Below are 72089 nucleotides of genomic sequence, written 5' to 3'. Positions count from 1 at the left end.
AATCAATTATGACTTGCCATAATTGATTATCACGAGCAATTATGAGAACTTTTAAGCAAGTTTTTGACCGTTGTGCATTCATTAAATGCATAATCAATTATCATAAGTGGATAATTGATTATCACACGTTAATTAGCTGACAACGAATTTTTGGAAGTATCATTAAGTGAGATCTCTATAAATAAATTGGGACTCTCATCCTAAAATACGAAAAATACAAGGAATGTATTTTCTAAATTCTTATATGCAGAGTGCGGTGATAAGTGTTCTAGGGTTTGTTGATCTCTTGTGTTGTGGCTTTGAGAACTTGGCGTGTTGACATAGAGCGAGAACTTTCAAAAAGAGTGTCATTGAGTGTTGTTGTTGTTGGCATAAAGTGAAAACTTTCACAGGGAGTGTGATTGAGTGTTGTTGTTATTGCCGAGTTGAAAGCCTATCATCCTTCGTGAAGCATTCGAAGGAGGTGTTCATCCTTTGTGAAGATTCAGAAGAGGTGTTCATCCCTTGTGGATTACAGGAGAAATGTTTTTTCATCTATTGGGGTAACAAGAGAAGTGTTTTAACCTTAAATTTTTTTATTTTCTTTGTGATTGTAACAATTTGATGGTTTGTGCTAGTGGAACGTTAATTCTCGGTTGACCCTTTATGAACTTTGTTGTATCTCTACAAAAACGATCAAATATTGTTTGAATAATAGAAATTTTGGAAAGCACATAAATGTTTTGAACACACATTAAATATCATTAAATGTATAACATTTCAAAGCAACAAAAGTGATAAGAAAAATGACGTATCTACGTGCATGCATATCTACTCTACTTTTTGCAGTTGCGTATGTCAAGTATCCTTCTGCTATAATATATACAAGCCATAAATAGACATTGGAAACAAAGAAGACATTCACGAAATGTTCTCACCATCAAAAGTTCCAATGAAAAGTTTTTACTGCCTACTTTTGAAAAAGTACTGAAAAAGCATGTCTGCTTTGACAAGTTGACTTCAACCTACGGTTGCTACCTACGAAAAGACCATGAAGATCTGAAGATAAAACACAAGCACTATCTAACGAATATTTTTGCGTTGGATGAAAACTTCGTTTAGCACAGGGTATCGTTTAGCCTGTGAAAGGTTTTTTCTATCGGCGCCTTGTTTAGTAAATACTCGTTTGATTCAAGGGCACATTTAATGAGATACCTTTTAACACGTGTTTTTGGGAAAATTTTTGTACCTTTAGTGCATTTACCAAAAGCATCATTTTATAAGTAATAGTGAGAGCTCGTCTAGCCTTGTTTAGCAATATTCTTATTTAGTATGTTGACGCGTTCAGTTGTGAAAACGTTTTAATAGAGCATTTACTTTTGTATTACCGCATTTACTTAAGCTTTTTCCTTATGGCTTATTTACAACTCGTTTTTCATTTAGTCATTATGGGTTTCAAAAGAATAATACTTTGTCAATTATCTTTTTGTTGAACGTTGTTCCTTAGTCCTTAAGACATGTGAAGTTACTAGACGATCTTAAGCTTTGTCTTAACAAACTTCCTTTCTTCTTGCGGTATTGTTTAGTTGCGTGATACTTTTTATATTCTTCTCAAGAGTGAAATGTCTTCCTCTAGGCTAAAAGTATATTCTTAAATTTTGCACATTAAGTTCTTTAGGTAATGTGTGTTGTGAGGTAATTAGTCTTACTTGATCGACTCTTGCACTCAGTGTTTAATTAGTTTTACTTGGATATTTCTTGAACTTTTGATTTGTGAATGTATGTTTTTAGGCCTACTGTGTATGGACTTATTTTGTGCTCCTATGTTATTTCATCTTATCTCTTTTGTTGTTTAACACCTTATGTAGCTTTAGACGTATCCTTCATTATACTTGTTGTAGACTTCTAATCTAGACTTTTTTCTTCGTGACAATGGGCATCTAGATGATTTTCTGATCTCCGATTTTTAGTGTTTAGGGATTTTATCCTTTACACTCATTAGAGATGTAATTATTCTTTGTGTCTATGCTTTTTTATATTTTTACATATTTGATTACCCAAAACTATTTCGTTTAATATTGTTTGTTAAACTTCAAAATCAGAGATGCTTTAGATGATCTTAGTCTCTCTTTAGACTTGTCTTAAACATATGTTTATAAAAGCTCCCGTCACTAAACATTACCTTTATTAAGGCTATCTTTCCCAATTAACTACAGTAGCTTTGCTAAAATGCTTGAAAAACATTTTATACTTGAACTTGTGGTTTAAACAATACTTTACATATCAAGCGTCTGACAACTTACATAAACCATTTAATCCTTAACAAAGTTGTTAAATGACCTCTTGGCAAAAGGTTTTCCACAACACTATTCAATCCCCTTCTAGTGCTTTCAAATTATTTCAAGTCAATTATATATGGTTTGAATGGAACCTAGTATTAAATCTAAACTAAGTTGAATCAATTTTTAGTTTAAATTTTGTCAATCCTTATTGAAAAGTAGGTGTGGTTCTTCGATGTATAAAGGATGATATTTCTAAGAAGTCAAGCTTGTACCTTGTGAGGATTGGTCATCGGATGTTGATGTAGATAGAAGGGAGATCTACCTTTTCCAAATTTTCTAACACTAAAGTTAATATAAGAGAATTGGGGAAATACTTTTTATAGATTTAATATGTCTTTATATATTTTTGGGTGCTCAAATAAAGGTTGAGCACATTGGTTTAGTTACTAATTAGTGCTCAAATAAAGATATTATTATCTTATCACTAAATATGTATAATATTTTCTTGTTCTTGTTGACATTTCAGCAAGTTTTGAGGACTTTTTCTTTCATCAACCAATTAATTAATAACAACATTAATGGTTTTCACATAGTAATGTTCTCCACCCAAATTGAATATCTTTTCAATCTTCACAAAATTAAATTTCTCCATTGACACCTCCAACCTAGCATCCCTGTTACTACATGCCTACACTAGACTGTTTGTCCTTAAAATTTTTTTTTTAAGCATACACAAAACAACTCCTCCATATTCATCTCATCCAAAGAAAGGTTTTTTAATTGAAAAGAAAAATCCTACCATGGCATACATGAAACCATCCCAAAAGCAAAACACCAAACCCTCGAAAACAAAAAGAGGAGAAGAGTACTTGTTCACTAGAATGCACTCGTCACTAAAAGTGGACGTCATTGTTGTTGGAGGAGATGAAGCTTAGTTATGTTGTCCATTGAACTCGACACCGGAAGTGAACGTTAATGTTGCAATCAATTTTGTGTTCCGAAAGTGTTGTGCGTGAGAGACAGAAGATGATGTTGCATGAGAAGGACCTAATATAGTAGAGATGACGTTGCGTGAGAGGAGATGGGAGAATGTGTTGTACATGGGAGAAGATGGGAGAAAGTGTTTAGTAAACATAATATGGAAACACAAATGTAATGCCTCTATCTAATCTTCAATCAAAATCCACACTCTCTAATTTTAAATCTAAATCTAATCCTAATTTTCTACATTTAATTTCAATTCTAATTATTTGAATCGATTTTTTTACTTAACATAAATAATTAATTAATAGATAACGCTTTTTTAATTAAACATTATATTTTGATATCATTATAGACCACATTCAAATCTAAAAACGCTCTTTATTAGTCTATCCAACATTATTATATTTTGGAAAAATATAAATTAAATATATAATGTTGTATCTAGAATTATTTATATAACATTTATTTCATGTTTTAATTCGTGTTTTAATTCAAAGTGACTAATTAAATAACCACTCTCTAAATAACATTGTCTATTAATAATTTTTATAGTAGTGATATCAAGTAGAAAAATTTTTATAGTAGTTATATCAAGTAGAAAAGCGTGTAAGCTGGCATAGTAAGAAAAAAACATTTCCTTCTATCTCTTTCCCGTTTACCCAACTATTTTCCATCTCTATATTGTTTCACTAGTTTGTGAAATCTTACTTTTTACAATCTCATGATAAACTACCTCTCCCTACTATAATTTCGTTGTCTTCAATGTTAAAATTTTCCAATGTAATATACACACATTAACATTGACATCACCATAACAATGTCCAACTTCCTCTCTAGTTACTTTACCTTGTTGATCCTTAAAAATCTCACAAAGTCAAACGTGTTCTTCTATTTAGATGTAAATTCTTCTCATTTTTTTCCCTACTTCTAAATCACTCAACAAATTATTTTCCACATAATCCAAAAAACTAGAAAAGAAAAAAATAGTCAACTCTCCTATACAAGCAAAGGTGGTAAACAAGTAAATTATTTTATTTTCTTACAGAACTAATAAATTATTGGTTATCAATTAACGAAATTTTATTAGTTTGACCAGTGATTCAATCATTCAACGGCCTCATCGATCGTGTGAGGTGACATTTTTATACTATAACATAGCATTTATTCGACTCCATAACCACAGGAATCTATTCCTTCCAAATAGTCTTCAAAGACTCACATAATTATTCTTATTATTATCATTCTTACGTACGTTGGTCCTTATCATTGTTAATTTGATGATTATTACTTTTTCGATTATTTATTTCTACCAACTTTATTTCATACTTCTCATTCTCACTTTATTATTATCACTATTATTATTATTATTATTATTATAATACAAGTTGGTCTTATATTCTATCCGTTCATGTATATGTGACACGGTTGCAGAACTTACCAGCTATTTTGTTATATTCTCACTTTTTCCAATTTCCAACGCGTTTACGATTAAACTAAAATTAATTTCGTCCTAGTTGTTTTGTACTAGAGTGTAAGGATGTTTAACATAAGATGCTTAACTTTTTATGGCATGTTATGTAACTGCCTTAATTTATTTATTTTTTAGGTTTAATATATTTTTTACTTTTTTGTTTAATTTGGTTATCAACCACAACGTTATTCAATAACATTTTTAATAAAAAAAGTTCTGTTTTCTTTTTAGTTCCTGATTAAAATTTCAACTTAGTTTTTAATTGTTTGAGCTTTTTAAGAAAAAAATTATAGAAAATAAAATCGATCAAAATTTGGATTAAAAACCTAAAGGCGTTTAATTTAGAAATACACAGAGCGAATTCTTCATACCCCACTTTAAAATTTGGATGAATTTTTTTAATCATATATTAAATAATCGGAAAGAATAAAAAAAAAATCATCAATGAACATCATCACCCGTTTAAAACCTTAAAACTTACATATTTTTAGTTAGTCAATAATACGAATTCAAATTCTCTTGGGTTTTTTTTGGGTTGTCTTTTTATCATACCCATTTTAAAATACTAAAACAATTAATATATTTTAAAATATAAAAACTAGTGTATTTTAAAAGTATAATAAATTAACAACACCCAAAATTCAATAACATATATACAAATTAAATTTAAGTGTTGTTGGAATTTAGATTCTTTACTAAATAGCATCAAAAACTAAAAAAAAAAAAACAAAATCTGAACTACTCCAAATTTATACCATCCAATCTCACAAACCAATTCTTAACATAAAGATTAAAAATTAAAGATCTAAACCTAAACATTAAAAAAAAAAAAAAAAAAACTAAAGAATGAGGAAGAAAAAGGAGGCACCGTCATTACATAAATGCAAAAAATGGAGTGGACCCTTATGTGAGCTAAGTTCATACCCTTTATAACTAAACACGTAAAATAAAGTTAGCGAGATTTTTCTTCTTTGAAAGATATTTCTTAATCCATAGATAGAGATTTTGCATCTTTTTTAGCACCCTTTTTGGGCATAGCAACCTGGCTTGGCCTTTTCTACCTCCTCCTTCACATGATCCCAAACCAAGTGGCCCCTTAAATAAATGTTCCAAACTCCAAACTCTGCATCACCATTAAAATACTCACAACTAACGACACCCTTTTTCATTTCATTCCCGAACAAAACGGGTTCCTCATGAAAAGATATTTATTTTTTTTAAATGCTTATTTAATACAAATTTTTATCACTATATTTAAACTATTAAAACACCTATTTATTATAAATTGTAATTATATATGAATGCTATCTTATCTTGTAAGAAAATGTTAACTACTATTGAATACATGGAGGAATTAAATATAAATGGATTTTGAACATTTGCATCTTTGCATATTGCAGCTCGGTTGGTAAGTTCAGTTTCACTCTGCAGCCAACCAAACAACAATAAACACAACCCAACAAAACGAGTTAACTCTCGAACTCTTACTGCTTTCTCTCACTTTCTCTTTCTTCTTCTTCTTGAAGATACGAAACTTCCTCTGTTTCTATCTTCTTCTTCTTCTCCTTTGAGTTTGATTCTTTGAACGTTTCTTTCAACAATTTTCCAGAGCCAGAGAGTAATTTGATTGGGTACGGTCATTTTACCGAGGTTCCTTTTTCACTCTTCTCTCTTTCTTTGTGTCGGTGTTTCTTGGGTTTGGTAGCTGATGATGAATGGTACAGTGGGGTTTGTCTGTTTGGTCGGAAAACGTGTAAAAAACGTTTCTTTCCAGACTTTCATAAAATTCAAAACTAAACTTGATGGCCTTTTTCTCTTGTTTAATTAACAAAGTGGCTTTATGAGAAAAACTGACCGTCTTAACTAATCAAAATCTGCCTTTCTCTGATTATTCTGTGTGTGTGTTCTTGAAAGTGCTCTCAGGTTTGGTTTGATTGTGATTTCAGTATTGGGTAGGAAGCTGTGCTTTCAAATCTAAGAGTCATATCTTTGTGTTCTTCCTTTTCTTGAAGACTTTCTTAGTTATGCAATTGAATTGTTATCAACATGTTTCTTTATTGCATTAGATGAGGGTGAAGTTTTGTCTTATTTGTCAATTATTATTGCTTTGAAGTGTTTGTTTGACCTCTATTGAATAGTCAGCCTTCTTTCAATTTTCAGCTTCATGTAACGCGGTTTGCTTGATTTTGTTTCTTCCTTCTTCCGGAATGAGACGAATAGGAGGAATTCAGTTTATGTATGAATTCATACATATATATATATATATATATATATATATATATATATATATATATATATATATATATATANATATATATATATATATATATATATATATATATATATATATATATATATATATATATATATATATATATATAGATAGATAGATAGATAGATAGATATAATTGATGGAGCTGCTTCAATAGAAACTTGGTTGGAATGGTTATTTGAGAATCTTATGACAAAAAGTTGATTCCATATTGTAGAAAGCTAATAGAATAGTATCCAATGCTATCATATGCCAATTATGATTTGCTGGGTAGTAGATTGAACCTGAAGATAAGAAAAACCTCCAAAGCCATGCCATTATTTATACAATGGCTCAAATTTCTGGTCGGTTCTTCTTTCAGTCAATGTTGTGTGTCTTCCATAGTCAAATAGAAATCGTGAAACATGCAGAGTTGATTTTGGATACTGTTGTTCTATGTAGTATTTGATTTCATATACAAAGTGTCTTGAGATCATTTTCTTTATGCTAAATCAACTTCGTGGTAAATTAGTAAAGAATTGACAAATGCAAAAATGTTAGCTTGTGTTCTGGGTATGTGGTCCATCATGCATATGAAAATGTCTCGTTTAAGTTTCAATTTGATTTGAGTCTGGGGTTTTGCAGAAACAAATCAGATGATTCTAAAGAATCTGATGGAAGAAAAGCAGTTAGATTTTGATCAGCCTCTTCTATCAGTGAGGAGAATCTCATCAACAGTGGTCTCTGAAAAGGAAAATAAAAGGAAACCTGATAAGGCAGTACCCAAAAGACCTCCTCTTCCGTTTTACAAATCAGATTTAAAATCAGGTCCAGTGAGCAACCCTGGAACTGTTCCTTTTGTGTGGGAGAAAACTCCCGGAAAGCCTAAGAATGAAAGCAGACTACAAACACAGGCTGTTGAACGAGCTTCTGTTGCTCCAAAGCTTCCACCTGGGAGGGTTTTGAAAGCTGATCAGCAAGATTCTGATAAAGTTCCTAAAGTTACATCAGTTACACAATCTAGCACAGAAAGCAGTGTTTCAGATCCTGAGCATGCTGCATCTTTGGATAGTCAAGTGACAAAACATGAAAGCCCCAAAGAAGTAATTGAGAAGGCAAGTTCTGGTTCAGACAATGAGGATGAGACCTATCTAGATGCTCTTGATACACTTTCTAGAACTGAATCATTCTTCATGAGTTGTAGTGTGAGTGGTTTGAGTGAATGGGATGATCAGGAGGTCCAACCATCTGGAAGTTTTCCAACAGAGCAACAGGCGCGTGATTTCATTATTGATAGGTTCTTGCCTGCTGCAAAGGCAATGGCTTCTGAAACACCTTCACTTCAACACCACTCTAGGAAGCCACTTGTTGCACTAGAACAACCAAAACTAATAAGAAAAGTAGTAACTGGAACAACTTCCCGCCCCCTAAATGAGAAATGGCAAAAGGTTTTGCCACATTATGTTCAAGATACTGGTAGGGAAGGAAGTGAAGATGAAAGTGATGATAATGATGGATATGAAAACTATGCACCCAAAGTTTGTGGACTATTTCCTCGGTTCTGCCTTTTGAATCCAGTTCCAGGATTAAGAGTGGAAGGTAGGATTCCAAGTTCTAGAGGACATGGAGTGCAGAATAAACCAATTGCTTCTCACAGAAAAACTGCAAAAGAGGTATATAAATTAGACTCACCTAATACCTACACATTTCTTTCACTTCGGTTGATATTTCACTTCAGACTTCGTTATCATTTTGTTTGTTCTTTATTCCGCAGCATGGTAGAACTGCTAATAATGTGAAAATGTCACTAAACTCTCAATCCGGCTTTACAAAAGAGAAGAAAGATTTCGGTATAGCAGAAAAATCTGAGCATTGTATTGATCCACCTCGCCGAGGTTGCAGCAAATCATTAACCTCTGAGAGCTCTCAATTTGAGTCAAGCAGTGAAAGCCCTGTTGTTGAGAAAACTCTATATGTAGATTCTGTACATGAGGTCAAATCTTCAAATCCTTGTTCTTCGGCTACCAATCACAGAGGGGATGATTTTGATACTTCAAGGAAAGACACTGATCTTGATAAAAATCTTTGTATGGATTATTCAATTGAGGAAAGCAAACACTTGGGTATTGTGGATGAAAAGGCTGTCTTACAAGCTAAAAGTTCAGCTTCTCTTGATTCATCTCTCCTGGTTGATGCTGATAATTCAAATGATGATCTGCAAATGGAACTGAAAAATCATCCCAACAAAATATGCCCAGAAGAGCAAGAATTGACAAAGCCTAATTACCAAGGGAATAATTTAGATCACGCTTTGGTTGCATTTTCAAGTCCAGCAATGGTTGAATCCAGGAAAAGAGAGTCTGAAAGCAAAGTTTTTAGCATTAAGGAAGGTTCTAATGCTCCTGTTTCATGGAGAAACAAGAAGTTTACTAGTGATTTGAAATTTGATTCAAAGAGCCTGTCAGCTACCAAAGTGTTTGATGAAGAATGCACTCTTAGATCTAGTGAGGATCCTAGTATTTTGACTAGCTCAAAGGTGGTAGGTGACACAAAATTGTATATAAAGTTGGGCCATGGAGAGACTTTAAATGCAAGCTCTACGAAGCATCCTCTTGCACTTCCTTCACCAAAAGCTCCTTCAGAGTCTTGGCTTAAGCGCACTTTGCCAACAGTTTCCTCTAAGAACATATTTTTACGGTCTAAACTTGCTACCCACTTGCCTGCACCAGCTCAAACTCCCAGCACAGCATTACCGGATCCTAAGTGGGAAAGAATTGTTAAATCTTCTAAAGCTAATCATGGGCATCTTCAGTTTACTGAGGTAATTCACTGAACTGTGTCAATCATTTTGCAACAGTATAATGTGGTATCTTCATGGCTTTTATACTCCGTCAATCTTTTACAGGAACTACTTCCAACCATTCCTGAAGCATGAATTTGCAGAAGATCAGGTGTTTGGTAATTTGATTTGCTTGCTGAAATGCGCAGGGTTTTCTAAATGTAATTAATTGTTGCTAGGATCATTCTACAGAATGATCTCCCTTTTGCTTATATATATATATACACATGACATGAGATGGTATACTACTCAAAAGTGTAAATCAGAGTTTCCCTTTTTGTCTTGTAAATCTATAAACTTGTTTCAACTATAGTTTATCACTAAAAATCTTTAAGGTGATCTGTTCTTGTAATATCAGGGCAAAAGACTTGTTGCCTAAGATTGTTGTCACTTCAGAAGATACTACAAAGAATAAATTTGTAATGATGATTATGGTGGTCATGCTCTTCAATTATCTTCAACTGTGGTGGTAAACTACCAGAACTATTGATGCAACATGAGAATCAATATATGTGATATGCTGTCAAAGTTATCATTGTGCCAATGATTCTGAATATTGGAATTGCTTCAACAATGGATTCAACTCCCCTTTTGAATTATAAAAAAAATGCAAGACAAATACCTTAAACACAAGCAAACAACATATTTTGGATAATTATGGCAAACTACAACGTGTTAGTTTCTATGGTTCCAATTTATGACATTTATAAAAGGAAGTTTCTCTATGTAGATATTGTTAATTAACTAATGCACATTTATGTCTCAAACTTTGAATGCAAAATAGTCCTTCAAGTTTATAAGTGATTTAGATAATATTGTGTATGATAAATGTGTATAGTAAGTTTTATTTGTAAATCTATAACTTTTAGGAAGTTGAGACTTTGAACTTTTATAATATTCTCTCAAGTGAAAGATTTTCTTATAAAAACAACTTTATTGTTGTATAATCTAAACATGTTTCATGTTCTTAGTCAAGAGAGAATTTATGTTCTTGGTGCTTAATCTCAAGAGGAGATTAGTTGATAGCCAATACTGACTTTGTATACTCGTGTATGTTAAAAGTGGCGGAAAACAGTACTTGTAATTTATTGTAATTGATGAAACACTTTGTAGTAAAAATGTTTAGAATCAAACTGATCCAACAAAATGAAAATCGATCCAAATAACCAATAACAAAAAGAAAAAAAAAAACTAAAAGATTTTAGATTCTTTTTTAAGAACTGAACACTTTGATTTGATTTACAGTTTGAATTTTAAAACTAGCCAAAACCAAACAAAATTTCAATATGCCTTAAATATATTTATTATTATCACAACAACAAATCCATTAAATAACAATCAATTTTATAGACCAAAATAATTAGTCACTATATTAACCAAGTTAGATACTATTTTATAAACTATAAATTATAAATTATTAGTATTTATAAATAGTCTCTATACGAATAAAATTTAAAACTGGTTTATGAATTATAGTTTAGACTAGTTTCTAACATTTGTTAACCAATGTTTTAACTACCATGAAATTAGTTTTTAAATTGGTCTCTAATATTAAATTAGAAATTAATTTAAAGGTTAATTTCATAGTAGTTAATTTGAGGAGTCCATGAGATGAGAGCACATAAGACCTTTTTCGAAGAATTACTAGAAGCATGAGAAGAAGAGATACCTCTAATCCATCATTTCTTAGTTTCTTTAGCATTAGTTTATGTTGATTTTACTTTTTTGACTTTTGTTTGAGTTGACCTTGTTGACCATGTTTAAGTTGACTTGTCCATTCTTTTGTTTGCGTGTTTGTTTTGTAAGATGGGCTATGACTAAATAGGAGGAGAATAACACCTTATTTGGAGGGAAGGATAGACTTGGGCTTGGACCACACACATGAGACGCCTTTTTGGAAAGCTTGAGAGCTAGGAGTTGATGTTCCTTTCTAGAAGGTCAATGTCACATGTAGAGGCTTGGAAAACAAGCTAGGTCACGTCTCTCTCATAAGAGTCTAATTTTAGATTATCTAGTCTGTAGAGACATTTCTCTTGTATTTTCTTTTGTGTCCTTTTGTTTGTGTTTTTGCAAAGAGGCCTTTTCCATTACCTATACAAGACGGTCTCTTAGACTTGTGAAAAGGTGAAATATTTTGAGTTTATACACATATATTTTACCACCATTTGTGAGGGCTTTCTTGAGAGTGTCTTCTCCCCTTAGTCTTATCTTGAGTCTAGACTCAAGTGATGGCATCCCCATTTTTCTTAAGTTTGGTGAGCCTTTGTGCCTCTTCATGTGGTGTGCTAGCACCCTAATCCCTATCCCCTTTCTAGTCTTTCCTTTTTTACTCCATTTTCTACTTCACTTTTGGTTCATAGTGTAACACTCCTGGCAACTTACAGGGAATATTGACTATCCCCACAGATCAGCACGAGGCTTTCCAATGTTCTTTGTCCTCACTCGCACATTTTACAGGAAAACATCCCAAAAGGTACATGTGACGTTGATTATGTATATGATACAGGAACAATTTTGTGAGTAAGAGTGGTATTCTAGATGAACGATTATTATTAAGTGGTGTTTACTTATCTTGTACATATTTTATTGCTATTGGTTGTGTTATGGTAGCTTACCCATATTTGTTTGTGCTTGTGGTTGTGTGTGTGTCTTGCGATGATCATATGACCTTGGTTATACGGGAGCAGGGGGTGTAGTAGATGCTCCGGATGCATGATATCGACATGAGAGTGGGGGACAAGCTTGATTTATTTAAAGCTTTTGAGTTATAAATTTCAGAAATAATGTAATTGGATTAATTTTATTTCTTGGTTTATTTTATTACTTTTGGAATTTTGTAATGGGATTATATTTTCTAGTGAAGTTAGAACTTTAATTGAATTCCGCAAGATTTGAATGTCAAAATTTTTAATTGGCACTCTTTTTCGCGTTAAGAGTATTTTGAAATATCTTACTTTAATTACGATTCGTGACACCCTAAATTGGGGCGTTACATTTGTGGTATCAGAGCCTAGCCTCTCTCAGTACGGTGTGGTTCGAGGACGAACCAAGCGGAAGCTGGTAGGCATGTGACACCCAGGCACTGACGAGGGCGGAGAGTGATCGTTGGTGCAAGAGGCATGGAGTGCAAGAGGCACAGACAAGGAACGGCTCCTGGCAGGCTTCTAGTGGAAGGGACACATGGACGAATCAAACATACACCGGAATGAGAGGGATCTAGAGACTGTATAGGTATTGGACTGTATAGTTGAAGGATAGCTTAAAGGAATTGATTTGGCTACTCATATCAACAAATGCATTTGCTTTTCGGTAGCCTAACCCATAAGAACTTCATGGTTAAGCGTGCTTAGCTTGGAGTAATTTGGGATGGGTGACCTTCTAGGAAGTTACACATAGGATGCTTATCCTGATCAACTATGTTTGTGTTCTTACTTTTCTCTTTAATTTTTTTTTGTAATTGAACCTCTTACTCTCTCTTGAATCATTTAAAGTGAACTTTCTCTTCTAGATAACCATTTGGTTATCTTAATGTTCAGTTGGGTTTTCCTTGGGTTTTCTGCACTTTAACACCATATCTCTTAAGAACAAAAGTTGGTCTTCATCATTTGCTAATCAAATGTTAGGTTATATATCTTATATGGTATTTTTCCTTGTGCTAACTTTGAATTGTAGATCTTGTTGGTTCGGTGGTGGCTAAGTGCATGTGGTGTGAGCCCATTTTCTTCTTGTGTGGGAGGTTAAAGTATATCTTTCTCACCTTTTATGTGTTTATTTACATGTCAAGTTTTTATGTTGATGGTTTTGCTCTAGCCTTTGTCATGATCAAATGCTTCTAGTCCTTTTGAAAGGATAGCTACAATTTTTTTGTCTTGTGAGTCTATTAAATGTGCCTAGATTTTTTTTTAAGTCATATGTCACATGTTATTACTTGATGTTTTATTGCCTTGTATCCAAGTACTTAAACATGTGTAATGAAATGTCTAGCTAAATATGTATATGCCTTTGAATTGATTGGATGACCTAAGCAATATGAGTTAACTGATAAAATACATCTAGCCTTTATTCTTGAACTTTTCCTAAGCTAGATTCCAAAAACAAAAATCAATTTCCACCTCATTTGCATGATGGTCGAAAGCTTCTAAGAGTTTTTAGAACTCAAAATTGTTAAAACTCTTGTGGCATGATTCTACCTTGCATTAATTTGAGTGCACAAATGTTTATGGAAAATTAGAACCATCAATAGTAGGACCTAATCTTCTTGGGTATATGCATGTTGTTTGGCCTTTTTGTTAATGCGTGATTAAGTGTTTTCTATAGAGTCTTTTTCAAGATTTTCTTGTATATTAGTCTTGTTGCTAGTTTTGTCACATGTGTTCCATCTTAGAGTTTAACTTTCCTTATTTTAATGCTTTTTCTTGGTTCTCATTAAGTTCTTAAGTTTTTTCGTTGAAAGTTTTCTTTCCTTGCCCTTTGTATTGTATTTGCCTAATATAAATCCACTTGTTTGCTAGACTACTAGAAATTGGACCTAGAGGAGCTTACACTTTTGTAGTAGAGCTTAAGTGATATCCTTGCCTTCTGCTTTGTGTAAGGAGGATAAATACCTTGAGATTGATACCCCATTTTTACTTGTTTTGTAGGAACATATGAATCCAAGGAATTACATCTGTATTTTGAAGAAAAGAAGAAGATTTCCAACCATTTTGGAAGAATCTTCCTTGTCACGGCTATAGAATCACCTGAGGGCTTGAGTCATAGAGCAAAATCACTGAAAAAGATTTCCTTAAGTCATAAGTTAGAGCTTGAGCCATGGAAGAGTGCTTCATTATTAAGCAACCTCAAAACAACTCTAGCCTAGGAATTCATTGCTTGAGCCATCAAGAAACCCACCAAGGGAGGAAACCTCAACACTGAAGGTGTGAGCCATTGCTTGAGTCGTGATGCGAAAGTCTATAAATAAGAGCATTCTGGATAGATTCAAGGGATGTGGAAAACTAAAGATAGAAAGAGACTTCAGTCTAGGCTTTCTTAGGGTGATTCTAGAGAGAGACTTTAGTGAGTCTTCTCATATATAATCCTTGTAATATAAAGACATATCCTTAAAGGATTAAGAGATGTTTTCCTCCTCCTTGCATGTACTTCTTTCATTATTCATAAGGAGCTAAACCTCCATTGTGTTGGAGCATGTTGTATCAAATTCAAACTCTCTTGTATTTAGTGACACTTTCATTTATGCAGTTTTCATTTGATTTAAAATGGTTAATTGATTTATGCTTGATTGTTAGATGAATTGATCACTTATTCTGTCTAATTGGCTTAAGATTGAGTGAAAGCTAATCTTCATTTGTGGTCCAATAAGTTTTCCTATCTACTTTTAGATTCTTGAAATAGACTAGAGGTATGCAACCATAATAGAGTCTTAATCGTAATGCAGGTGAGTTGTATGCGGTCATTGACATGTTTCACATTGGATAGTAGGCAATATACTAGTCTTTGGGTACCAGGATGGGCCTGGAGCACCATAAAGAGTACTCCCAAGACTTGATCATCTAAAGCTTAATATTTAGAGAAAGATCTTAAACAAGAGAGGAAATATCTATGAAGTCAGGCTTCAACATAGTTCAAATACTAAAATCACTCTTTTGATAGCTTAAATCGAATTCCAAGTTGGCTTTACAAAACTCTCAACCTCCACATTCACACTTTCTACATAAAAACAGTTTTACATTATATCAAACTAGTTAAAACATTGCTCTTTCTGCCAAATCCCTATGGATACGACACTTTTTTTACTACAATATCCCAATATACTTGCTGGTATATTTCAGGTGTTGCAACCACACTCAAAATAGACACATAGCTTTCAATTGTCCTACCAAGAGAGCCATGACTTCAAAACCATAATGAAAGGTTGAAAGTGAACATTATTCCCCGCTTCCCCTTCTAGAGAATCCTCCTCCCACTTATCTTCCTCTTCAAGTGAAGATGAATTCAAAGCAAAGACACATTTTGGTTGTTAGGCGCATATTAGGCCAAGTTCCTAAAAAACTTGAGTCTTCTCAAATAGAAAATATTTTCCATACAAGGTGTCTAATAAACAACAAGGTTTTCTCCCTCATAATTGATTAAGGAAGTTGTATGAATATGGATAACACAAGGATAATGGAAAATCGTAGCTTGAAAATTATCCTGCAAGTCAAGCTATATATACTATCATGGCTTAGTGAGTAGGGTGAACTAAAATTTAATAAACAAGTCCTATCAATTTCTTAATAGGGAATTATCAAGATGAAGTCCTTTGTGGTGTTGTGCCTATAAAAGCTACTCACATTTTACTAGGAAGGTGATGCAAATTTAACAAACAAACCTTTCAACTTCCAAGGCGAAAAGATCACATTAATTCCTTTCACACCTTTAGAGGTTAGTAAGGACCAACTAAAAATGAAAAAAAAAAAGAGAGGAGGAGATGCAATAGCAAGAAAAGGAGGCTAAGAAGAAAGGCATTGTGGTCTTTGACAAAGGAGTGAAAAATAGTAATGTTTTCCCATAAGAGTATGTGTGTATCGTATCCTAGTAGGTCATCTCAATCCTTTCAAAGTCTAACCCTAAGTTGTCTTAAAGACTTGTCTTTAGTCTTAGATAAGTACAAAGATGTGTTTCAAGATCCTCCCAAAGGGCTTCCACCTATAAGAAGAATTGAGTACCAAATTGATTTCATATGAGGCTTATATTTTCCTGATAGACCTGCCTATAGGACCAACCATGAGGAAGATAGAGAGATCCAAAAGCAAGTGGAAGAGTCAATGGATAAAGGACAGTCAAAGGTAACGACCATATCTGAATCCAAAGATTTAACTACTATGAATATGGCTACACTGTTTGGTAAGCTTAGGGTGTTAGCAAAATGATGAAGATGAAGTTTTGATGATGCCCAAATCAAGTCAAGATATATCAAGATTCATGAAGATCCTTTGAAGACTTATTTTTGTTATTAAGAGCTTTTGTAATAATTGTAGTTTAAATGTTTAGGACTTAGATTTTTAGTAGGTTTTGATTCTTGTACCTTCATATTTTATATTTGTTGTTCAGAATAAAAAACACATGGTTTTAATCGATTAAATCAAGTATTAATCGATTAAAATGTTACAGGTGCTGAAAACTCAATTAATATGGAAATAATCGATTAATACCTATTTTAATCGATTAACTAATCGATTAATCCTAAGAATAATCAATTAAAACTAGCCATTGGAGTTTTCTAGTTTTTGAAAACTAGTCGTTGTACTCATTTAATCGATTAACAGTAATATTAATCGATTAAAAGCGTTAAATGGCCAATTACGAAGAACGGAAGAGTATTTGCTTGAGTTTATATATAGGCTCCCTTTATCCTTCAACAGTAACTCTTCCCTTGTGCTAAAACACTCAGAAATCTTTGAGAAGTTTGTGCTCTTTCTCAGCTAAGGAAACTCTTGTCTGTGGTGCTGGTACATTGCTACTACAGTGATGGAGGAATAGTTGGTTCATCCTTGGTGCGTCTAAGGAGGTGTTTGGAAGAGGATCATCCTTCGTGAAGTATTCGGAGGAGGTGTTTCATCCTTCATGAAGTATTCGGAAGAGGTGGTTCATCCTTTGTGAAGATTCAGAGGAGGTGCAGTTTCATCTCTTGTGGTATCAAGAGAGGTGGTTTCTAAACTTTTACAAATTGTTTCTTTGTGAATGTAGTTTGTAATTGTTATGTGCTTAGTAAACTATTTATCTTGATTTGAGATAAGTGACTGAACGTAGGATTGGTAAGATCTGAACCAGTATAAAAATCATTTGTGCAAATTTCTCTCAACCTTACTCTTTTATTTATATTTATTATTTGCGTAGTAAGATAAATTGAGTAGAAATTAAAAGGCACACGTTTGAATTAAAAACCCTCTTGGTTTGTTATTCCACCCTAACAATTCCGCTGCAGCCGCTCTGACATGGGGAACACGAGCTGAAGTTGGGAAGATTGAAGGAAGAAGAGGAGACTGAGTAGAAACAGTGTATTGCCCTAAAAGCTACCAGTAAGAAAACTTCCAAAAGAATTGAATCAGATGCAAATTCTAATGCAAACATTTCAGAGAAGGAAGTAATGAATATGATGGTAAAGAAATTTACTAAGTTTATGAAAAATAGAAATGCTGCAACTAACTTTGCAGGAAACTCAAAAGGAGGTAAAAGGAATGCAAAGATCACTAATGTCACTTGCTACGAGTGTGGAAAGGAAGGACACATTGAGCCTGATTTTCCAGACTTGAAGATCAAGCAGAAGGCTGATGTAAAGTACACTCTGGACAGGAGAAGGAACAAGCAGAGAAAAGCCTACATTACTTTGGAGAACATTGATGAGGACTCATTCAGTGATGATGATCAGAGTCTAGAGGAAGAAACAAATTTGTATCTCATGGCTGGATCTGTATGCTCTGAAAGCACCAACAAAAACTTCGAGAATGAGCCAATCGAGGTCAAATATGATCCATTGCTGGACGCATTCCAGGAGCTGCATGCGAGGCAGTGAAGTTGCAGTGCAAGGTTAATCAATTAAACTCTGAGAGAAATGATTTTGAATATAGAATCAATAACCTTGTGGATGAAAATGATAAGCTAAAGAATGAACTTGATCTTGCTTTACAATTTGTTGTAATTGTTAAAACTGAAATTAAGATTGTTGAAAAAGATTGTGAAAATTGTCATGCTCATGTTGAAAAAATAGAATATCTAACCACCACACTAGCTAAATTTATACTTGGTATAGAAAATCTAGAGGTTGTGTTGAGATCACAGGGCAGAGCTATAAATAGGCAAAGGATTGATTATAAGGCTAATAGAGAAAGAATCAATTCTAAGAAGTTTATTGATTTAAGTAAACCTACAACCAATGCCTGTGTTTACTGTAACACAATTAGGCGTACTATAAGAAATTGTTATTATATGAAGGTTGGTGCTCCTAAGGGAAAATTTAAATGGATTCCTAAAGAACCAATGCATGTAACTAACAAAAAAGGCCCCAAGTTCATCTGCGTACCTGCAACAAAACCTTTGATAGTTTTGCAGGGAAGTAAGCTGATGAAGTAGGAGACAAGTGCTCAAGGGTGAATTTCAAAGGAACATATCCAAAATTTATTGAGTAACATTCTGTGGTAACATCTACTGTCAATTCATGCATTCATGCATCACTATTTCTGTTTGTGAATGTGTAATGATGTGTATGAATGTTGTTTACTTGTCTATTAGGCAAAATTGATTAAAAAACAGTTTTTACAAGTTTTAACCGATTACGTTATTAATGAAATCGATTAGATTATTTTGTTTGTGTATCTCTGTTTTGTGTGAAACTGTGATACAAAACTTAACTGATTTCAAGATTAATAGAATTGATTAAAATGTTTGTATTTGCTTCTAAGTTTTCAAAAATTCAAATTTTTTAAACCTAATCAATTAGGTCTAGTATAAGAGTATGTTCCTTGTCATGTTCGCCTCAATTGTTTCATTACTCTGACTCCTAACCTTATTTGAGTTAAAGCATTTATGAAATTTCAAAGTCTGTAATGGCCTCTTCATCTTCTCGACGAGGAAAACGTCCAACACCCACAGAAAGGGAAGCAAACCCAAATGGTTGGTTCAGTGATGAGGAAAAGAATACTGATTTTGTATGCTTTTGGGATTTTAAGGAGGTGATAAGGCACAAATACTTAAATATTTTGTTCTTTCGCATGGAAGGGTTCACATTTCAAGATTGGTTGGTCTACTCTAGTCTAACTACGTTTGTGGAAATGGAAGGAGATTACTATCCTGATCTTGTCAAGGTATTTATGCAAACTTGAAGGTTGAAGGTATTCATATTCTTTCTCGTGTAAAGGGCGTTGATATTTGCAGTGATGAAGCAGCTGAAGAAACTATCGCAGGATTTCATCCTTGGGTTAAGAAATGTCATGAAGGTATTTCTGGAATTAATAAAATGGCAATATACAAGGATTGTCTAAGAAATCCCGAGGAGCCAAGAGATCACACTCTCTTTAGAGTTGGTGGCTTGAAAAAGAATGAAAGACTGTGTGCTTTTGTGATTGCTTGGATTTTGCTCCCAAGAAATGGAAATCATGCATAACTAACTACTGAGGATGTTTATTTTCTACACGCCTTACGAGCCAAGAGTATTATTATCATCTTAAAATAAGTTTCTTTTAATGAAAATTAGGCCTGTTTGATCAATGTTTTGAAAAAACTTAGTCTACTAACACTACAGGAAAAGCGCGATTTACCTAGGACATATTACCGAAGGCCTTGAGGCCGTCGGTAATGATATGCTTACCGAAGGCTTTGAGCCGTCGGTAAGTTCCTCCCTGATTTAAAATCTCAGTTGGGGTTTTCGTTCCCCAATTTCACTTTCTTCACCCTTCGTCGAGTTCGTCGTTTTCTTCAGACGTTTCCCTCCCTTTTCACAACCCGCCTTTTCTTAACCCTCCCTCACTTTCTCGGATAAACCCGGTGGTCGTGATTCACGGTGGTCTTGGAATAGGGTTCCTTCACGGTGCGTTCTGGTTTGGGCGTCTTGGGCTAGGGTTCGAGTGGTTGCTGCGTTGAGGGCTGGTGGTGTCGAGGGTGAGTATCAGCGTCGCGTGGTTGCAGGTTGGAGACGTTGTGCAGGTGAGTGTGTTATGCATTCTGTTCAAATGCCATTAGACAAATGAACTAGCATCTTGTTCAAATACCAAATCGTCTTTTTTTCTTTCTTATTCATTGTGAAAAATATTTCTGAAGGTGTCGCTTGTGCTGTGCTTGTGCTCTGGGCTTTGCCTTCTACGTGTTCTTCGCTCCTTTTGTTGGAAATAAGACGTGTCAGTATTGGCCTTTACTCACCGCTGGTAACTCATCTTCCTATATCTCTGCCTTTTTTTGATATATAATATTCTCATTTCTGCTTTCTTAGGTTGTTTGTGAATCAATAACCAGTAAACAAGTCTGTCTGGACTGTAATTCAGGCAAGAAACTACATAACTTTCCAAGGTCCCATACGCAAATTATGTGTGAAGAAAAGCTACACTCCAGAAATCCTAAACTTTAAGGAATAAATTCTAGAAAGTGAAAAACAGAGAAAGTAGGTTAAGAAAAAGGAAACAGAATAAGATAACCTCAGCCAAAAAAAGAAATAGTAGCAAATAGAGGTCGTGTAGCTACAAAAAGTTTGTCATTGCTAAAGGTCAATTTCAAACTTCCCACTTGTCTGGAAACAGCTAGCGGATTAACCGTGAGTCTGGTGCGAATAGCCTCTGAACATGATTTTGAGTATAAAGAAGCATAAGCACTTAGCTGCTTTTCAGATGCAACAGCATCAGAGTTTGTTGTGATAATATATCTGTCTATGATAATTGATTTGTGGATATATTGGACTTTTTTATGTGGTATAGATGGTTCAAATCATGCTAAAAGAGCTGTGTGACACTGTCCATGTTTTTTAATAGAACTTTTTAAAGCTTCTTCCTTATCATCTATCTTATGTTGACTATTTAGAAGTGTGTTTATCTGCAAGTTAGAGTTAGCCATCAGATGTGGATGCCTTATTTCGTTTATGTTAATTTCGTTGATTATTCATTTGCAGGTTTTGGGTTTAATAGAGAAGCAAATTGGCTTAAAAAATGACTGCCAAAATTACAGACGGCCTCCAGGCCGTCGCTAACACACTTTCGAACAGCGTTACCGAGGGCCTCATGGCCTTCGGTATTACCCACGGCCTAGTGGCCTTCGGTATTACCCACGGCCTCTGGCCTTCGGTATTACCGAGGGCTTTTAGACCGTCGGTAATACCGAGGGCCAAAAGGCCGTCGATAAAGTTTCCGACAAGCAAAATACCGACGGGTTTGGAGCCGTCGACAGGCCGTCGGTAAGGTGGGTTTACCGACGGCTTTTTGTCCGTACCGAGGGCTTTTGGCCCTCGGTAAATCCCTTCTTTTTTGTAGTGTAAAAATACAATAATAAGAGGTAACTCCTTGGAGATGAAATATTATTCATTTGTCAATCTCATGCACAAAATCTTGAAAAGGAAAACACTTTGAAATAGCACCATAACATACTGATTTGTCAAAATTTAATAAATGTAGAATGATAATTTTTTTTTATCAAATCATGGTTATTCAAATCTTAAATATTTTATAAAATATAAATTACTATCACTTTTAATAATACAAACTTGACTACTTTTTAGGAAAAATTGCTTTCATTTACAAGAAAATCAATATATATATATATATATATATATATATATATATATATATATATTGTAAATTTATATATTTTATAAATTTTTTAACTAAAAAAATGAGTAAATTTACAGTTGGTAGAGAAAGTTTAGAGGTTGTGTTGAGATCACAGGACAGAGCCATAAACAAACAAAGGATTGGTTATAAGGCTATGAGTGAAAGTATCAATTCTAAGAAGATTATTGATTTAAGTAAACCTACAACCAATGCTTGTTTCTACTCTAACACAATTGGGCATATTGTAATAAATTGCTATTATAGGAAGGTTGGTGTTCCTAAGGGAAAAATTAAATGGATTCCTAAAGAGCAGTGTCTGTAATTAACAAAAAAGGCCTCAAGTTCATCTAGGTACATGCAACAAAACCGTTTGAAAGTTTTGCAGGGAAGTAAGCTGATGAAGCAGCATACAAGTGCTAAAGGGCGAATTTCAATGGAACATATTCAAAATTTCTTGAGTAGTATTTTGTGGTAACATTTATTGTCAATTCATGCATTCATGCATCATTGTTTCTGTTTGTGAATGTGTATTGATGTGTATGAATGTTGTTTGCTTGTCTGTTAGACAAAATTGATTGAAAAATAGTTTTCACAAATTTTAAGCGATTACATTATTAGTAAAATCGATTAGATTATTTTGTCTGTGTATCTCTATTTTGTGTGAAACTGTGATACAAAACTTAACCGATTTCAAGATTAATAGAATCGATTAAAATGTTTGTATTGGCCTCTAAGTTTTCAAAAATTCAAATTTTTTAAACCTAACCAATTAGGTCTAGTGTAAGAGTGTGTTCTTGCTTATGTTAGCCTCAATTGTTTCATTACTCTGACTCCTAACCCTATTTGAGTTAAAGCATTTCTGAAATTCCAAAGTTTGTAATGGCCTCTTCATGTTCTCGACGAGGAAAACATCCAGCACCCATAGAAAGGGAAGCAAAGACAAATGGCTGGTTTAGTGATGAGGAAATGAGAACTGATTTTGTATGCTTTGGGATTTCAAGGAGGTGATAAGGCACAATGCTTAAGTATTTTATTTTTTCGTATTGAAGGGTTCACATTTCAAGAATGGTTGGTCTACTCGAGTTTGACTAAGTTTGTGGACTGGAAGGAGATTGCCATCTTGATCTTGTCAAGGTATTATATGAAAACTTAAAGGTTGAAGGTAGTCATATTCTTTCTCGTGTAAAGGGCGTTGATATTTGCATTGAGGAAGCAGTTTAGGAAACTGCCGCAGGATTTCATCCTGGTGGTAAGAAATGTCATGAAGGTATTTATGAAATAAATAAAATGGAAATATACAAGGATTGTCTAAGATGTTAGAAGTCCCACATCGACTAGAGATAAGGTCAATTCAGTGTATATAAGTGGGTGTAAACCTCCCCCTACAAGCCGATTTTGTGGGGTTGAATTAGACTTAAAGTCCACTTCTAACATGGTATCAAAGTCATCATTAAAGCCTATCATAGAGATATCTGTTGTTGTTGGGCATGTTCTTCCACCCGCTATCGGGCCCCTATCGGACCACCTATTAAATGTCTAATCCCACGCTTGAGATGTATATACCTCGGCGTGAGGGGGGTGTGTTGGAAGTCCTACATCGACTAGAGATAATGCCAATTCAGTATATATAAGTGGGTCCAAACCTCACCCTACAAGCCGATTTTGTGGGTTTGGAATTTACTCCTGAGAAATAAAAATCACCCATAGTTGACTAAGATATTTATTTACTACATGCCTTACGAGCCAAGAGTATTATTATCATCTTAAAATAAGTTTCTTTTAATGCAAATTAGGCCTGTTTGATCAATGTTTTGAAAAAACTTAGTCTTCTAAAAATACACTAATAAAAAATAACTCCTTAAAGATAAAATATTATTCATTTGTCAATCTCATACACAAAATCTTGAAAAGGAAAAACTTTGAAATAACACCATAACATACTGATTATTTGTCAAATTTAATAAATGTAGAATGATAATTTTTTTTTATCAAATTATTGTAATTCAAATCTTAAATATTTTATAAAATTATAAGTTACTATCACTTTTACTAATACAAACTTGACTACTTTCAGGAAAAATTGCTTTCATTTGAAAGAAAATCAAAATATATATATATATATATATATATATATATATATATATATAAATTTATATATTTTATAATTTTTTTACTAAAAAAAATGAGTAATACATGTAAAAAATAACTTGGTTATGATGTACTCTGTCCTAATTCTCCACATGTAACTTGGTGAAGTGTTTTTTTTTAATCTAATGAATTCTAATGTTGAATATTGACTTAGTGTGGCTATTCACTTATAGTGTTTTTTTTTTCTTATCTTGTCATTTAGTGATTGTTTATTGACTCTTTTTCAACACATTATTTTGTCTTTGTGAATAATTTATGACTTTTAATATTTTTTGTTTAACTTTATCTTGAAATGAATGAATTACTAAAGAGGACAAAAAACAACTTTAAACAACATTTTTTAATTTTAAGTGTAAATTTTTTTCTTACCATATCCCATGCATGATATGAGTACCACTAAACCTTTATTAATGGGCACATATTGCATTTTAAAAAATTAATTCACAGGAATTTGTTCCTGAAAATTGACAAGCTGTTATTATATTCTTTGGACAGAAGTTTAGTTTCCATGGTGTATTTTCTATTATTTGTTAGAGAAAAAGTTCAATTTTGATCATGTGAATATAAAAATATAATTATACTTGATTATTATGACTTAGCTCAATAACATACCTTAAAATATACAAGTCTTTGCAACAATTTTATATCTTACGTTACACTTATACAAATACTTTCTGCCCATAAATAAATGTAAATAAGTTCACCTGGTATTATATGAAAAATACATAATTATTTATACAAATACTTTCTGCCCTAAATAAATGTAAATAAGTTCACCTGGTATTATATGAAAAATACATAATTATTTATTTTTACGCTTGTGAAAAAATTCTACCACTTCCCTTAAAAAAATTACACAAATATTCAAAACAACTACAAACAATATTCTATTTTTTAATAAGTGATAATTCAAATTTATAAAATAATTAAAAATTATATTAAATTTTTTGAGTTCAAATGTTATATTATTACAAAGCATAAATTAATAATATAATAATATTACATATGTAGGTAAGACATGTTTTCCGTCAAAAATAATTGACTAACTGTCCCCATAAAGTATTTGTCCTTTTTAATTTTTCCAACACATCATTAAATTTTACTATTATTATCACTGGTTAATCTAAGTTAAAAAAAACATAAAAATATAAAAATAGAAATTTGAACTCGTATTCAGACTAAATTTTGCATTTATTCATAGTCTAAAACCCTTTTTCACATCTTACAAAAATACTGACTTTATATTTCTTTAATAATAAGTTCTTTTGATTCTTTTATGTAAACAAATAATTACCATTTTTCTATATGATTCATAATCAGCCTAATAAAATATTTTGTCCCCTAATAAAAACACATCATTGCACTAATTTATGGTGTCACTCTTTTGAGATATTTATCACTTTAGGAAAATTAAAAAAAAAATATTGTTCAATCACATATGATAAATTAGTGAACTTTCATTTTAATAATTTTTAATTAGTTAACATTATAAAATGACTTTATATATTTTAATTCCTTTAAAAGTAGAAAAGACAGCAAATTGGTGAAAAAATAGAGGTGAAAAAAGAGGAGAAGAATTTAGACTAAAATTAAAGACGCCAGAGGAAAGTCTGTGAAGCAAGTTAGCTGGCAGAGAGAGTGAAGATGCGAGGTTCCCATATTCTTCTAACTTAGTATTGTAAAATGCAACCTCTCACGTGAGTTCTCACTCACTCTTAAATCTCTCCCGAACCCAAATCTCCAACTAATTAACCAAGCCCATCACTTTCTCTTTCCGTCAATCCTAAATCCAAAACCATCAAATTCCTCTCTTTCAACTTCCTCGTTTCCATCATCACCATCGCACTTCCTTTTTGTCTTTTTCTCAGTCTTTATTGTTGACACTTCTGCGGTTGATGGCTCTATAAAATCTCCTAAAAGTCGTTGAGATTCAAATGCTACTCCACCTCAAGTCCTTTCTCTGCTCAAATGCTTGGATCTCTCACCGGTAGGTTCTAACAGTTTCTCTCTCCTGTTCCTCCTCATTCTTCCGTTCTAGTATTCACATTCGCGCCAATTTCAATTCTGTTACTGTTCCTCTTTCTGACTTTCCATTGGATGTTTCTTAGCTGCTCGTGCTTTGCTTCATGCAATTTAATAAGTTTTTCACCTTTCTCAGTCAGCTTGCTGCTGATTTAGAATTTGGATCCAATGGAACTGAGTCTGGCACAATGTAGATTTGTTTTGGTTGTTTTTGTTATTGTTCTCTTTTGATGTTTTTTTGTTGTTGTTGTTGTAGTGACGCTGTGTTAGATCCTTTTATGATTGTGCAAATGTGATATGTGACGGTTTAGTTGTTAGTCTTAGTTGTATTTGTTTAAATTATTAAACTGCATTAATTTTAATGAATGAATTGTATAAAGATGATTTAAATTGAAATTTGAAACTCTTTCCGTATGCGCTTGCTTGAAGTTTGAAGTTGAGTGGGGAAAGAGAAGAGAGTAGGCGTGAAGAAAAACTGGGGATGGTTTGGATGGAGATTAGATAGTAAAAATCAAAATGAAGAAGTTTGGGAGTAGAGAGTGTAAGAGTTTAAGAGTGAATCTTTGGTTTACCGAATAAAGGGAATTAGTATGAATAGATGACTTTTAGAGACATTAGGTTTGTGCCAAGATTTAATGGACAATTAACAAGGAATTGTAACTACTGACCATTGGTACCCATGACTGTATTCATTGCTTTGATGTTTATGCTTGAGTGTTTGATACTGTGGTAAAATTGTTCCTTCTTGCTTTAGGGAGTTGTACTCTACCAATTTCTCGGTACAATATGCCTATACCTTGCTCTTTTGTTTATGCAGGCTATGTGGTCTCCAGGTTGGAGCAGTTGGAGCTGCAAAAGTATGGTTTTCGATGATTTGTTATTTTAGAGCAACCTTCAGCTGTGATATGTCTCTTATGGGTTAAGCAGTGTGGCGAAATGGTTTTAAATTCCATTTTTATGAAAACATGGAAGAGGGACGAGAAGATGCCATGCCAGCAGAGCGAAGGCCATCCAACATGTCATGGTGGCCTTCAGATTTTGTTGAAAATTTTGAATCAGTTTCCTTAAGCTCTCAAGATGAAACCTTAAATAATAAAGAATTAGCAGGACATGCTAACCAAGATGTTATGTCCCCTCAAAAGGCGTCACAAATTCTCTGGCGCACTGGAATGCTTTCTGAACCAATACCCAATGGTTTTTATTCAGTTATTCCGGTGAGTTTATTTAACATTTTGGATTTTTAAATTCTTACTATTTCTGTCACTCCTCACTAATATTTTAATAAAAAATGGTAAAGAAGACCCATTCTAGCTGAACTTTTAGGGGAAATTATGGTTATATGATCTACAAAACATTGGATATAAGTGTTATATAAATAGCTGGAAGATCATTTGCCGCTACTTGGTATGAGTGGCGTAGCATGAACTGTGCTTGAAGTAGCATGTACTGTGCTTGAAGTAATTAATGGAACTGGAATAGCTTAACCTCACATACATTGCCTGGGGTGGACTAGAGTAAGGCATGTCTTTAGCATGTGCAACTACTAAGTAGTTAGTGTTTATAGTATCATACTTTCATCAGATTATAACTGCTTGTTAAAGAAAGGATCATTTAGTCTTGCATACTCTATTGAAGTTTCCCTATTGAAAATAATCATATTTCAACCCATTTTGTTTCATACGTGCTATATGTATTTTGTTAAATCCTTATGGTTAATGATATGTTCTAACAATTTACTGAGTGACAGTTTTGGAATATTTTGTAATGATTTTCTGGTCATTTATGGCTTGTATTTTGTAATTTGTATGTGGTATCCCTGTTCTTCATGTGTAATTAAAATATAACTTGAATGTGCAGGAGAAAAGACTCAAGAAACTTTTTGATAGTATTCCTACTTTAGATGAGCTTCAAGCTTTGGGTGGAGAGGCTTTTAGGGCTGATGTCATTGTTGTGGATTCAGAAAAAGATAGAAGGTTATCTATGTTGAAGCAACTAATTGTGGCATTGGTTAAAGGATTGAATTCAAATCCACCAGCAATGATTAAGAAGATAGCTGGATTAGTATGTACTATTTTTGCATCTTATTTTGTCGCTTTTACTGTGCATGGATATTGTATTATATTATTGCTTGTCCATTAGTCTGACGAAATTTTCTTCCTTGTTCAAAATGTATTTTCCATGGTAAAATACTTTCCAAACTGGTCCCGCAATTAGTTTTTCATGATAATTTTTTCTTTTGTTGGCTGAGCTATTCATACTTCTTTTTACTCTGATTTTAGTCATTGCATCTTTTAATGAATGATTCCTTCTTAATCATCAACAACAAGTTTATTGGTTGGTATTATTTTCAATTTTTTATTAGAAGTTTCTATCTATTGCTTGTATTTATTTTTATGGAAAATACCAAGGTGCTCAACATTATTTTGACCTTAAATTCTGTACAGGTTTCTGACTTTTATAAGCGATCAAATGTAGAAAGTCCAGCAAAAGCTGCACTTGAGGAATCCTCCCACATGTTTGAGAATCATGGTGTCCAGATGCTTGGGCAAATAAGACATGGTTCATGCCGTCCTCGAGCTATCTTATTTAAAGTGTTAGCAGATACTGTAGGTCTGGAAAGTAGGCTTATGATGGTGAGCTCTGATTTCCTTGGTTGTTTCAGATTCTCTGGCATGCACTGAACTACTTTACTAGTTTCAATCAAATATTGTAATGAAATCATTTTAGCAAAAGAATCAATGATAAATATAGAATGTTGTTTATTATCATATCTAATCTTGAAGGTTGTCTTGTTTTGCCATTCTCTTTATCAGGGTTTTCCCAATGATGGGGCTGCTGATTGCTTAGACTCATACAAGCATATGTCAGTTATTGTTGTGTTAAATTCTGTGGAATTGCTGGTTGATCTTATGCGTTTTCCTGGCCAACTATTACCACGATCAACAAAATCAATTCTTATGACACACATTTCTGCAGCTGGAGAGAGTGATTCTGCAGAAAATGATTCATGTGATTCACCATTAGAACCAAATAGTCCTTTATATGGAGTTTCAGATAGGTTAGATCCTAAGCGTATTGGAAAATGGTTATTTATTGTTCTACCTTAATTACGTTTATGCCATCTTTTGTTTCTCTTTTAAATTTGATTTCATCTAATTATAATTGCAAGAGATATCTATCATGTCCTCACTGTTTTCTAAATCATGCAATTCAATCCTATTCAGATTGATGATGTTTTGGCACGTTGTTTTTTATGTGGTATGTTGCTGTGTATCCAGGTAGCAAAGTCAATAGAACAGTGCCTCATCATCAAATTTGCAAAATGGCGTTGCCTACATCAGTAAAAATGGTGCCATATTAGCATCAAACTGATAGGGTGGTTTGTTGGGGGAGGGGTGGACGGGTGTTGTGGACCAAAATTGGACTTCAATTCTCATTTACATTTGTGATCAATAATTCTGATTATGCATTGCCCTATTACCTTTAGGCCCTATGTTTTGGTAGTTACGAGATTTACCAGTTGATCACTATTTCTCTTGGTGCCCTCTAGCAGTGTTGAAAAGGAGGAAAATCTCCAATTCCACAGAAGATTTGAAGTATCTTCAAATGCATCTGGCCTTCCCCTGCGAAACAGGATGTTACGATCATATACCAGTCTAGAAAGAAATTTGAGGTAATACTTCCTTTGCTTATCTTGAAATGACATAAATGATCCTTTTCACATTGTTTTCTTTCAATCAAAAAGCTTTTCTCCTCTCTTTTTTCCCATCTAACTTTAAAATACCTTTTTGATTTTGATCCTTCTCTCCAATTTCTTGAGATGTAAAATACCAACTGTTTCCTGTTGATGTTCTTGTCAATTCGCCCAGTTTTTCACACAGTGAACCCAACATTGCAACTGCGTTTGGTCGGCGGAGTCGGAGAAAGGTCATTGCTGATCAAAGGACTGCTAGTTCAAGGTTGTTCATAATTTTCTTGTGGTTTTGGACTGATGACCAGCATGCATTTTGTGTTCAGAACAAACTATTCATCCTGTTTATGGTCTTGCTTTGGTTTTTTTGTTAATGGTACTTACAATGTTCTCTTACAATTTATTTGTATAAAGTTTTAAATAGCAGAGATGATAGGCTTTCTGGGTATAGCTTTTTGAATCTGAATTGAGTCTCTTTCAGTGATTATAGAGGTATTAGAGTTAAGAGAGAGAGAGAGAAGAGAAACAGAAAAGGCAATTTTTTTATTGATGAAAAGCACCAAGGAAACCAGGATTCTCTTTTTATAGAGAATGAAAAGAAACAAAGCTGTAAAAGAACGGTTGATGAAAACACCAATAACAAAAGCTATATCAAACTTAATACAACATTAATAAGAGGGTGGAAAGCCTAGACTGTTTATGAAAGAATTACAGTTGTTGTCAAGAAAAAAATTACTGTTGCAGCATGAGAAAAAATTTAAAACGAAATTATCCTGTACCCAGTCTGATAAGTTATATTAGATGTTGTCGTTGATGATTACTCTTTCCCAATGTGGGATTTATCTCTGATTAGAACCCCTACAATTCCTAGTCTATGAAAAAAGAAAGAAAAGGTGGGCTGTAGGAAATGAAAGTCAAGAGAGAAAATGAAAATGACGGAAGAGAGGGTATCTGCTAAGCTGGAGTGTCGGAAGGCACAAGAGCATGTTGTGTATGTAAGGAGGTATTAAGGGGTAGGATTGAGAAAACGGGGTAGTCCGGAATTAGTTGGGACTTGTGGGAGAAACTGGGCACTCTATAGTTGCCTAGGCTTGTAACTTTTCTTGCTTTTTACACTACCTTTGTATTTCAGAAAACTGGGACCTGCTATCACCTTGGTAGTTGATACAGGCCTGCACTTTTGATAGGAATGAGAAGATATGGAGAGTATACGAAAGAAGAAAGAAGACTAATTAGCTTTAATGACCTAACTGTTTATAACAGTTAGGGAAGGGTGGGAAAAGTAGTTGTATAAATAGTTGTTTGTATGGTTGGAGGGAGACTTTTGGAACATTGTTAGTTCATAGGCCTTAGACTTGTGAAGGGGATTATGCCCCCGTATCTTGATTGGACAGACTATTCTTCTGTTAATAATACGAGATTCTTTTCATTCTTCTCGGTGTCTTTGTTGTGAGAGGTTGAGAGGGAGTTCTTGATCAGGTTTCTTGTTCAGAAACCTATCAATTTTGTCCGACTTGCTGGATCTCATTTGGAGAGGGGAAAATCGCACGTGATGGAGGGAAGAGTGGTGGTGGTAGAAGGTCAGTTGGAGGCTTTAGAAATTGCGATAGCGGAGACGAAGGCGGACATAGTGGCTTTGCGACATCAAACGGGGGCTGAGACAGGAGTCGGCGACAATGCGCCAGGATATTCAGGCGGTTTTGAGAATGCTGGGAGATCGTAATCATTACCAGAACGGCCAGCACCAGGATGGAAGTCAATTGTGGGTGAATGAGAACGAGGGTAGACGCGACGAAGAGAGGGGAAGAAGAGGAGAAGGGAATCAAAAAGGACAGTCTAACTGGAGGAAATGGGTGGAGTTACTTGTGTTTGAAGGAGGTGATCCATTGAATCGGATCAGTAGGGTGGAAAAGTTTTTTGAATTGCAATTGGCCTTCATCAACATGGAGGGATATGCAGGGTATTGGTTTCGGTTTTGGAGAGAGAAAACCAAGAACAGTTCTTGGGAAGGCTTGAAGAGAGCGATGGTGATTAGGTTTGGAGGGGGAACTCGAGGATCGGTTTGAGAGGATGGTGGCCATTAAACAGGTGGGGCCGGTGGATAATTACATTCAAGATTTAGAAGTTTTAGTGGGACAGACGACCAAGATTCCCGAAGAACAACTTTTGGGTTACTTCATGGCGGGTCTCCAGGAAGAGGTGTGCAACCACGTGAGGCCGCATGATCCGCAAGACCTGATGACAGCCATGCGAGTTGCGCGTGACATGGAGAAGCTGTGTGCCCACTCAAAGATCGGAGGCGGATTGACGACCAAGAATCAGAGTTCTTTGGGGAGGACGTCAGGGGTAGTAGCACGAGTCGAACCCAATCGTGATACGTAGGGCTGAGGAGGGGTAGCGGAGAGCGTCGGGTCGGTAAAGTAGGAGGCGACCCAAGGAAGCAGAACAGCGAGGCCCAATGGCGATAGGAGGGGGAGAAATATTCGAAACTTACCTTACTTGGAGTTCGTGAAGAGAAGAGAGGAGGGAAGGCGGTTACCATCAAATCCGCATGGGGGAGAGAGACATAGAAAAGACTGCTTTTAGAACTCATCAGGGTCACTACGAGTTCATGGTGATGCCATTTGGCCTCACCAACGCCCCTGCCACGTTCCAAAGTGCCATGAACAACCTCTTCCAACCCTACTTAAGGAAGTTCATTTTGGTATTTTTTGATGATATATTGGTTTATAGCCAATCATGGATAGAACATCTCAAACATGTTAGGAGTGTACTTTCAACGTTGGAGCAAAATCAATGGGTGGGAAATAGGTGGAAATGCGAGTTTGGACAAACTCAAATTAAGTATTTGGGGCATGCTATATCCAACCAAGAGGTAGAGATGGATCCCGAGAAGGTGAAAGCTGCGCTAGACTGGGAAAGGCCGAAAACAGTCAAAGGATTAAGGGGTTTCTTAGGGTTGACTAGTTACTATAGGAGATTTGTCAAGGACTATGGGAAGATTGCCAAGCCCTTGATAGAGCTATTGAAGAATGGAGGGTTCTCTTGGAATGAGAAAGCAGAGGAGGCCTTACAGAAATTGAAGAGAGTCATTACAACAGCTCAAGTGCTGTCTTTACCAAATTTCTAGCAACCCTTTCACATAGAGTGTGATGCTTTTGGTAGTGGAGTGGGAGCAGTACTGACTCAGGGGAAGAAACCGATTACCTTCTTTAGTAAGGCCCTGTCTGAAGGGATGCTGAACAAGTCCATCTATGACAAAGAATTGATGGCCTTGGTTTTGGCCATACAACATTGGAGGCCTTATTGGGGCAGAGATTCGTAGTTCATACCGATCAAAGGAGCCTCCAGTACTTGTTAGAACAACGTATAACTACTCAAAATCAACAGAATTGGATTGCAAAGTTGTTGGGGGTATGATTTTGAGATAGTTTACAAAGCGGGGGTTACAAATAAAGCAGCAAAAGCACTGTCTAGGAGGAATGAGGGGGATAATGAGGAAGAGAAAGAATTGTGTGTGGTGGCCAGGCCCTACTGGTAAGATTTTGGGAAATTATGAAGGAAGTGGAGGAGGATGAGGCTTTAAAAAGGGTGATGGAGGATATTAGACGTGACCCGAATACCCATCCAGCCTATACCCTTGAGCAGGAGAGGTTACACTACAAGGGCAGGCTAGTGTTGTCAGCTCAATCTCCCTGGATTCTCAAGCTGATAGCAGAGTTTCATGTGACGGAAACTGGTTGACATTCAGGAGTGTACAGGACGTATAGGAGGGTAGCCCAATCATTGTATTGGATCGGCATGAAGAAAGATGTGACCGAATTTGTGGCCAGCTGTCTTGTATGCTAGCAGCACAAATATTTGTCCTCATCTCCTCAAGGACTGCTGCAATCATTGCCAATTCCAAACGCTGTATGGGAAGAGTTGAGCATGGACTTTATAGTTAGGCTACCCAAATCGCAGGGGTACGATGCTATTCTGGTTGTAGTAGATCGCCTTAGTAAATATGGGCTTTTCCTGCCACTTAAGCACCCCTATTCGCCCAGAACTATTGCAAAAATATTTGTCAAAGAAATTGTCAGGCTGCATGGAATTCCTCGGTCCATTGTGAGTGACAGGGACCCTTTATTTCTAAGTATTTTCTAGAAGGAGTTGTTCAAGGGGCACGATACTCAATTGAAGATGAGCACCGCATACCATCCGAAATCCGATGGGCAAACAAAGGTATTAAATTGAGTGCTGGAAGGATATCTCAGGTGTTTCTGTTCTAAACAACCGAGAGGATGGATGATAGTTTTACCTTGGGCTGAGTATTGGTACAATACCAACTATCAAGGAGCCATAAGGTGTACTCCTTTTGAGACTGTTTATGGGAGACCACCTGGCACCTCCTTCATTGCATAGATTTATACCTGGAGAATCATTAGTAGAAGCGGTGAGCCAAGAGCTCCAAATCAGGGATGAGGCGTTGAGACAGTTAAAGTTTCATTTAGAGTGGGCTCAGGAGTTGATGGTGAAACAGGCAAACAAGAGGAGACCCGCGAATGTGAAGGTTGGGGATTGGGTCTACTTGAAGATAAGGCCACACATGCAATCTTCAATGGCCACCAGGCTTTACCCAAAGTTGGCAGTTGGATACTTTGGACCATTCTAGATTATTCAGAAAGTGGGAGAGGTAGCCTTCAAGCTTCAGTTGCTGGAAACAGCACGCATACATCCGGTCTTTCATGTATCGCAGCTGAAGAATGCGATAGAAGAGTAGAGGGTGGAGAAGGAGTTGCCACAAGACCTGCAAGCCGACGGGCCTTCATTCTGGCCAATTCGAATTCTTGGAAGAAGGCAGACCCAAAACGGAGAAGAAATGGTGCCATAGTAGTTAATAGAATGGCAGGAAGGAGGTCATGATGGGGCAACATGGGAGGATGAAGTTACTATCAGGGAACAATACCCCGATTTCAACCTTGGGGACAAGGTTGAGCTTCAGGCGGAGGGTAATGATAGGAATGAGAAGAGATGGAGAGTATACGAAAGAAGAAAGAAGAGTAATTAGCTTTAATGACCTAACTGTTTATAACAGTTAGGGAGGGGCGGGAAAAGTAGTTGTATAAATAGTTGTTTGTATAGTTGGAGGGGGACTTTTGAAACATTGTTAGTTAACAAGCCTTGGATCTGTGAAGGGGATTATGCTCGTGTTTCTTGATTGTACAAACTACTCTTCTATTAATAATACGAGATTCTTTTCATTCTTCTCGGTGTGTTTGTTGTGAGAGGTTGAGAGGGAGTTCTTGATCAGGTTTCTTGTTCAGAAACCTATCAACTTTCCATTAATTTAATCGTCTCTGTATTTGCTTCATATTTGAAAATAATGATTTATGTTCTGTTTTAGTTAATTTTATTATTGCTCAGTGAAATTTTTATCTTTGACTTACTTCGAACTACTTATGTTTGCACAATGATTCCTTACTTGAAGAATACCTGGCCTGGTCCTTGACAGAGAATGATAAAAGGAGAGAAAGATGATAGATAGCTAATGGTTATTTCTGATAAAGGGTCAAATAATCACTATTGCCAATTTAGCGGGAAAGACTTCTATTTCTCTTTAGAAATGTTCTTGGCTTCATAAGGTGCTTGGTCATCATAGTCTGGATAGATTGTAGACTACTATTCGGGCTTCAGAAAGTAGTGCATGTATTTTAGGATTATGATGCTTATCATCCTGACTTTAGATGACAAAGCAAAACGCTGATTCAAATTTTTTTTTTTAGTTTTCGAGGTGGAGAATATGCCAATTTTAGGATGGATTATTTTACTTGCTTCGCGCCTCTTATTATCTGAAGCTTTTGAGACTTTAGAGGACCTTTTGTAATCTGCTGACTAGTGGATCTTAAATTAATTATTTGGATTACACTGATTCCAAATACAAATTTTAGGTAAATTACACTGACACTTCCTAAGATTTTCTTGGATTGTACATAATATTCCTATTGTTTTATGTTTGGAACATCTACCCTTCTACACATAATATTTTCCATACAATTGAGAAGTATTGGTGTAATTTATAAGGGGTTTTAGTGTAATGTTGTCAAAACAACTAAGGAGTTTTCTAGAGGTTTTTAATAGAGGGATATCTGAGTGAAATCCAAGAAAAGGACAGAAGAAGTGATTGTAACTTACTCATATATTTAAGATCACATTGTCTTCAAATTTATACTACTTAAGTTTATTTATCAATGACGAATTTATCTAACCTTCAACATAATCTCTGATAATCTGATGGTTGGAACTTGGATTGGAGAAAACTTCATTCGATTCTAAGTTATTCACAGTGTAAAATATCAGATATCAAATCTTCCAATTAGACGAACCTACATATCTATTATATATATTTGCTATTGTATTATTTTCAGCATGCTTTCTATTTTTGAAAGTTGACTTATCTGTTTATGATAAGGAGAGCCAGTTTTTATCTTTCTATTTGGTTTGTGTTATCAAATTTTCAATTAGCAGCATCAGTATCTAAATGATCTCTGAATTCAAAATGGTAAAATACCTTAGAATATAAAAAACTTATGCTGTTTATTTTCTTTCAAATATTTGAGTTTGCAGTCCAGAACATCCATCACTGCGAGCACATGGACTGTCTAAGCTTAGTGGTGACAGAACTGCTTTTAGAGATTTTGCTGATGACCAGTCTACACCAAGGTTTATGCCTCTATAGTACCTTAATATTTGTTCTTACTATGATTGGGTACTGGCTACTTTATTTTTCACTCATATTTTACACATGGCCATTACTTTTTAACATTGATTGCAAGGGCATATTCTCATTATAGTTATTGTATGTCATTATGTAACTATTAGATGTATTTTACTATATGGGCCTAGGCCCATCTCTATGTAATGTATGTATATTCAATAAATAATATGTTCTTGTGTTGTGGTTGTTACAAACAAGGATTCCATGGTATCAATAGCTTAGTTGAATCCTTGTGCTCCTAGTAGATCCATTGTCCATCAGTGCCAATTTCTTTTTCCGGAAATTGTGTTTCTTTTTTATTTCCACCGTTCTCTCAATTATCTTGGCTCTTTTTCCAGTTGTTTTATGCCATATATGCCACTGTCGTCCACTGCCACCTATCAAATTGGCAATCCCCGCCATTAGAGTCACATTGCCCTAGTGGGACTCGTGGCTATCAGAGCAGCCGTATGCCCTCACGTGAGCTTAAATACAGGCATACCATTCTCTCTGTCCACTTCTGGCAGTTGCATGTGGCAGCTTTTCTGCCACCCTTCCGGTCAATCTTAGCATGTTTGGTTCACCATGGTGTCCTTTCCTCCCATTCCGGCTTCGAGATTGGGAATCCTTTTACATGTCCCATCTCTTTTGGGAACATTTCTTTTCTCCTTGCCATTATTTTCTCTCTCTTCCATGTGCCCATGGCTTAGTTGTATTTTACTATATGTGCCGAGGCCCATCTCTATGTAATATGAACATTTTATGTGTATATTATATGTTCATGTAATGTGCTTGTGACACACACAAGGATTCCATCATATGACTATCTATCATTTGTTTCTACAGTAGCTTTAAGGTAGTGTTTTCTTCATCAATATTTTTTAAACAGATGATAAATTTGTTCATTTTTCAGATCCAGCTATAAATCAGATGGTGCTTCCTCATCAGAAGCTCGTCGAATAAGAAGAAGAAGTATCAGCATGACGCCAGAGATTGGCGATGATATTGCAAGGTTGATTGTTGCTCTCGTTATGGCTCTGTGTATCGTTAACATTATGTCCTTGGTGTAGATAAATGTCGTTGTTTATTGATTTTTTTTTCTGTGTAGAATGTTAAGCTAATCTGTACTTGCCCTGGTACCGTGTACTTGTACTGAAATTTTGCTAATTACTCAACTTACTGATCTGATAGATTGTTAATTTGTAGATTGCTATAGGCTTGACAGTTATAAATGTTTCCAGCTTTGTGATAAATAAATACTGCAAAGAATGCATATTATTGTACTTTTACTTTGATCTAGTGAACTAATGATAATTGATTTACAATTTTCGTAGTGCATAATCATGTTATTTCATTGAAATTTGAATGTAGTATATGTGCTATTGTTGATCTGTAAGTTGTTTCGTTAATGCAATAACTCGTGATCTAATGTCTGCAGGGCTGTACGGGCAATGAATGAATCATTAAAGCAAGAACGTCTTCTGAGAGAGAAAGAGGCCGGTGATAGTTCATTGTCCCATTCACTAAATGATAGAGCCGGCAGTATGGATCTTCTGAAACAAGTGTGTCTGCATTATTTTTGTAACTACAGTATGCTATTATTATGCCTCGACACTCTGCCTGTGGCTTCTTTCAGTATATCATATGCACCATACTTGTGGTTTGATTGCATAACTCAGTCTAGGAGAAATCAATATACTCTCATAAGTATGATATTTTCTAATGAAAAGAAGACATGTCAACTACTAAATTTGGTGATGGCTATAGTAAAATTTAATTTATAATACTTTGGAATAGATTAACAGTTCTATAACGTGTTTATCATTGCTGATTACAGAACAAGTAAATATATTTACAAGGTTTTCTGGATTAACTTCTGTTATAAGACATGTGGCTTGCCTCATCCGATTCCTGTTATGTGATGTAACAGAAGTCAAATTTCAATCTTGATGGTCATCAAGAGAGATCCCCCTTGTATTCACTACACCATGACCCTGTAACGTCTCAAAAGGCAATGTCATTACCCTCATCCCCGCACGATTATAGAGGACAATCTTCTGAGAGAAGTGGAGTGTCAGAATATCCAATGAATGATGAACTGGAGTCTACTTGGAATAAAGTTCTTCAATCTCCAATGTTCAATGATGGACCTCTGTTGCCATATGAAGAATGGAACATCGATTTCACAGAATTGACTGTTGGAACTCGTGTTGGGATTGGTACGTTTCAGCTTTCCCCTTGTACCTATCAAAATCACGAGTTTTAATTTTTGCTGTGCGATTCAGTATCACTTGTGACTTAAGCATGGCTGAATTTTTGAAATGACTGCAAATTAGTTTCTGGATGAATCACTTGACGGGATTTCTCCATATTTGTTCTTGATTGTGACAGACCTAGACAGATCTGGTCGGATCTGTTGAGCCAACCAGAGTTTTCCTAGCTTTTTCATTGTCTGGTTTTAAATTTAAGATGATGCCTTTAATAACCTCTAATTGGGTTTCAACAATTTCGAGGTTTTGGGTTGGTGAGTGTGTTCTCTTTTGAAGGAAGAACGGGGATAAATAATTTTTTTTTGAAGAACTATATGAATGTTCAGTTAAAGAAATATTGCCCAGTGAAGGTAGAAAGAAATTGAGTAATCATTAGTAAAGAAATCTAGCCCAGAATTAGTAATCAGGAAGCCAAAATCAATCAAACTTGACAGGGGAAAAACAAACTTCTGAAATTTATGAAGATATCAGAATTGAAGTCTCAGTATTTTAGGGAAAAAATAAAATTAGATACCATGCTATTATTATTGAAATTGTGTTTGCTTAGTTTATTAGTTAGTTTTTTTTTTTTTGTTTTTTTTTTTNNNNTTTTTTTTTTTTTTAATTTGTTGCTACAAGTATGATACCATTGATGATTCAGAAACTATCCATTTAAATTCACGATTTTGAACTGTCGGGAGAAAAACTAGCTTCATATAAACTTATGGCACGTGATTGTCCATTTTATTTTCAGGTTTCTTCGGAGAAGTTTTCCGTGGCATATGGAATGGCACAGATGTCGCAATCAAAGTTTTCCTAGAGCAAGACTTAACTGCTGAAAACATGGAAGATTTCTGCAATGAGATATCCATTCTCAGGTATTATACGTTAATTTACTATTTGCCAGCAATTTTGTTTCATCAAACATTTACTGACTCTCAGTCTGTTTTTTCTGTCCTTTTACTCCTCCAGCCGGCTCCGACATCCTAACGGTACTCCCCAGCATCCTAACTAGTTATTTATATGTGTCTCTTCAATAATTGATCTTTGCATATTTTGTTTTGTAGATATTTTTGACAACTGAAAGTCTGGAATTATTATTAAGTTCCTCCTTGCTCAAAAAACTAAGAATGATATTGTGCATATATCATTGTAAATAAAAATATCTCTTGGTGCCTGATTTTTTTGGAAGCATCTGTTAGTTATCGAGGGTCTGATTTTTATGCAGTTATCTTATTTCTTGGTGCATGCACAAAGCCGCCACGCTTGTCAATGGTGACTGAATACATGGAGATGGGCTCTTTGTTTTACTTGATTCATGTGAGTGGTCAAAAGAAGAAGCTTAGTTGGCGGAGAAGACTAAAGATGTTGCGGGACATATGCCGGTAAGTTGTGTGGTACATTTTTAGAATATCCTGTTTATGCACAACTTTCAGAAGTTGAACACTGCTTAATGGCATTTGCATTTCAGTAAGAAAAATCGTATTTGCTTTTAAATTGTCGTTTTATCTGTTAAAACATTGACATGAGTACCTTGGTGGTGACTAGGGGCCTAATGCACATACATCGTATGAAGATTATTCACCGTGATGTGAAAAGTGCTAATTGTCTTGTGGACAAGCATTGGACAGTGAAAATATGTGATTTTGGACTTTCAAGAATAATAACAGAGTCTCCCATGAGAGATTCCTTGTCAGCTGGAACCCCAGAATGGATGGCTCCTGAACTTATTAGAAATGAACCATTCACCGAAAAATGTGATATATTTAGCTTGGGGGTCATAATGTGGGAGCTCTGCACCTTGAATAGGCCATGGGAAGGCGTGCCTCCGGAGAGGGTATGTTTGATTGATGATTTGTTAATTTTCCATTAAGAGTTTGCATTTCCTTTATGTTTCTATTCAAAACTTTGGTTCTTCAAAATGTAATGTTTGTGTTAACACTTTAGTCTGCTGATTAGGTGGTTTATACCGTTGCTAACGAGGGTTCTCGATTGGATATTCCTGAAGGCCCGCTAGGCAGGCTGATTTCAGGTCTGCAACTGTCGAATTATTCGAGACCTTTTTTAGTCGATGCTATTATTTTATTCAGATTCCATTTAGTTTATTTGGTTACACGATTTTTGTATGCAGAATGTTGGGCGGAACCACATGAACGGCCAAGTTGTGAGGAGATCCTCTCTCGCTTGGTGGACATCCAGTATTCTCTGTTTTGATGCAGTGTTTATCTTTTGTACATAGTGAACGTCGGGTAGAGTTGTTACTTTTCTGTTTTCGGCTGATGTAAACTTGTATGAATTTTTGTTGTTTATCTAAAAGCGTAATGAAACATGTATCTGTGCGTTCCTAACTAACGTGTCCTGTGTGGCAATAAAAGTTAATCCATTATCATCACTTATCCTCTCTATGCGATAAAAGAAATAACAATATATTTATAATCTGTTGTAGAATAATTTATTCTTTGTTTGATTAAAACATTGGACATGAGTCTGGTTGTTTGTTACAGTATAAAAAATGGAAAGGAAATAGAAAAATAGTAACTAAACAAAAAGATGAGCAAGATGTTAATAATGGAGAAAAACTCCGAAACGTAAACTTTCTACATCATGCAAGCAGTTTGCATTGTCAGGTACTGCGTAGCATTACAAGTCAATCACAGATTCGACGCCTATTCAGTGCATCTTCAAAGCGGCTGCAGGAGGCCACTCTCATTTCTGTGCTCATGTCATTCTCAGGGGCTGGGTAATAATCCTCCCTCAGCTGTACATCCCTTAGGTTTGGTGTCTTGAGGAAAAAATCCATGAAATGCTCATGAGCTGTCCCGTGAATGAAGAGCTTCCTCAAAGTATAACATTCTCGTAGCAAACCAGCAGCTGGAAGTGACACACTCCTCTGGTTCACATCCTCATCTTGTGGTGGCCAGTAATGAAGCTCATTCAGACTCAAACTGCCAATCCCATTTAAAAAGAACCTCTCCCACAGGCTCAAATCCATTTGCCCTGATGGTGCTGTAAGGGCATAACCTTTGGTATCACCACAGTCCAGCTGCATCTTCAACAGCTGAGGATAACAAGCCAGAATGCTCAGACCAAACTCCCGCTCTGCTGGTTTCGGTTGCCCCCTGCTATCTCCTTCAACCTTTATAAGAATCTCTTCCAAATTGGGACAATCCTCCAACCCTGCCACTGGCAATGGAGTCAACAGATCACCAACTTTTATCCAAAGAGAAAGATACCGCAGCCTGTCCCAGCACTTGCCGTAGAGACCATTGTCATTGCTTTCCAAAAAGGAATCATGAACCCCCATTTCGTACTTGCATCTTTGCCTCTTCCTTTTGCTTGTATTCTCACATTCTCCACCCCCAAAGTAATCCATTAACTCACCACCATCATCCAGCTCATCCAAACCATTCAGACCAAAATTAAGAAACCCATGGCCCAGGCCATCACTTTCCTTCAACCCATTCCACACACAATCCACATGTAGCCGCTCAATCCGGTCCCGAATCGGCTCCAAAGCTCTGAGAGTCGCGGCGGTGTCAAGGTTGGCGCAGCCAGAAACCTTCACGTCAATCATAGTCCTGCGAAGCAAACAAGCCATGGTCCTGAGCCCCTGCTCAGTCACAAGCTTGCAACCCTGAAGCTCAAAGCTAACCAGCCTGGAACACCCTCTGGCAATTTCAATCAACCCCATATCATCAAGGTCCGCGCAGTTACCAACTGACAAAGAGTGAAGCCCATGGCAGAGGGCAACTCCGTCAAGCTTAGATCCAAGGGCCAAGCAAATCCCTTGAAACTGGCCTAATTTCAGAACCCTCAAATTAGGGCACTTCGAACCCAACACTTCCAGCGCCAAACTACTATCCCTCACATTTTTACAAACATCTAACACCAACTCTTCCAAAAGAGGAAGTCCGGAGAACAAAGTCACAAGAGTAGCACGGCTAATCCTACCATCTTCTCCCCCGAAACCCCCGTCCTCTCTGCGATTCGAAAACGACGACGTATCGGCCAAGTGAAGGAGCTTGAGCTTCGGGCAATTGGACGGAATAGCAACCAGCGTGTCGTCTCCAACGAACCCTATATATCTCGGATCGAAGGTGCAGGCCACGAGAAAGTGTTCCAGATTAGGACACGACGCGGTGATGGATTCGATTTCATGAGACTTGAAACCCTCCGTGAAGGAGGTTGTCAAGAGATTCAGGCGGCGGAGCGAGGCTGCAGTGTCAGGGTTGGCCGCCAGCACGGGCGGGAGGTCCTCCGGCCAGTGGTAAAACGAAGAGAGGTCAAACGAGGCTAGCGATCGGCACTGCGAGAACAGCACGGCGAAGTCGGATCCCGCGGGCGATGTCGGCGGGCGCTGGTGCCAGCGCACGAGCTTGACGCTGGAGAGCTCTGGCCAGGGGGAGAGGAGGAGGAGTTGGAGCGTAGCGGGGTCGCGCGCGTACACGGCGAGGGAGGTGACGCGCGGGAAGGCGTCGCGGAGGCGGAGCGCGAGGAGGCGCGGGTCGAAGGTGGTGGTGGCGGAGGAGCAGAAGAGCGCGTGGCCCCAAGGTGAAAGGAAGGAGAGGTCGAGGTGTGTGACGTGCGTGAAGGAGGTCGGGATGAGGTGCAGGTCACGCGCGTTACCTCGCAGCGTGAGCGAGATGCGCGTCTTGCGCTCCAACCGGAAGAAGCTTCTACACACCAGGGACAACGAGTTTCGCGTGCGCGTGTCGGAGACGGCGGAGAAGACGTTCGACAGGATCTCCTCCGGGAGGTTGCTGACTGTTGTTCCGTCACCCATTTCCGGTAAGACAATTCCTATCCCAACTCTTTCTATTTTTAATATTTTATTTTACTATATGATAGTGTATCGTAGGAATAGCTTTTGAAAAGAGAGAGAAGAGAGAGAGTGTGAAAAATGAGAATGGATTAGGTTGAGTGTGTGATGATTGATGGATGGATGGATGGACATTAAATGAGGGTTTGGAGGGAGAGGGTATTAATGGATGGATGGGTTTTGTTGGTGGGATGGAGAGGCAGGTGAATAGGATGTATGTGCATGTAGAGGAAAGAAAGTTTGGAGAGAGAATGAAAAAGAAAAAGAAAAAGGAAAAAAAGAAAAAAGAAAAGAAGGAATGAGTTTGGTTTATAGTGAAAGCCAGCCAAGGGCATGGATGTAATGGTGTGTGCATAGGAAATCTGTCTGCACGTTATCTATGAAAAAGAAAAGGAATACAGACAAACCATACAGGATCGGATGGCCCCACTGACCAGCCATTATATCCCCTACATTTTATTAACACTCTTATACTATTTTTTAATTTTAATAAATTTATTAAATATTCTCCACACTTTTATTTATTTTCATTTCCTTCTCTTTTTTTAGAATATTCGCCACCTTTTTTTTTTTATTTGTCCAGGACTAATCACTGACACTTTTATAATCTCTTTCTCTACCTCCACTGCCTTTTTCTTCCCAGACCCGTTACGTGTTTAGTTTCTACACAAGTTTATTTTATTCACTAATATTATATATTATAAAAGTTCATAGTAAAAATCCAAACGCATTAGCTGATTTGCACCTTGCACAAGCCAGCAATAGGCAAGAATCATGATACACATTTGATGGATTCAACTGTCCCTTTCTATTTCTATTGTCCTTTTCATTCAATTTTAATGGATAAGTATTGTAATCTTTTCAAAGAAAGGTATTAATTTCTTTTACGCGCAAAACCAATTCTTTGGTATTAGAATGTTAATTATGTTAGTAAAATTAATGCATGAAAAACTTGTTAATATATCAACATATTAATTAAAAGATTAATTTTGTAATAAAATAATAATTAGAAGAAAGTAGCCACTGTAATTTTCGTTGGCTAATATGATTTTTTTTTTTTTTTCATAAGATTTAACGAGGCAACTGTTGGGTGATTTTTTCTCTGTTTTATAAATAACTGAGCTAGTGGATGTTGTTTTGTTTGGCACGATAGTGACTTTATATGCAGATTGTGGAAATTGATTATGTTGAGTTAGAAGCAATGAAAGATCTTCCACGTTTTCTCTTTATTTTTTAGTATAACACAACAGATTTTAAAGAAAAGAAGAAAGGATATACAACTAAGAAGTAATTGACTTATGGACTATAAAGTAAATAGTCTTTGGATTATTAATTTTATTTATAAAAAATAAAAACGAATGACGCATTTTCAAATATGACAAAAATCTGCAGTACTGCTGCATGTAAAACTCCTTACGAGTTGATAACTATCAGCTTAATGAATACCTCCTCTTTTTTAGTGTACATTGCTAATGCTTTGTTTCTTTGGAGTGATTTGGAGAGATGATTTGAGGGAGATGATTTGAATGGATTTGAGAGTAATTTTTTTATTGTTTTTTTAGTGGATTTGTGGGTAATTGAGAGTGAATTTAAAAGTAAAGTTTGTAAGAAATAGTGTAGGATTTGATTGATGTGAAAGATTTAAAATATTTGTTTAATTGGTAGAAATTAAAGATTACCAAAATGCTCCTAGTTATTAAAGTAATATAAAATGTTATTTGTTAATGTTATATTTAATTGTAAAAATATTTATAAATAATAAAAAATTAAAAATATTAATTAAAATTAATTTTTAAAAAGTAACAAAATTATAATTTAGTAAAACAAATTTATTTTTAAATGTAATATTTTTTTTAATATGATTTATAATATGATTTTATTTATATGGAAGTGAGATTGAAGAAATACAAAACAATGATCCAGTGGACCAAACAAGCCACTATCATTTTTTGTAATTTTGATTTTATATTTTATATTTAATATTTAAATTTTGTTTTGGCATCACTTGACCAGGATACTCTATGAACCTCTTTTATTTTCTTTTTGTCTTGAACAGTTCCTTCCAAACCCTTTCTCTCTCTTTGATGCTACTTGCCCGTGGAGCTCATGATGGGCTATAGGAACGATAGTTTCGTCGAAGAGAATGCAGATCGAGAAGTCGCGTCAGGGTCTGAGATTCCAAACATTGTTCATCATCTTCTTTTGCTTCAAATCCGCGCATTCATCTTCAACCCCTTTCTTCTTCATGCCATCTACATAAAATAATATATACAAATGGAATTTGATAAAACATTGAGGACACATCTGGCTTTTTACCAGAAATCCTTCCAAATCTCTTCCCTTCAGCGGGTGATCGAAAACTTCTCCATCCCGCAAATCCGTCTTCGCATTTCTTTGCTTTTCATCTCAAATGAACACGCAATGCCTTTCATTTCTTCGCTCTCAAATATGCTTGAACAGTATAATCTGTTCAAGCGAACAAAGGCTAAATGATAAAGTACTTGTACCTCTATTGTACTTGTGTTTATTGCATAAAAGTAAGTTATTTTGATTCATTTTCTAAAGAATCTATTTTTTAAAACTATTTATTTTAATATAATATACTTCAAAAAAAATCATTTTAATTTTTCTTATTTTAAAAGTACTCTGGACTTATTTTCCATTCCAAAACTTGTTAGTATTATTATAAAACTTATTTAGCTGTTATCATAGAACTGTTAAAATAAATCACAATCTATGCAGTAATTCGGTCCACTACGAGTTTGAGTTGAGTTAAGTTTAAAAAAAATGTATTTTTTATGCGGGTCAATTTTCAATCCAACTGACTTAAATCTGGTTCATTTAAATTTGGCTCATCTGAATTGAACTTGTGAGCAAGGTTGCTTCACCAACTCACATTTTATTTTATTAATTATTATCTTATGAAATTCTAAAAAATACAACATGGCTCATTATACGTGGATTATATTGTATTTTTTATTATTATTTTAAATTGTTTTGAGTTTAACATCATTTTGAAATTGAAATTTATTTAGATTTGAATTACAAAAAGTTTTTAATTCTTTTTATTTTTTTTAGAAAAAATTGTAAGTAAGTGAGCTAGTGAACCAACCTATTGTGTGTTGCTCCCTCCACTACCACCCCTTGCTCCCTTCACCTCCCCCTTCCTCTTTTAACCCTTCACTTCATCTCTCTATTCCTATTTTATCCTTCAGTAAACAGTTTATATAATAATTTAATAACTAAATACAAAATATACTTAATTAAACTAACAAATAAAAAAAAACTAAAAACTAATAATAAATTAAACACTAAAAAAATTTAAAAAAAAAAAAAACATTCAGGCCTGAACGAATATGGTATATTTGTTTGAGTCTGAAACGAATGTCGCATATCCTATGACGGATATCACATCTGTTTCAGGCTCAAACGGATATGTGACATCCGTTCATGGGTTGTTATCTTCTTCCTCTTCTTTTGCATACACGCACACACAGAGAAATCACACATCACATAGAGTAATCACAGAGCATAGAGAAAACCCAACAACATCAACCACACAACAAAGACAGTATATTCAATACATTTACAAAAAAAATTATAATCTACGAAGCAAAGAACAAACTAACCTCTTGTAGACCCAAGTTGCGAAGCACTAGCCACCGCACATACCGTCGCACCGTTACACCGGGCGCACTGCTGCACTGCCGAATGACCACCACAAACACCCTGCACCGTTGCACCACGAAACCCAAACGAAGATCGAGACAGGAAACAAACCAACGAATATGGAAGAGAAATAACGAATCTGAGTTGAGGGGTGGGAACGAATCTTGGAAGGGTGGGAATGAATCTTGGAGGGGATAGGAACGAATCTGAGAGTGAGAGTTGGAGGAGGCTCTGGAAAGAGAGAAAAGAGAAAGTGAGGAAGGGGGCTGATAACAGTTGAAAAATCGTTATTTTCATACTTAGTTTTGATATTAAATCACACCTTTCATGGCTTAGAATTAGCTTGAAATCATGCATTTTTCTTAAGTTAGAGAACAAGAGAGTCAAAGTTGATTTTTTTTTTTTGTTTGATTTTGTAGGTTTATTGAATGATTTGAAAGAAGGGTTGAATTATCAAAGAGTTGCAGTGCATAAAAGTTAACCAAAATATAGAAAAGTCAACCAGTCAACCAGAAGAGTCAATTAGTTGACCAGAATGCTGAAAAGTTGACCAGAGTGCAGTTTTGTGCCGCAGGTGGCGCTGAGCGGTGACCCAATGCTGAACGGTGGCGCTGAGCGCCAGTTTTTCCAGTTTTTCACTATTTTTCAACTGGGCAACACCGCTAGGCGCTATTTTGAGTGTCGCACCTACCATTGAACGGTGAACCCAGCACTGAGCGTTGTACTTATGGGCCTGGGCCAAAATTCTGTTATTTTTCTGAGTTATAAATAGACCCCAAACGAATTTTAGGGTTATCTTTTGGAAGAAAGACAATAGAACACTCTCTACACATCTTGGAGGAGGATTTTGGATGCGAAGGCTCCAACGTATCAAGTCTAGGGTTAACTTTTTCATATTTTCCATTCAATTAATCTAGTTTCACCATGATGATGGTGAACTAAACCCTTTGTTATTGGAGAGCGATGTAATCCTTTTGAAACTCTCTTATATCGAAGTTTTTATTTTATTCATATACTTTAGTTATCAATAGTTTGAGTTTTCTTCTCTATACTTTATGCTTGCATTGTTTAACACATTCAATGTCATGATCATTGATTTTGCCGATATGCACACATACGGGGAAATCTAGACATGAGGGGAATTCTATTGATTATGAAATATTACTTAGACATAGGAATAGGATGGTCAATTGCTTTAAGCTTCTGTGCACTGAAATGCATGACCAATTACTAGGGAGACTAGACATTGTAAACTAGTAATTGGGAGTAGGCTCTCTTCGCCGAGACATCGAGTTTAAGGTAATTTAGAAAGTTGCATGAACATTGATAACAAAGTTGAATTTAATAAGAATAGTAGATACAGGAGAGTGGATTAGGGTGAAACTGTAAACCCTAACAACATCATTCATCCATACTGTCTATCTATCAATTGATCAAGCTTTTTCATACATGTTTATTTTCATCTTTGCATCATAAAATCAAATTATTATTTATTCAAGTCTTATGAAATCAGTTCACATGAATGTATAGGCCTAAGAGTCCCTTGGGAAACGATATTCGGACTTACTATCTATTATTACTTGATATGATCTGGTACACTTACTAGAGTATTAACAAGGGGTGGGACTGCACAGTGAAAATGACATTTAGGGTTTTAGAAGAGTAAATAAATAAAGTTAAAAAGTAAAAAAGGTTAATTTTGTAATTAAAATTTTTTTATAGAGAGTTTGAGAGGTGGAGGGAGCAAAGGTGGTGGTGGAGGGAGCAAAGATGGTGGTGGAGGGAGCGACACCCCAACCTGTTTAACCCACCAACATGTGATGGGTCGGGTCGGGTTCAAATTTTTTGTCTCACTAATAAATGAGGGGGGTTACTCCCTACACCACCCTAGATTTCTTCCTACATCACCACATTTTTTTAAAATTCCAAAACTAACCTTTATATTATAAAAAATCATACACCCCACTTTTTTTCTTTAACAGATGTCGACATCCGTTAAAGAAATTTTTCTTCAACGGATATGCCACATCCGTTTACGCTTTACGTTTTTTTTAGTTTTTAGTTTATTAACTTATTGTATTAATAACAATTATTTAATTAAATAAAATAAAATTCATTTTCGTAATATATTATAAAAAAAATTAAATAAACTATAAATTAAATAAAATATAATATTTAAATAAACTAAAAAAAACACATAAACGGATGTGGGTGTAATAATCTGAAAAATAGGAGTAAAGGGAGCTAATGGGAATATTAAGCTACCGAACCAGATTTTTATAATTTAAAACATATTAGTAATGAGAATAGAAACATTTTAGAGCATATTTGGTTCATTGCTTAAAACACCTTCTCTTTATAAAATCCTATTCTCCAACTTTCTCCACCATCTCTCTAGAATTCCTTTTCACTAAATTATCTAATTCACAACCAGGAGAAGCTTAGACAATTTGGTTGTTGTGGGCTTCAATTCAACTGAACAATTAGGTGTTTTCATCCGGTAAGCGTTTTCCCTCCCCTTCCGTGTTTCTCTGAACTATGATCACGCAATGTTCCTACTTTGCATGTGTCTATCCTTTCTTTCCTTCAAATTCCTAGCTCAATAGAAGTTTAAGAACTGTTCTTCATCACAACTTGATGATCTGTAGGTGGTCTAACACTTCCATAAAGAGCAAGTGAGCTGAAAAGGGGTTTTTTGTTTACTGCACTGCTTGAACAGAGGTAAGGGGAGCTGGGTTTTTGTTTTTGTTTAGTGAACTAAGATACCATGGATTAGATTACTGTATAAAGATGTGCAATGATGTGTATGTGAAACTGCTTGGTATGTGAATACTGTATGAATTGGAATTGATGATGCTGTGTGTTAGCTCTAGTACCTATTGTGTATAAATTGTTGAAACTGTGATTTTAGTTTGGAGGTGATACATTGGTAAAAATTAGTGTGTTGAGGGTATGAAAGCCGTTATACAAGTTGCTGGTTAGGGAGTTAGTAAATTACATGGTCCTGGATCACTCATAAGAGGAATTGAGATATTAATTTGGAACAACTAGGGTCTAGTGTGTAATTGGGCTGTTTGGAAAACTTAGGCAAGTTAATTATAACCTGTTAGGACTATAAAATTTGTTAAAACGAGGTTCTAAATGGTAGAAGTGGATTTGAGTACTTAGGTTGAGGGAAAACCAGTGTTTTTGAGTGAATTAGAGGAAGTGAGAGGGTGTTTTGAGTAACTAAGGTCAAGGGCTAATTTGGGCTATTGGGACAGTTTGGTTAAGTCATATGAGCCTTGTTAGAAGTGCTAAAGTGGTCAAAAACATGTTCTAATTAGTGAATTCAAATTCAGGTCTCTAAGTTATTGAAATTGGGATTTTTGGGAGGAAATCTGTGCATAAACACTAAAAAATGATGTTATAAATGTTTAGAACTATCTAGGCAAGTTTAATTAGGCTTACACAACGATCTAGGATCATTAGAAGTTGGGAAAGAGGTCTAGAACGAATTTTAGGGTGTTGGGTTGCCAAAATCTGCAGAATTTAGCTTCCCCTGCAGACAAATTCGCTTAGCGCACAGGGGAGGGGGTGTGCTGAGCGAATTATGTGTGACAGATTGAGTGTTTTTAATGTTTTTGACGTTTTGGGAGTTCCGGATGTTTGTTTTGGAAGTTCTTTAGTTCGTTCTGGGGGTTTTTGACCCTTCCAAAACTGTTGGTGATGGTTTCAAAGTTGTTTTCCTTGTCTAAGTATGAGTTTAAGGGGTATTGGGTTGTTTAGTGGTTCTTCTTGAACTGTTACTGTCTGTTAATGTATATTGAATGGTTTCATGCGATTTTTGATGACTTGTTGGGTTGTTTGTGGTCTTTTAAAGTATAATTAATATTATACACATGTTTTTGTATGCAATGTAAAAGTGAAAGGTTATATGTATATAGTTTCATATGGATTCAATGTGATAATATTATGATATTTGCTTGTTCATGTCTTGAGTTAAGTTTTAAAGTGAAAGTATGGTTGATGGAAGTAATTCCATGATCCTCAAGGGAGGTTATATGGTGGTGCCCTTTGATTTGTTGTGATTAGCCTTATGAATGGTCGAAGTGTCTTTATGGGGTTTATCCTTACATTCTAATGATCATCCATGCTCTAGTAGAGAATGATGAGTCATGTGGTGAGAATTGCAGGAGGTCCTAGCCCATAGGTTCTTGGGTGAGTTAACCTCAGGTGGCAGTTGATGGTTTTCCAGTTATTACACCACCCGGGTACACAAACCCTTGAAAGTTGACATTTCATACTAGTCCGGATGGTAAAATCACGTGGTCGGTCAATGGTATCAACAAAATGTATTTGGTCATAGTCTATATCGTGTTATGGTCCTTGTATGCTTGACATACTTGATTGATAACATGCTTTTTATACCTAGCTCACTCTTGCTTGTTTGTGTTGTGTGTGTATGTCTTTCTTTTGCGATGATCATCCACTTGGATCTGAGCAGATGTTGAAGAGATTCCCCTGTAGCAAGAGCTTGAGGACGATGATGCTGCAACTTAGTCTTCTTAGGAATTCCTTTCTTTGTTGAACCTATGTATTTTGAAGTACTCTTTTGTAAGTAAAGTTTTAAATTTATGGTCAATTTTGGATGAGTATAAACTTATAACTTTATCTTCCTCCTTAAACTGTTCTATCATATTATAATGTTTAACAATTCAAAATTATATTATCATATAATTTTTGGGATGTTACAATGGCCACGTCTGTTAACGGTTGTGACACATCTGTTGATTATAGTTAATTAAATTTTTTTATAATTTAATTAAATTAATAATAATAATTTAATAAAATAAAATAAATTAATCTATTAAGTAATTATATATAAATTAATGTTATTTTATTTAATAAAATAATTATTATTAATTTAACTTATGTATTATTATTTACTTAACTATTTAAATATTTTTTTATTTAAATACTTAAACAGACGTGCTACATCCGTTCACATCCATTTAAGCTTTACTTCTTTTTTTTTTTTTTTCAGTTTTTAGTTTATTAATTTATTATATTAATAAAAATTATTTAATTAATAAAATAAAATTGATTTTCGTAATATATTATAAAAAAATTAAACATTCTATAAATTAAATAAAATATAATATTTAAACAAAATAAAATTAAAAAAAAACACATAAACGGATGTGACCACATCCGTATGGCATATCTATTGATTATAATTAATTAATTTTTTTTTTTAATTTAATTAAATTAATAATAATAATTTAATAAAATAAAATAAATTAATCTGTTACGTAATTATATATAAATTAATGTTATTTTATTATATAAAATAATTATTATTAATTTAATTTATGTATTATTATTTAATTAATTATTTTAATATTCTTTATATAATTACTTAAACATAAACGGATGTGGTTCCATCCGGGTTTTTTTTTTTTTTAGTTTTTAGTTTTTTAATTTATTGTATTTTAAATTAATATATAAAATATTATTAAATTTTTTTATATTTTAAATTAATTTATAAAGTATTTAATTTTTATTTGTTTTTTATAATGTATTATGTAAATAAAAAATATTAAAATAAAATCAAAAATAAAAACAATAAACTAAAATATAAAAAGAAAGTTAAAATATGTAAACGGACATCAACATCCGTTCTTGTCAATATTCGTTGAAGTTGAAACGGATGTTGACATCTGTTTTGTAGGGGTAAATTGGATATGGGGTGGTGCATGAGGCATTTGGTGATGGTGGAGGGAGTAACACCCGTAAATGAGTCGTATCAGACTGAATGACTCGTTTTGACATGACTCACATGTGTACCTCACTATCTATAATTTTTTTAGAGTTAAATATATTTTTAGTCCCTATACTTTGAGCTGATTTTGATTTTAGTCCATTTTCAAACTATGGTACAATTTAGTCCTCCAACTTTAGAAAACTCTGGTTTTAGTCCTTTTTACCAAATTTTTTTAACTTTATTTGTTGTTTCAAGCACATTTATTGAAGCAAAAATGTGTCAAATAGTGTAAACAATACAAATGTTATAATGAAACGTGTTTGAAACAACAAATAAAGTTAAAAAAATTTGGTAAAAAGGACTAAAACCAAAATTTTCTAAAGTTGAAAGACTAAATTGTACCCTAGTTTGAAAATGGACTAAAACCAAAATCGTCTCAAAGTATAAGGACTAAAAACATATTTAACCTTTTTTTTATTTTCGTATGCAAGATGTTATTATTAAATATTGAATAAAAAATTAAATTATTTATTCATAATCTTTATACGTAAAAATGTTTATTTTAGATTTTTAGTTCTTATGAATTTAGATTATATAAACTAAAAAGCTACAAAAATAACATAAATAACATGTACATGAACTAAGGAAAATTAAAATAATAGTTTATAAATATTAAAATAAATAACTTTTTTCATATAAAAATCTTGTAAGAGGATGAGGTTAGGTTTGTAAGAAGTGATGTTTGTTGTGTACGAAAATGTTTTATTATGAGGCAGTGATACGGGAGTGATGGTTGGTATGTTGGGTACACGTGAAACTGCAAGCCACCGACCAAACCAACCGTCCTTGGCCCTCCAACTCATTAGTCCCCAATGCTACAACAGAGTGTGTGTCAAAGAGCTCTAGTTTTTTTCTTCACCCCTTTATTTCACTCCACTTTTTAACCAAGAAATGATTAAATAGGATAATGAAAAGTTATTGCAATTTTTTTTACAATGTTTTATTTTAAGATAGTATACATGTTATTTTTTTTTAAAATATAAGTAAATAATGAACCAGTAAAAAGGTAATATATATATATATATATATATATATATATATATATATATATATATATATATATATACACTAAATTAAAATATTATTAAAAAATAAGTTAAACATGTCTTTAGTTCCTAAATTATCAAGCGAATTTGTTTTTAGTTTCTTTTTCAAATTAAGATACACTTTGATCCTTCTTTTTAAGGAAATCATAATTTTTCGTCTTCCAAAACTAACGACATTAAAAAGAAGCTGAACTGGCTAATGGTGAACTACCATGCCATTTTTATTTCCTGACACTGATTCAATCTACCCAACTTTTCTGCCACGTCAATCTTTCCCGTTGTCAATACCGCATTACTAACACAATGTCGTGCCGACCAATCACCATGTCCCCGTGAAGCCGTCGCCGTAGAAACCATAGTCGTCGCCATCCTCCATCACGCACGTCCACCATCAACACCCAGACGCGAGCAACCTCATCGTGCCACCACCCAACGCGAATAGTGCCATTACGAGTTCAATCTCTTTGCCACCACTCTCCCTTCATCATCGCAAGGCTGCCATGAAAACCTCGTCATCCTCCAAGCTCGCATCGGACCACCACCATGAGCAACCATTTGCCGCCATCGGACCACCACCAGTACAAAGCTCATCGCGAGTTTCTCCTCCTGATCTACAAGACAAAACCCAGAAAACGCAGCAGCCAAAAAAACCCCAAATCAAACCCAAAAAAGAAAACCTAACGCATGCCTTGAGCTCGCACAACCCTCACAGCGCCTCACCACCTCCATTCACAATGCCATCAAAACTACAAGCAAACCCTAAATCAGAACCTCCAACGTTCTACTACAGGGAAGAAATTCTAGCACGTTTCTCCTTCGCGACAACAACCCTCGTAGGTGCCAAGGTCTTTGTCGCTGAGGTGATTCTGGCCACATGATTCGTCAACATGCTCTATAATGCCACCAAAGCGCTCCTCATATGTAGTCCCTCTAGACTCACAGTTGTTTTGAGTAATGATATCTTCTCAGTTTTATTCTCCCACTTCTAATTCATCGTAGTACTAAACCATTGTTAAGTCCCTGACAAGTGTACCAGATTGTTATCAAGTAATATAAAATGGGTAAGTCCAAGTATCGTTTCCCAAAGGACTCTTAGGCCTTACTTTTCATGTAAACAAATCGTGTAAGACTTGAGGAAAGAATTAAGTTGAGGTGTGTATGCAAAGAACAAAAATAAACATGCAAATGTAGTGATTCAATTGGCTAAAAGAAACTATGGATGAATGAAGTTGTTGGGGTTTACAATTTCATCTTATCCACCCTCATATATCTACTCTTCTTATTTAATTTGCTTATTTATCATATTTTCATGCAAACTTTCTTAGTCTACCCTTAGCCCAATCCCTTGGTGAAAAGAGCCTATTACTAATTACTGGCTTGCTATCCCTAGCCTCCCCTAGTAATTAATAATGCATGATAAGCGGAAGCAAAATACAATTGATTGTCGTACCCCTATCCCTAGGCGGTATTAACATAATCAAGGAATTCAACACCAGTTCATGACATTACTGTACGTCCCCGTATCAATAAAGACAAACAACATTTACCGAATGAGTTAAACGATAAAAGCATTAAGCACAGGTGAAGAACCCAACAATTGATAAATCAAGCATATGCAAGCATATAAAATAAATAAGAATTTGGATATATGAGAGTTTCAAAAGATTACATTGTTCCCCAACAACCTAGGGTTTAGTTCACCATAATCATGGTGAATCTAGATGAAATATGATGAAAGAATGGAAGAAAGAACCCTAAACTTGGTAGATTGGAGCCTAAGCATCCAAGGAACCTCCTCCAAGGTGTGTGGAATAGCTCTGGACATTTCTCTCTGCCAAAACAATGTGTTTTGATTCGAACTGGGGTTATATATAGGCCCAAAAAGATAACAGAAAGATTACAGAATCTAGCTAATAAAAACAGACAACCGCCCAGGCGCCTAAGTTCACCGCTCAGCGGTTTTCTTCTAGTCGCTTTGACCGCTCAGCGTCAGTTTTGCCGTTGAGCGGTTTCCCTCTAATCGCTCTAGACGCTCAGCGGTCCATTCTGGCGCTCAACGGTTCACTTGACCCTTCTTTTCAGCCTTTTTTCTCTTCTTTCACGGGTCTAAGTCCACCTTACTTTACTCTCATCTTCAATTCACCTTAAATCCCTGCAAAGCAATGTAAAAACAAGCATAATATCTCTAAAATCAACTTTTGACTCTCACATGACTCAACTAAGTGTTTTCTAACACTTGATTGCTTTAAGATTGCTCACTCTTAATTTTTGGTTTTGTGGTGGACGGGGACGAAGGAGACGACACCAGTGAGGGAAGGAGAAAAGTTTGGAAGATTGATTCTAAAAAAATAAAAAAACATGACACTCCACTATTCGCCAATTCAGCTTCTTTTTAATGTTGGTTTTGGAGGACGAGAAATTATGGTTTCCTAAAAGAGAAGGATCAAAATGTAACTTATTTTGAAAGATTGACTAAAAACAAATTCGCTTAATAGTTTAAAGACTAAAAACATATTTAATCCTTAAAAAATCTATATTAAAATATTTTGTGTATAATAATATTTCTTATACAATATAGTAATAATTATTAAAAAATATAGTGAATATACTGTAATAATGTTTAAAGAAATTTTAAAACTGCTATTCACTAAAAATAAAATTATACAACATATAAACTTTTAAATGAATAAAGTTTGACACATGAAATGTTTATTATATTTTTAGTATTTATAAAAATATAAATATATGTAATTCCATGGTATAAATCATGAACTGAATGTATAAATTTTCATTTTATTTATTTCTTTTATAAAGTTGTGTACTTTCTTAAAATTATCTTTTATTAAATAAATAAGGTTTAGTTCAGTTCTCTCTAATGTTAATATTAAAATAAAATTTTATCTTTCTTCGACTGTTCTTATTATTCTTTTTGGTTAAAGTTGATAAATAAAGTATAATATAAAACAATTAACATGCATGCGAAGATATAAAGTTAAGCTTTGTTAACAAAGAGAAATTTACAAGTACAAGAAGCAGAAAAAGACACAAATAATATGAAAATTTCTATAAAGCAACCTTACCAACTTACTCCAATTACAACCTTATAACATTCGACCTAATAGAATCTTATAAAAATACCTAAACTTGACATTTTGGAAAGATTCCTTACTTGATATACATAAATATAGAGCATTTATGAAAGATTCCTTACTTCATATGCATAAACATAGAGCATTTTTTAATTCCTTGTGTCTTTGGCATGTGCTTTGGTAGCTATAGCCTTTCACTCTTGACCAATTGTATATGATCAACTATCCTACTTCCCTTCCCCCTCTTGAATTTGTAAACATATCCAACTATTGCCAACTCATTATGTTGTTGTCTCTTTTCCCAAACATTTGCACATGCTTCTCTAGCCATCTTACAGATCCTACCATAACAATATAAAGCAGAATACATTTTCCTTATAAATTCTATTATTTCAACCTGCCAAAGGACATGTTTATACTGGTGCTTAAACACATACAACAGTAGCAATGTTTTCATACCAGTTGAGTTTTAGTTCCGTAGAGAATAACATGAAGCAAAATTTCAATTCAACTACACAAAAGCGTGCATTACATTTCTTCTCCTTAGTTTTGTTTCTTTCAAATACAAAATGCTACTTTTAGAGGGAATTTCTTTGCTTTTTGGAGGTAGTTTCTTTTTCTCTACAGTGCAAGAACGCTCACTATTTATTTTTAGAGAATGAAAAATATAAATTGCTATAAAATATTATAACACTATCTCTAATTTGGAGTTATAAGATTAGCTAAATGGTAAAAGTTGGAAAGAAGGCTGGGAGAGGTATTGAATTCAACTCCTTTCAATAACATTTGGAAGTTATGAGATTGGTTTGAAGTGTTTGGAATGAAGGATGAGAGAAGTTCAAGGTTTAATGTAACACATGCAGCAAGGGTAGAATGGTCTAATGAAAATACAACCTAGCAGGGAATAAGGAGGGGCACAAGAAACAGACTAACTAACTCCAAGCTAGATGACTTTTATTGGTTTAGGACCTAATCCATATATTTGGTTGGTGAAGGGGAGAGAGGGTGTGAATTCTGTTGGCTTTTTCTGCATTCTTTCTATGCATTTTCTCTAGTTTTGGTTTACGTGTATTTGATCTGACATTTAAAGGGAATTTATTCCTAAAATTCTCTTTTGTTCCTTTCTGGAATCTTAATAATACTACTACTCAGAGCATTACTCTATTGCCTTTTATCTTTCTGTTGAGTGCAGGTGTTAATATTTTTGGTATTCCCGTAAGCTTCAATATTGTTAGATTCAATACTACTACATTGGTGCTTTCATTCCAATGGCAAAGAATACACGTCTCAAGGACCTCACTACTGATGTCAAGCAGATCCTTGAAATTATGGAGACATGGGATCGTGAAAATGCTACACGATTCGAGATTTTGGAGTCTGCAGTGGATGCCTTACTGTAGAATAAAACTGCAAACCCTTCAAGGATGTCTTAGTGTCAAGTTAGACTTTACGCGCTTTGATGGGTCAGATGTCTTACAATGGATATTCAAGGCAAAGCAATTTTTCTCCTATTACAACACTCCAAATGATCAACGACTCACTATTGTTGCAATACATTTGGACAAGGATGTGGTTCTTTGGTATCAAATGATGACTCGTCATGAGTCATTTCACTCTTGGGTTACTTTTACACGTGCGTTAGAGTTGGAATTTGGTCCCTTTCCCTATGAGTGTTCTAGATCCCATCTATTTAAGTTAACCCAAACAACTTTTGTGCATGGATATTATGTTCAATTTACTGCTCTGGCTAACCGTGTGCAAGGTGTCACCACTAAAGCCTTTTTAGATTGTTTTATCGGATGGTTAAAACTGGACATTCGAAGGGATGTGATTGCTCAATCTCCATCAACCTTGATTCGCTTTGTTTCATTGGCCAAATTGTATGAAGAGAAGTACATGAATAAACCCAAACACTATCAGCCTTATACAACAACCAAAACATCAGCCACAAACACCAGCCTCCCTATAACCCAAACCATTAAATCCACTAATTTACCACCCTTGCTCCCAAATCTGACTACAGCTTTACCACCATCCAAAATACTCATATCAAGAGGATAACCCCCGTTGAGATGTAACAGAGAAGGGAAAAAGGACTCTGTTGTACGTGTGAGGTGAAATTTTCCCCAAACCATAGGTGTCCCAACAAGCAATATTTATTGCTTCAATTACAAGAGGAGAATTCTGCAGACTTACCCCCTGAACCTCCGGATATTGAGTAGAGCGGTGAATTAAATTTGTTACAAGAGCACAATTTATCTTATAATGTTTTAAAAGGAGCTTCTAGATTGGGCACAATGAAATTTCAGGGTTTTATTAATGGCATCACAGTCCAAGTTTTACTAGACAGTGGTTCGAGTGATAAGATTTTGCAACCTAGAATAGCTCACTGTTTGAAGTTGCCTATTGAACCCATCTCAAATTTTCAAGTTCTGGTGGGCAATGACAATGCCTTAATTGTGGAAGGATTGGTCAAGGATTTGGAAGTTCGAATTCAGGGTCATTCCTTGACTTTCCCAGTGTATTTATTACCTGTTATTGGGGCAAATTTAGTGTTAGGGGCTGCTTGGTTAGCTACCCTGGGTCCTCACATTTCATATTACAGTACTCTTACTTTGAAGTTTTATTTGGGCAATCAATTTGTCACATTGCATGAAGAGCAACCAACCTTACCTTTACAAGATCAATATCATCATCTCAAACGCATGAATCATACGCGTGCCATAATTGAGCTTTTTACCTTGCAATTCCAAAAATTTACTACCCTCAAGACCAACAACTCAACTTACCTTCGGAAATGCCATCCGATTTGGTGATGTTGTTGAATACTTATAAGATGTTGTTTTCGGTGCCTTCGGGGTTGCCTCCTAATCGCTCATAGAATCATATTATTCCCTTGTTACAAGGATCCAAGCCAGTGAAAGTTAGGCCATACAGGTACCTACACAGCCAGAAACAACAGATTGAGATAATGGTCCAAGATATGTTAAAAGAAGGGCTTATTCTCCCTAGCACTAGTCCTTTCTCCTTCCCAATTATTCTTGTTAAGAAGAAAGACAAAACTTGGCATTTCTGCACTGATTATAAGGCCTTGAACGTTGTCACAGTTAAGGATAGTTTCCTTATTCCAACAGTTGATGAACTCAATGATGAGTTACTTGGAGCTCTTTTCTTTTCTAAATTGGATTTGTGATCTGGCTATCACCAGATTTTGGTCAAGAAAGAGGACATGTTCAAAACTGCTTTTAGAACCCATCAAGGTCATTATGAGTGGACTGTAATGCCATTTGGTCTCACCAATGCACCTACCACATTTCATAGCTTGATGAACAAAATTTTCATAGGCTTATTGAGAAAATTTTTCCTTGTGCTTTTTTATGACATATTAGTCTACAACTCTTCTTGGTCTGCTCATTTACTGCATCTTGAGGTTGTTTTGTAGAAGCTACAACAACATAAACTCTTTGCCTAATTATCTAAATGTACTTTTGGCCTTCAACAAGTAGACTATTTAGGCCATACTGTTTCAGGCCTAGGAGTGGTAACAGATAAATGTAAAGTACAAGCTGTGTTGGATTGTCCATGTCCAACAAACTTGAAGCAGTTGCGAGGCTTTCTCGGCCTTACAGGCTATTATCGCCGCTTCATCAAGCAATATGCAGTAATGGCTTTTCCTCTCACCAACTTATTAAAAAAAGACAATTTTCAGTGGAGTGATTAAGCTTTTGCAGCCTTTGAGAGTTTAAAATTGGCAATCACTCAAGCACCTGTTTTAGCTTTACCTGATTGTTCTAAACCTCTTGTTTTAAAAACAAATGCTTCAGGAGTGGGTATTGGTGTAGTCCTTGTTGAGATTTTTGACAATAGAATTTCTATATCAATCTAGTTTTTGATGATGACAACACATTGCTTAATAACAAGTACATGTTGTTGTTGCATTACATGTTCTTATGCTGATTAAACTGTAATATCTGTTGAACATGTGTATGTGTATGTACTGTGTTACATGTTCTTGTGTTGATTGATTGATATATCTCTGGAACATGTGTATATGCTTTAATGTGCTGTGTGCTATGCATAATTTCAATGTTTTACTGCACATATTTTAAAGCAAGAAATCACAAGCACTTTTACGAACTTATTCTTTTGCTACAAAGTTCTAGTACAGTCGACTACATTACTAATGGATTCGACTATGCTAAAACCTTTGTACAGATTTTGAGAATCAGTGCTATCTACTTTTTTGAGAAGAAAAGAATTGTAAAGTGATTGTCATTGTGATAGTCAACATTGTGTTTTACATATTCGACTATATCTGTTGTTTGATTTGGAATTCTGTTATGCTTTTGCACTCTAACGACTATATTTTTAAAAGTTAGTTGAGAATTGATGACTTGGTCAACTATATTTAATGTGTTATGTTATTTGTTGACCATAGGCTGCTAAGTTGACTAAACTGTTATAACTGTATAATACAGTCGACTGAATTAGTAGCACATTCGATTGGGAATCTGACTGATTAACAAAAATCTATAAATAAAGTGAACACTAGTTTATTCTAAGACTTTTGATGATCTAATAATTTCATTTTTGTTTCAGATTTCTCTTTACTCCAAGAATTCTCCAAGAAGATGGTGGTGATCTTTCTTGAAAGAGATTTGATGAAGGTCTAAAAACCGTTATTTTCATGCTTAAATATGATATCAAAACACACCCTTTGTGGCTTAGAATGAGCTTAAAATCAAGTAAAACAATTAGTTGAGTCATGAGAGAGTCAAAAGTTGGTTTTAGAGATATTATGCTTGTTTTTGCATTGTTTTGTAGGGTTTTGATGAGAATTGAAGATGGAAGTGAATTAGGACGGACTTAGACTCAAGAAGGAAGAAGAAAAAGGAAGAAAAGAAGAGTCTATGCACCGCTGAGTGGCCAAAACCAACGCTAAGAGGCCAGAGTGATTAGAGGCAAACCGCTCAGCGGTAAAACTGACCGCTGAGCGGTGGCGTAGGTAAGAGGGAAACCATTGAGCATTTTAATTAGGCGCTGAGCGGTTATTTGTTTTTATTTGGCTTAGATTCTTTTATTGTTTTGGTCTATAAATAGACTCAGTGCGATTCAAATTGTAATCTTTTGGCAGAGAGACGTCCAGAGCTGTTTTACACACCTTAGAGGAGGTTCCTTGGATGCTTAGGCTCCAATCTACCAAATTTAGGGTTTATTCTTCCATTCTTTCATTATTTTTCATCTAGATTCACCATCTCAATGGTGAACTAAACCCTAGGTTGTTGGGGAACAATGTAATCTTTTGAAACTCTCTTATATAAAAAAATCTTATCTTTTTTATATGCTTGCATATGCTTATCTTATCAATTGTTGGGTTCCTTACCTTTGCTTAATGCTATTATCGTTTAACTCATTCAGTAAACGTTGTTTGTCTTAATTGATATGGAGACGTATAGTAATGTCATGAACTGGGGGGAATTCCTTGATTATGCTAATACCGCCTAGAGGTAGGGGTAGGACGATCAATTGTATTTTGCTTCCGTTTATCATGCATTATTAGTTACTAAGGGAGGCTAGAGATAGCAAGCCAGTAATTGGTAATAGGCTCTTTTCGCCAAGAGATTGGGTTTAGGATAGACTAAGAAAGTTTGCATGACAATATGATAAATAAGCAAAGTAGATAAGAAGAGTAGATATAAGAGGGTGGATAAGATGAAATTGTAAACCCCAACAACTCCATTAATTTATAGTTTCTTCTAGCCAATTGATTCATTGCATCTTGGATGTTTACTTTTGTTCTTTGCATTTTAAACCCTAAAATTAATTTCTTCTCAAGTCTTATGCGATTTGTTTACATGAAAGTTAAAGCCTAAGAGTTCTTTGGGAAACGATACTCGGACTTACCCGTTTTATATTACTTGATAACGATCTGATACACTTGCTAGGGACTTAACAAGATTCAAAGAGGAGATTCAATTGCACATTCATTGGCTGATGAACATCTGCACAAGAAAGTGCTTCTGTGATTGATAGTGTAGGCTTGGCATCCTGTGAAGACTGTTGGAATTTTCTGAGAGGCTTGGCATCTTGTGAAGACTGCTGGAATTGGACCTGTTGTGATATAGGGGGATAGTTCACTTTGAGGATTGTTCAAAGTGGTGTTGCAGATTGCAGAAGAGGGGATTCTTGCTGCAAGTCTGATTGTGTTGTGCAACTATATTTTGGTTTTGGGTTAGAGAGGAGATTTATATTTTTGACGTGGAGGTCTTCTATAAATTCCTTGTTGTTAAAACCACAACCATTATAGTGCATTTGCTTCCTGGGTTGAAAGGACATTGGATGTAGGCATTGTTGGCCGAACAAGTATAAAAATTTGTGTTTGCATTTCTCTATCCCTTATCTTTTACATTCCAGTCGACTTTATTCTTTAAGCAGTCAACTACGTAATTGCTGCTGCATACATATTCTGATTGCTTACAATTCAAGAAATTTCAAAAAGCTTTATACTTTGATTTCAAGATTGCGAAAAGAAAGTGTTTTTGAAACAACACCAATTCACCCCACCTCTTGGTGAAATAAAGAAGCCAACCTGTTTTCCAACAGTCCTCAGCCAAGAGCATCATTTGATTTCCTTCTTCTTTAAGAAATTCTCTATTGCAATGCAAAACCAATCTACCTATACTAGGGAATTTTATGCTATCACCGAAGTTATTGCCAAGTTTTTTCATTATCTACTGAGGCATCTATTTGTGATCTAAATAGATCAAAAGAGCTTGAAAAGCTCAATTGAGTAGGCTATTGAGACCCTAGAACAACAAAAGTGGATGCACAAATTATTGGAGTATGATTTTACCATTGAATATAAACTAGGGAAAGATGATATTGTTGTAGGTTCTCTTTCCCGCTCATATTTCATGGCTTGGTCTCAACCTACCTTACAAGTTTTTCCTGCATTAAGCAAAGCTATTTCCCAAGATACTCACCTCAAGGCTTTTCTAGACTTGTGTTTACATAATAAGCCTCCACATCCTAATTATTTAGTACATGATAACTTGATTTTCTAGAAGTGTCGATTTATTATCCCTAAGTCTCATGCTATGATTCAACAGATTTTACATGAATTCCATAGCTCTGATGAACTTCAAGGCGAGACTGTTATCATCTTGTGTCAACTAGAGATGTTTTTCCCTCCATCTTTTTTTGACATCATGGTACATTTACTTGTTCTTTTGGTTAGAGAAATCAAGTTGTGTGAACTGGTATACTTAAGATGGATGTATCCTATTGAGTGTTATATGAAGATTTTGAAAGGGTAAGTTAAAAATCCATAACGTCCTGAAGGTTCAATGATTGAAAGGTATATTGCTGAAGAAAGTATCAAGTTTTGTTCAGATTACATGACATCAATAAATCCAATAAGAGTTCCTCGCACATCATGGTTGAATAAATTTTCTACAAGTAAAAGCATCCGAGGTGTGAATCTTTATATATTGAACAACACATATGAGGTGATCCCTGTTTTGGAAGCACACAAAGCCATTGTTAAGAATAAAAATCCAAGACAATCAGAGAAATGGCAGTTGATGGAGCATAACAAAACATTTATGTCTTGGTTTAAATCTGAAATTGACAAAGAGCCACATTCTTCTCAAACTTTATTGTGGCTTGCAAATGGTTTAATGTTTGATGTCGTATGTTGTACAGGTTATGAAGTCAATAATTACACATTCTAAACGAAGACTTTGGATGATAAAAGCACAGTACAAAATAGTGGAGTTAGTTTAGAAGCTGAGTCGCTTCAATTTTCCACATCAAAAGATCAATCTCCTATACTTAGATCAATGAGATATTATGGTATAATAGAAGAGATATGGGAGGTTGATTACACCAATTTTTTGTTCCATTGTTCAAATGTAAGTGGTTTGATAATAAGAGTGGTGTGTAAATAGATGAATCGGGTATGACACTAGTTGATTTTCGAAAGGTGGGTTATCGAGAGGAACCGTTTATCATGGTACCTCAAACATCTCAGGTTTTTTATGTTAAAGATCCTGCATCTGACCATTGGTATGTCACTCTTCAAGGCAAAAAAAATTTGAAGTTAACGGAGACAATCTGATTAATATTCATATTATTGACAACCATTCATTTCAAACTATAAGAAATTTGGATGACTAATCTCTAGTTGACGACGATGTACATGCAATTCGGTCAGATCATGATGAGGGAATATACATATGATGAATCCATATCTTTATGTATGAATTTCCAATTTTTGTATAAGTATTTAAATAATATCACATACGTTGTTTTATTAATATTTCCTATGATTACTATTGCATGTTTTGTTAAATTATATGATATTACATAAGTCTTTTATTAATATTTCATGTTGTTATTTATTTTGACAGATATATGGCTAATCATCCACATTCTTCAGGGGATGAGGCTCCCCCTTCCAGATCCACTAGAGTACCCACCAAGATGAAACAACTTTTGATCAGAAAGAATAGTAGTGAAAGAACACCGGTGAATGTTAACGTGATCACGGGTGTGGCAACTGGTCCCAATGCTGATGACTTCCGATCATACCTTGGAGTAGTGGCACGTGATAAGATTAGTATCCTTAGTCCATCTTTTGACCATGTGTCCGAGGTTGATCGGAACATTATATGGAACGATATATTGGTAAGTTAGTTAATATCATTTGAAGTACAATTTGTTTATATTGATAATTTTGTACTGATACAACTTTATTATGTTTATTTCAGTTGACATTTGACATTCCAAATGTCACAACACTTAGAAATAAGTGCTTATCAACTGTTGCTGAAAACTTCAGAAATTTTAAAAGTAAGTTGACCTCAAAATATATTTTTGGAAGCATAAAAAATAAGTCTCCATGTACTACATATAAGTCCATTGATGAGGAGACTTGGCGGCTCTTTGTACAGAGTCAGACATTAGAGGTATGGCAGGTTAGTATAGTTTATATTATTCAATTCCTCATTAACAAATATATATCATATGAACTAATTAATTAAATATATGTGACAGACAATTAGAAGCAAAGCACAAGAAACAAGTGCTAAAAAAAGAAACCCCACTATTATCTCGTGGTGGGTATATGAAGCTTGAGGAGAAAATCCTCAAGTAAAAGGCATATGTTAGACCACCATCTGAGGGTGGTAGCCCCCAGCCTCCTTCTCCACCTTCTAGGCATGAGAAATGGAAGTTGGCTCGTATGAAACTATCGGGCACCTACTCTTCTAACACTGCACGGGAAATCTCTAAAAGAATTATAAGTTATCACTGTTCCTAAAATAATAATAATTTCATTATACATACTACATTGAACTTTTTAAAGAATAATGGTGTTTTGTAATGTTACAGGATTCCTTGGTTGAGCAGGGCTCCCAAGGTCAATTCACTCCAGAGGGTCGCCAGGATATTCTTACCGCTGGAATTGGACGACCTGAGCACCCTGGACGTGTACGTGTTGTTGGAACTAGAGTAAGCATTCGAGATTATTTTGGGAGCTCTTCTCGTCAGACTTCATATGCATATAGCGAAGCACAACAACAAAGGCTTACACAAGAGATCACAAAAAAGCTTCGAGCGGACCTTAGGGAGGAGTTTAGGACAGAGCTCAAGACAAAGCTTAGGACAAAGCTTAGGACAGAGCTCAAGGATGAATTGTATAATAAGGTCTATGCCATGTTCCAGCAGCAGTTTGAGAGTTGTGGCATGCGCCCGATGCCATCTCCTGTACAGGAACACGAACATGTTGTACCTCCCACAGGTAAAATTAATAAACATTTATGTGTAATTATTTCTATCTATTGTATAATCTAACATTTACTCTGACAATGAGCAGCGAGAAAGGAAGTTGTTCAGCACCAGCCGTCCCAGGGGATGACATGGACGATGCTAGTCCATGTCTACTATACATTTTAGACGATATCGAGACGGTGCTGATAGTTCGTGGAACATTGTTTAAGGCAACAAATTTTGTTCATGGTATAGAGCTATCAGAGGATGAGGTTAAGGTCTCAGTAGATGTAATTATCATACCAGATGCCTCAGTTCCTCTGCCCACAGATGAGATTTTCATTGTGGCACATGCATTCCAGTCTTTTATCGCTTGGCCTAAACAATTGGTTGGTTCAGTTTTTGACCCTCCCGGTATGGAATTCTACTTTACACTTCTCAATTTTAAAGTTTACATGTTATTGATTTCAAAAATTATCTTATTTTTCCATGTAACAACAGACGCATGCACAAGAGAAGATTCCTCTATCTGAGGATGATCCACTTGGTTCATTGCAGTTACTTGTTGACATCCTTGAAAATAAGCCTTTGGAGGTTGAATATGATGCTAATGTATTTGGGAGAGGCTCTGAGGTCCCATTATACCTCCATAGCCAAGATGTCAGAGAGCTTGCGTCGGGAACAGAGGAGTTGAATATTACATTAGTTCAACTATGGATGATGTAAGTCTATGACCAATTATTTATATAAAAGTTACTTATATATCAAGTATACTTATATTTCAGGTATATGTTTGGGATCAGTAACAACTTGGGGTACAATGATGACTATGGGTTCATTGATCCCCAAGTCATTCACGAAACAAATGATTTTGATCAGAGCACAGCACATCTCACAAGAAGATTTGCAAGCGGCAAGAAAATATATTTTATGCCGTATATACCCGGGTAAGTGAACTTTGTTAACATAATAAAGTTTCATATGTGATTTTAATATATAATAACTAAGTTATTATGAATTTCAGGAGCCATTGGCAGCTTCTTGTTATTTCTATACAGGAGAGCTATGCATTTGTGGTTCTGCTCATTGCACAAGTCTCCTCCCACACATCTCAGACAAGAAGTTGATTGGTAAGAACCTCAATGTTTAGACTTTCTTTTTTATATAAATGAATGCTAAAACTCTTTTTTTTATATATATAGTTCTATTCCAGCAAGTATGATGATGGTTGGGAGATCAATTGCTAACAGTAGAAAGCTTGCATGGATTTCTCTCAAGGTTTGACATATGCTAAAGTCATACTTTCTTATAGTTGTTTTGTTATAATTTTTTTCACTAACTATTTACAACTGTGATGATATATTGTGGTGTAACAAACAGAAGGGGTCATATGAGTGCGGATACTATGTAATGTATTGGATGACCCACATTGTTCGTTCCCATATCAGAAGAGGCTGGGAAATGGTAATATTTAAATTTAACAAATTTTGATTTTCTCCAACATTTGGAATTCATATACACTAATTAATATCAATTGTCTTGTGCAGATATTCAAGACTACTATAGCAATTCCTGAGAAGCCACTATCATTCATGAGGAAAGCTGCTACAAAGTATTTAGTTAGATTATATAATAGTTCTTAATTATTAGATTTAAAATAAATTTGAACATGTTGATTTATAATTATTAGACTTTCTACTTTATGTGATGTTAAAATACATTTGAACATGTTTGATATGTTGAAATTGTATCTGTGTACATCTTTTGATATGCAGGTCTGTTTTTGTGGTAGTCGATATCATAAAAACAAACCTGCTATTAAAAAAAATTGTAGGAGAATATGCCGCAGTTGTGACCATAACCGCAGTAGAAAGTGACTTTTTTTATTTTAATTTAAAAAAAAAAGACTTTTGGTCGCGGTTGTAACATGAACACGAACTGCGGTCTATTCCTGGATTTTTACCGCGGTTCGAACCGCAACCTATAGTTGAACGATTTTATTTTTTTTTAAAAAAAGGGTTTTAACAGCGGTTCCTACTACAACCGCGATCTATTCCCCAGATATTTACTGCGGTTGGAGCCGCGGCCCAAAGTCCCAAACTTTTTACCGCACTTGAATATGCCGCGGTGTGTAAACCGCGACGTATAGTGAAAAACAATCGCGGTCGTTTCCCTTCGCTGCATTAGTGATCCCATTCATTAGCTCTGAAAGGAATATCACTAATATGAAAATCTAGTAATCACACACTCCAGAGCAGGAAAAAAAGTCACCAAATTTCCAAAATCAGAAAACTAATTTCTCCATAAAGAACATTAACAAAGCTAATGAAAGACACAAAATAATTATGCATGTCAGGACTATGGGTTTAAGTAGATCCAAGTCTTCCCTTTTTTGACTTAATTATCTTCTTTCCATCTACAAAGGTAAAGATTCAAATCAACAGATCAAATATAAATCAGTATGTATCACGTTCAAATGAACAAATAATGTTATGCTTCAGCATTTTTAATAGTTGTACTTGAAACTTTCAACAAATTATTAAGAATTTAATAATTCAAATAATATTAGTTCACATCAAGAGTAGAACTTAGTATTCTGCCTAAAGGTCAAAGGAATTCTTACCCTCATTATGTTCACCACACTTAATTATTTTAACAATTACGCTTGGAAGTCCTTCTTCATCACCCACATTAAACAACATGTACTATCTCTCAAGTACATTATTTCTCCCTGACTAGAGAAGGTTTTCTCTCTCACCATAACTTTGTGGCTTTCCTTAAAAGAATCACACGGCCCATCATCATGTTGGGAAACAGGTAGGCTTCGTTTTAACACCAAGAGGGGGGTGAATTAGTGGGTTTTAAAAATCAGAGTCTTTTCACAATCTTTGATTCAAAGTAGAAAACTTTACAAACTTTCTTGAATCGCAAGTTATAGAAAATTTGGTGCAGCGGAAAATCATTGTAGACTACGTAGATAATAAAGTCGACTGAAGGTAAAAGTATAGGGATAGAGAATTCAAACGCAAGTTTTAATACTGGTTTGACCTCAATACCTACATCTAGTGTCCTTCCAGTACCAGGAAGCAAATGCGCTATAATGGTCAAGGTTTTTACAACAAGGCTTTTATAGAAGACCTCCACGTCAAAAATATGAAACACCTCTCTAACTCTCTAACCAAAATATAGGCAAACCCCACAGCAAGACTTGCAGCAAGATATCCCCTCTCCTGCAATCTGCAACCCCTGTAGTCACAATAGCTAACAACAATCACCACGAATGCTAACACCAATCTTGATCAACCCGGAAACACCTTAATTGTGCCGATTCTGATCAAGCAGTAAGCGCAACATAATCCTCCTTCAAAAACTCTTCCAAGCAAGATCACAACCGTCTTCTTAATGAGTTCTTGAAGTTCTAAATCTCAGAGAATCAATCTGAAACAAAATATGAAATTGTCAGTTCATCAAAAGTCTCTGAAAACAGTCAGGTCTCGTCTATTTATAGATTTCTATAAATCAGACGCTCTTGTAGTCGATTATGCTACTAATAAAGTCGACTGTATTATAACAGTTATATCAGTTAAGACACAATAGTAGCAATCCAATCAAACCAATTAATTTCTCAGTCAATACAGTTGACCAACATTCAATGCTCAACTAACTTTTAAAATTATAGCCGTTACTGTTCATGAGCATAACAAAATTTCAAAACAAGCAACTAATACAGTCGAATGCATGATGCACACAGTCAACTTCGACACAAAAGTTCACTTTGAAATTCTTTTCAATGTAAAATCTCACATAGTACTGTTTCTGAAAATTTGTGCATAGTCACAAGCTTAAGTTGACTTCCCCCATAATGAAGTCGACTTACAGCTTGCAGTACTGCAACACAATGTAAGTTCATAAATGTGCATGTGATTTTCTTCTTTCAAATCATGTGTAATGCAACTAGATATGATGTAACATATATAAGCTTAGTAAATGTGCATTCACATATCAAGATAATCACATAAACATGTTCAACAATATATCAATCAATAAACAAAACACATCAACAATACATGTGTTATTAAAAATATGTTGTCATCATAAAAAACCAGAGATGATATAGATATTGTGTTGTCAACAATCTCAACAATCTCCCCCTTTTTTGATGATGCACAACCATGATTAATAAAAACCATGTTTATACAATAGCAAACCAGATTCAGAGTACACTTAATATATAGCAATCAAATATCAGTGCAATATACTCTGAATACACACAACCAATCAACAATATATCAAGCAGATAGCATTTCGCCATAGTTTTCACAATACTGTTCCCCCTTTGTGCATTAACCAAGAAAGGTATGCTTATAGATGTGCTGATAAACTAAATAGAGATGCATCAAACAGAAAGTATAAGCAGTTTTAAAACATGCAGTGATGCTCCCCTATCATATATATTCACATGAAAATGATAACTCTCCCTAAAGTATAGCATGTGAAGAAATATGTGTAAATCTGTAATGCTACCCTTGTCATTATGCATATTTTCACAGCAAGTATAAATGCACAATGTAGTACAGTAACAATCAGAGCATACAATTAGTGTAAAATAGAGTTATATCATGTAAATGATTTCAAGCAAATTTATCATGCATAGATACACTCATCAACAATCTCACAATATAATGTCATATATAAAACACACAATCAGAATCAGAGATATATTGCAGATAATCATAAATATAATCAATCAACACTATAATCGAACTCCAGTAAAGGAATTTATAATCGTGTTGAGGTCAAGTCGATTGAATTAGTAATCTAGTCGATTTCATTGCTTCTCTGTGAGTTATGATTCCAGCAGTAATTTCCAAGCAATGCTTTTCCTGCAAAACCTTTCAAAGATCTTTTGCAGATCAAGCAATTTAGTTATGAAAGAAAAAATAATCCATAAGA

General features: G+C 35.0%; 3 protein-coding genes across 6 annotated transcripts; 2 read left to right on the top strand and 1 right to left on the bottom strand.

The window, feature by feature from the left end:
* The first annotated feature begins 6067 nt into the window (after positions 1-6067).
* Positions 6068-10334, top strand: LOC106776616. 3 transcript variants are annotated; one of them, XM_022778682.1, is made up of 4 exons: positions 6068-6366; positions 7613-8640; positions 8742-9788; positions 9873-10133. In XM_022778682.1, the coding sequence occupies exons 2-4, from the start codon at positions 7624-7626 to the stop codon at positions 9900-9902; spliced, it is 2094 nt and encodes a 697-aa protein (XP_022634403.1). In that variant the 5' UTR covers positions 6068-6366; positions 7613-7623; the 3' UTR covers positions 9903-10133. The 3 variants fall into 3 exon arrangements, with proteins under 3 accessions (XP_022634403.1, XP_014519593.1, XP_022634404.1); XM_014664107.2 differs by having other exon boundaries at positions 6069-6347; positions 9873-10334; XM_022778683.1 differs by lacking the exon at positions 6068-6366 and adding an exon at positions 6384-6668.
* A 15513-nt stretch (positions 10335-25847) lies between these two features.
* On the top strand, positions 25848-41328 carry LOC106756089 (serine/threonine-protein kinase EDR1). 2 transcript variants are annotated; one of them, XM_014638350.2, is made up of 17 exons: positions 25848-26225; positions 27078-27474; positions 28118-28321; positions 28705-28893; positions 29074-29318; positions 29814-29933; positions 30130-30219; positions 36558-36653; positions 37601-37699; positions 38126-38249; positions 38618-38906; positions 39691-39814; positions 39909-39928; positions 40165-40321; positions 40485-40773; positions 40896-40968; positions 41068-41328. In XM_014638350.2, the coding sequence occupies exons 2-17, from the start codon at positions 27226-27228 to the stop codon at positions 41148-41150; spliced, it is 2451 nt and encodes an 816-aa protein (XP_014493836.1). In that variant the 5' UTR covers positions 25848-26225; positions 27078-27225; the 3' UTR covers positions 41151-41328. The 2 variants fall into 2 exon arrangements, with proteins under 2 accessions (XP_014493836.1, XP_014493835.1); XM_014638349.2 differs by having other exon boundaries at positions 29811-29933.
* A 147-nt stretch (positions 41329-41475) lies between these two features.
* LOC106756088 (F-box protein MAX2) lies at positions 41476-43750 on the bottom strand. The gene has a single exon (XM_014638348.2). The coding sequence runs from the start codon at positions 43717-43719 to the stop codon at positions 41584-41586; it is 2136 nt and encodes a 711-aa protein (XP_014493834.1). The 5' UTR covers positions 43720-43750; the 3' UTR covers positions 41476-41583.
* Between the last annotated feature and the right edge of the window lie 28339 nt (positions 43751-72089).

The sequence above is a fragment of the Vigna radiata genome, chromosome 2 (genome assembly GCF_000741045.1).
Source record: "Vigna radiata var. radiata cultivar VC1973A chromosome 2, Vradiata_ver6, whole genome shotgun sequence".
NCBI classification, from domain to species: domain Eukaryota; kingdom Viridiplantae; phylum Streptophyta; class Magnoliopsida; order Fabales; family Fabaceae; genus Vigna; species Vigna radiata.
This window is presented reverse-complemented; position numbering and strand designations above follow the sequence as displayed.

Bases quoted from the DNA above. Each gene is read 5' to 3' on its own strand.
- LOC106756088 (XM_014638348.2), bottom strand. From the start codon at position 43,719: ATGGGTGACGGAACAACAGTCAGCAACCTCCCGGAGGAGATCCTGTCG.
- LOC106776616 (XM_014664107.2), top strand. From the start codon at position 7,624: ATGATTCTAAAGAATCTGATGGAAGAAAAGCAGTTAGATTTTGATCAG. The intron at 8,641-8,741 runs GTATATAAATTA...TTTATTCCGCAG, and splicing joins ACAGAAAAACTGCAAAAGAG to CATGGTAGAACTGCTAATAA. The intron at 9,789-9,872 runs GTAATTCACTGA...AATCTTTTACAG, and splicing joins GGCATCTTCAGTTTACTGAG to GAACTACTTCCAACCATTCC.
- LOC106756089 (XM_014638349.2), top strand. From the start codon at position 27,226: ATGGAAGAGGGACGAGAAGATGCCATGCCAGCAGAGCGAAGGCCATCC. The intron at 38,907-39,690 runs GTACGTTTCAGC...TTTTATTTTCAG, and splicing joins TGGAACTCGTGTTGGGATTG to GTTTCTTCGGAGAAGTTTTC. The intron at 39,815-39,908 runs GTATTATACGTT...TTACTCCTCCAG, and splicing joins AATGAGATATCCATTCTCAG to CCGGCTCCGACATCCTAACG.